Source organism: Manis pentadactyla, chromosome 5 (assembly GCF_030020395.1).
Source record: "Manis pentadactyla isolate mManPen7 chromosome 5, mManPen7.hap1, whole genome shotgun sequence".
Lineage (NCBI taxonomy): Eukaryota > Metazoa > Chordata > Mammalia > Pholidota > Manidae > Manis > Manis pentadactyla.
The window spans coordinates 19,782,066-19,854,154 of NC_080023.1; the positions used below are offsets into that span (position 1 = coordinate 19,782,066).

The 72,089-nt window shown below is 44.7% G+C and overlaps 1 protein-coding gene across 2 annotated transcripts; it reads right to left on the reverse strand.

The window, feature by feature from the left end:
• Positions 1-18,780: 18,780 nt before the first annotated feature.
• On the reverse strand, positions 18,781-46,185 carry LGI2 (leucine rich repeat LGI family member 2). 2 transcript variants are annotated; one of them, XM_036920992.2, is made up of 8 exons: positions 45,754-46,184; positions 43,781-43,852; positions 42,188-42,259; positions 40,123-40,194; positions 35,170-35,241; positions 34,332-34,501; positions 29,007-29,171; positions 18,781-22,550 (listed from the first exon to the last, which is right to left on the reverse strand). In XM_036920992.2, exons 1-8 carry the CDS (start codon positions 45,945-45,947, stop codon positions 21,733-21,735), a joined length of 1,635 nt encoding a protein of 544 aa, XP_036776887.1. In that variant the 5' UTR covers positions 45,948-46,184; the 3' UTR covers positions 18,781-21,732. The 2 variants fall into 2 exon arrangements, with proteins under 2 accessions (XP_036776887.1, XP_036776888.1); XM_036920993.2 differs by lacking the exon at positions 29,007-29,171 and having other exon boundaries at positions 45,754-46,185.
• Between the last annotated feature and the right edge of the window lie 25,904 nt (positions 46,186-72,089).

Consider the following 72,089-nt stretch of genomic DNA (forward strand, 5'->3'; position numbering starts at 1 on the left):
CTCTCGGGATCTGAGAAGCACTGTCCTACTAAATCTAGGTCATTTGATTCTGGGCATTAGTTTATCTTGGGAGCTGCTCCTACATTTTACAAGGTGAATTTTGGAGCAACAAGATTAAAGATTCAGAAAGTGGGTGAGCCCTGGGGCCTGGTAAATTGACAATCAAACTAGAATAACTATTTACCATTCTAAAGCTCTCATTCTTATTTCACAATCGTTTCTGAAGAATGCCACCATCACCTCCATTCCCCACACGTGTCTGGGGCTTTTCAACTCCTGTTTGAATTGATTCTCTCTCTCCTTTTTGTTATTATTATCATTTTGCCAGGGACTTGGGACCATTATAAGATTGCTGGTAACGACAGACTATAATTAAACTTAAAACAGATTTTTCTTTTAAGAGAGAGAAGAATCTGGACTAGCTGAGACTCCAGACTGCCTGGGCTGTAATTTGTGGTGCTGTCACAAAGGGGTCCTTTTTCCCCATGGTGCTCTGCAATGGTGAGCAAGGAGCTGAAGCTGAGGGCCGGGCGCCTCTCCCACACCGTCGCTGGAGCGAGCAGAATGGAAGCCTAAATAGCTGAGGATAGCTTGAGGCTGATTACAGGCCAGATCCTGCTATTGTGCCTCATCAGCCATCATTGTTGCGGCTGCAGTTGTGCAGGATGTTTCTCTTCTTCACCTGCTCTCAGCCCATTTCTAGGAGAGGGGTGGAACTGTGTGGCGAGCGGGAGACCCAGGGTGGAGCCAGCTGTTCTTCCAGTGTGTTGCCCAAGGAAGAGCTTGGCCAGTCTTTGGAAATGGGAGATATTCTGGCTTCAACCACGATGCCAGCAGCCTTGGTATCCATGTGGATCCCAGATTTACAGATAATCTCTAACAATGGGATTTATAATACTTAACTCTCCTATTCCCAATGCAGATTTGAAGACCACTGAAATGAAATATGAAGAAACTGGAGATAGATATACAGATAAATCTAAATATAGACATGCATATATATAGGCACATACACACACACATATATATACACACATACCCATATACAGTAGACAAAGAAATATTCATGCATATTATTACGGGTATTATGTGTATGTGATTTCTTGATAACAGATCAGATTATGGGATCAGATTATAGAGGGTTTTATGTGCCAGGAGATGAAGTCTGAACTTGACTGCCCAATAATAATGATGATGATAAACTTGAACTGAGTGCTTACTATGAGCCAGGCACTGCTCTGACCACTGTATATGTACTAAAGCATTGATTCTCAATAGGAGCACTCGCGTATTTGGTCTGGTATTTGGGCTAGACAGTTCACCCTCTTTGGGACTGTCCTGGGCATTATATGATCGTCAAGGGTCTTGCAGGACCTCGGTATGTCTCCCCATTAAATACAGCTAGGACACCGTCACTCATGACTCCCAGCTCCCCGCACTTTTAAAAACACCCAGCTGAGAAGCAGTTTCTTCAACCACAGGTGGGTGCTGGGCAGTACAGAAGCTACTAGTTACATGTGGCCCCGGAAGCCCTTGAAATGCAGCCAGTCCAAATGAGATGTGCTGTAAGTGTAAAATAATACACATTTTGTGGATTTCGAACACTAGGTATGAAAAAAACCTGCCATATTTCATGAATATTTTTAAATACTGGGATGACATGATGAAATGATCATACCTTGAATATGCTGTGTGAAATATGGTATTTAAATTGATTTCACCTGTTTCCTTTTCCCTTGTTTAACGATAGAAAATGTTAAAGTCCACCTGTAGCTTGCATTTGAGGTTTGTGTTCTGTGTCTACTGGACAGTGCTGGTGTGGACAGTGGGGTGCTACGGAAGTTTCTGAGCCATCATGTGTCAGTCTGCTGAGGCAAACACCGCTAGGCCAGCCCACCACTATCTGTATTCTGTTTCTTATGTGCTAACAAAAATCTGGATTGTATTTTGGATGGCTTTGTGTTAAAATGCTCTTTTCCTTAGCTTCCCATGTAACCGACTTCTTGCCAACAATAAACAAAAGTCTACCAGATGGGGCATCTGAGAAAGCCACAGTTGACCCTTGAATAATGCAAGGGCTAGGGTGCACAGTCAGAAATCTACAAATAACTTTTAACTACTAATTGCCTACAGTTGATTGGAAGCCTTACTGATAATATAAACAGTTGACTAAAAAATCAACTGTTTATTACTATATGTATTATATGTATATTATATGTATTATATACTGTATCCTTGTGATAAAATAAGCTAGAGAAAAGAAAGTGTTTTTTCAAATTGTGGCAAATCTCAAAAAAATTTTCCAATATTTTTATGGAAAAGAATCTGTGTATAAGTAGACCCACGGGTTGCAGTTCAAACTGTTGTTCAAGGGTCAACTGTATTGTTAACATGGGAAAAAGGGGGCTTGGCTGACCTGTGTCTTTTGCCTATTGCTCTTCCCTACTCTTCATACCTGGAATGCACACACACAATGTCTAGAGGTGGAGCAACCTCCTTGGAACCATGAGGTGAACAATCACCCTCTAAGAATGCTGGAAAAGGGAGGCAACTGGTCCCGGAGCAGTGTTACCAGCCCAGTACTGCCCAGCCCTGGACTTTGTGATGTGAACAGATCTAGGTTAGGCCCCCTGAAGTTGCATTTCTGTTGCTTAAGGGGAATGTGAGCCTAGGTGATCATCACTACTACATTTTGGAGTCAATGCTGTGGGTTTTTATTGCATTTTCATCCTGTCCCAACATTGGAGCTATGTTTGGGGACATTCCAATGTTAAGAGGCCTCTTCAAGGCAGAACTCAGAAAACACAAATGCTCAGCCCCAATCCCACTGCCCTAAGGGAGACAATTCAGAGAAACTAAAGAAGGGGATCTACATGTTCTGCCCCCAAAAACCTTTAATAAACTCCTTTTTGCTTAGTCAGCCTGAATTAGCAACCCAGCAGCCTGAGGCACACAGCTGTGAGTTGGGCCTGCTGCTCCTCTCTTACCAGGCTGCGATTTCCCAATACGTGAGCCCTTACCTCTCCAGTGGGAGTGGTCTACCTGTGATCAGACACTCCCTTACTTTGGACCTCTGTGCCATGGACAAAACACAAAACAGCTCTAATTCTCTCCACCCATGTCATTTCCAGAGGCCAACGTAGTGCTGAGCTTTTCCAGTTGAAGTTACTCATAAGGAAATGGTGGCAAAGATCGGAGCTGTTTAGGGAAACAGGACAAGTTAGAAATTCTCAAACCTCAGTGTCTGACTCAGATGAAGTGTACTTTCCCACCCATCCTCTGCCTTCAGCCTAAGAATGTGTCTATAGTTAGACAACCTGGATTCAAATCATTGTACCAACATTTACTCACTGTGTGGCCTCAGGCAGCACACTTTACCTCTCTGAGCTTTGGTTTACTGCTGTACAGGGCTGCCTGCAAGAGCATGTTCAGAGGGTCCTCTTACTTAGTTTTAGGCTTTGCTGTTGCCCCCTTGAAATTCTTAAGTTTTGAACAAGGGGCCTGCGTTTTCATTTTGCCCTGGGCCTCGCAAATTATGTAGACAGTCCTGCTCTATAAATGAGAATAATATTTACCTCAAAGGTTTGCACTAAGAATTAAAAGAGAAAACAACTCTTATGTGCTTAGCTAGTGCCTGGAAATTGTATGTTCTAAGCAAAGGATGACTGTTACCTGTCAGCACAGGTTAGTTTTCTCGCGCATCTTCACTGGCAGGCCAAGCTTGCCCTCCTGGCGACCCTGCATATATGCAGGATCCATGTGGCAACAAATCTGACACCCATGGCTGCCTCAGGGAAGTGGGAAACCTCAGACACCCAGGAACTCCCAGAGTGGGATGTTGTTTCAGCCCTTTCCAAATGTAAAGGCACACTGAACTTCTCTGTGACTTCGATGCAGCAGATGGAATTCCCTAGAGGACTCTCCCAGGATGAATCCAGGCCATGGGATTTTCCAGAAACACCGCAGGCTCACAGCAGAAGCTCTGAGTGGCCTCCCTCTTCTGGACTGCTGACACCTGTCTGCACTGGAAAGAACTGAGGTTTGGGCACCAGGCAGACCCCTCCCAAATCCTCCCAGCCTTGCTTCTCATTCCAGCTGCTTCTGCAGTGACCAGTTCCAGGCAGACCCTGAGCAGCTCCGTGCAGGGGCCAGCAGGCGTGCTGGTAGGGGTGGGGGTGGGACCCGTGGGACACGCCCTGTACCACTGGCCTCCTGCCTTAGAGGACATACATCCTGATGCCTTCGTATAGGGCAGCGCTGGAGGCTGCCCGACCCAGGAGTGGGCACCAGTTCATAGCTACCTGCCCTGCTACCCTTGGCCAGTGGGGGATGGGAGCCTAGGGCTAGACGCTTCCCTTTGGCCCCTTGTTGGGTGGCTCTGAATACAGTCATGTGGCCACGTAGAGGGTCGCAGGGCCACCAGGCAGCAGCCCCCAGCATGGGCCAGCTTGTCTCCTGCTCCTGTTCCTCTCTCCTGCCCCCTCCCATCACAATCTCCTATTGCAGCCCTTGGTGAGGAAGCCTTGCCCGCTGGGAAACCGAGCTGAGGCCCCTGTGTCTCTCCTGCCCTGAAACTGACTCACAATAACTAAGCTCCCTCCACACATATTTTTAAAAATCAATACAATGCTCAAGCTGTATTTTAATGAAGAAATAAAAGCAAGTTACTATGACAAAAAAAAAGGCTTTCAATTTGTACACGCCCAGGAAAAATACTACAAGAAGACCAAGGGAGCAGTGTAGATTCTGGCACTTTTGTGTGGATGCACCATGAATATGACCTAGTGGCAGGAACCCCAGAAGGGGGACAGGGGGCCTGGTTCCAGGCATCAGCACTGCCATTAACCTCCTGCGGCAACTGAGTCCTTTCCTCTGGACACCCATTTCCTCGAGGATAAAATGTGTCATCGAACTGTATCTCACTTAGGACCAATCCTGCTCTGTTTCTGTATGGTTTTCTGATCTTCTGACCTTTTCTAGACACTTGTTTTCTTGTTCTGGCCTCCCTCCAGCTGTTAGATCAGCCGTCAACAGTTAAAATAATAACGTTTGTATTGAGCATCCACACCTGCCAGGCACTGACAGAAGGGACAAGCTCTTGTCATTCTGGAATTTACATCTGGGGAGGAGGTGGGGGCGGGAGACAGGAGACAAGCAAACAACTAAACATAGAGGGTGCCAGATGGGAAGAGCAACGGAGAAATGGAAAACAGAGGGGTTGGGAACACGGCGACTGGGTAGCAGGGTAGAGTGTTGCTAAACACGCGAATTCCTTTTGGGTCCTCATCCAGGACAGTCAGCTAGGAAGGGCTGTGCTGCCTGCCGGGCTCCCGTGTGGGATGCCTGCTGTTTCGGTGCCACTGCTGCATCAAGAAGAGCCCCAGAAGGTAGCGGCTAAAATTAGAAATATTTTATCATCTTGCATTGTTTTTGTTGGCCCAGAATTCAGGAAGTGCTCGGCCAGGTGGTTTTGGTTTGGTGTCTCTCCAGCAGTAGTCAGACAGGGTCTGGAGCTACCAGATCAGAAGCCTGGAGCAGCTGGGGGCTGTCCATGCGGCTCCCTCCCTCTTCATGCAGGCTCAGGGCTTCTCCAGGGGGTTTCTCTATGTGGGAGAGTTTGACCTTCCCCACAGCATGGAGGCCTCAGGGCAGTCAGACCTCCTCTATGATGGCACAGAGCTCCAGGTGTGTCCCAGCAAACCAGACACAAGTTGTAACGCCTTTTGTGCCAGACATTCTCTAGGGAGGCAGAGGCCCCATGATTCTTGTCCCCTAATGCCTACACCCTGTGGAATCCCCTCCACTTGAGGTTGGTAGGAATAGTGACAGGATTCTATCTAATGGAATATGGGAAGGCACTGGGCTGTCCTTATCATGATTATGTTAAGGCAAAGTATGGGATATCACTCCCATGGTTATGTTATGTTATATTATATCATATTATATTATATTATATTATATTATATCATATCATACTATATTATATCATATCATTATATTATATTACATGACAAAGGGGTAGGATGTCATTCCTATTAATAGGTTATATGACAAAAGTGTAAGGATTTTAAGATGCTGTGAAATCTCTAAACAGTTGACTTCGAGTTAATCAGAAGGAAGATACCCTGACCTAATCGGGTGAATCCTCTAAAAGAAGGCCTGGACCTTCCCTAAAGGGAGAGACTCCAAGAAGCAGAGATTCTCTGTCTATTGCTTGCTGTTTATGGGCTGAACTGGGCCCCCCTCCTCTACAAATCCACATGTTGAAGTCCTAAATCCCTGCACCTCAGAATCTGACTATTTGGAGACAGGGCTTTTAAAGAGCTGATTATGTTAAAATGAGACTGTTAGAGTGGTCCCTACTCCAATCCAACTTGTGACCTTATAAGAAGAGCACATTTGGACACACAGAGAAATGAGCAATGCTTGGGCCGAGAATGGACCTGTGAGGATGCAGCAAGGAGGCAGCTATCTGTAAGACAGACAGAAGGACCAAACCTTGGAAGAAACCAACCTGGTGACACCTTGACCTCAGACTTCCAGCCTCCAAAACTGTGAGCAAATAAATTTCTGTTGTTTAAGCCACCTGACCTATGGTACTTTGTTATCACAGCCCCAGCAAACTAGCGTACTTGCCTTGAAGAAGTCAGCTGCCATGAATGTTAGTCCAAAGGAGATCAATTATGCCAAAAACCTGAAGAAACCTGGACGTGAATCCTTCCCTAGCTGAGCTTCTGGATAAGAGCACAGCCCAGCCAACACCTTGAGAGACCCTGAGCAGAGAATTCTGTGCCATGCCTGGACTTCTGACAGAAAATGTGAGATAATAAGAAATGTTGTAGGAAGCCACCAAGTTTGTGGTAATCTGTTACATAACATAGAAACCTAACCCATCTTTTGTGATCCAGCTTGGAAATCACAGCATGGCTTCTGCTGTCTTTATTGGATACAAATGAGCCATAACTTCACCCAGATTCAAACACTATGACCATATTTGGAAAATACAGCTGGTGGCACCTGAATAATTGAATTTTAATTCATGGCTCATATTTGAAACTCTAGCTTGCTTTCTGCACCTACATCGTCTTCATTTACACTGCATGTTTCCTCCCACTGGTCTTCAGATGGGCTTCTATGGAAGCCTGTTCAGTCCCTCTGAAGGCTGTCTGTATTGTAAAACAGGGTTTTCCAAATATGCTGCCCACATTTGATGACTCTTTAGTCAGACACGTTCTCACGATGCCTTAAGAGATAGAAACACTTCCTAAATTTTATAGATTTTCCTTCAGCTCACTTTCAGTGCTCCTGGTGGCTGGATCCATTGGTCGAGCCTGGGAAAGCATGAGCATGGTGACTGGAGGGGTAGTGTGTGTTCTCTACGCTGTGAAGCGGCCCCTGAAATAGGTCCTCCATTAGCTAGGCCTGCTGTCTCAGGTGCCTCCCTCCAGTTAGGCTCCTAGAAGGACATTAGGCCCACCAGACATCTGGGACTCTGTTCCCTTCTACAACATCCCCACCTAGTGGATCTGCCAGGTGCTTCTCCAATGGGGATAATAACTCCCAATTGCCCCAGGGAAGGAAAGGGCAGGTTCTGTCCAGAAGAAAAGGCCATTCATCACCTTGATTCTCAAAGCTGCCTGCCTTGACCTCTTTAGCAAGACAATAGTTGTGATAGCCAGGCAGCCGACAGAACAAAAGGATTTTCTAAATTCCCCTAGTTTCTTTATGATGTTAGAGCATGGCTGATAGATCATAAGAGTTTTACAGTAAGACAGAGGGAAAGGAAGCCATGGTCTGAGGCAGGGCAATGGGAAATCCATTCCTTCTGCTTTGAGAGATTACAGAAGGAAGAGGAGAGGCAGAGGAAGCAGTCCCAAGACCAGGGAATATCCAGAAAATTCTACATGTATGTGAAGATCCTTCTCACTGCCACAAGGACCCAGAAAGTTCTGCTGAAGGAGAAGCCAAGAGAGTGAAAATATGAAAAACCATGCATTGAACTCACTAGAGCCTGAACGATCTAATAAGACTATTTAAATTGTTGGCTTAGACTGAGTTTACTGGATTGACCTACATTAAGTTCACTCAACATTCGGTGGGGTGGGGTCAATTAAAAAATATTAGGATAATTAGAGGAAAAATAGAGAAGCTTAATTTTTTCCATGCTTGAGTGGCTGCAAGTCAGTTTAAGACCTGACTTAATTTCTGGGCCTGGCCTACCTAAGATGCTATTTGGTCTGAACTTGAAAGTCAGAGAGTTCTGGGTTTGTATTTCAGCTCAACTACTCACTGGCTCTTGGACTTTGAACAACTTAGCTGACCATCGAGGGCATCATTTACTTCACATGTAAAATGATGATCACAAGTATATATGGTTTAAACTGAGGCCAGCAAACATCTTCTATAAAATGACAGAGAATAAATAATTTAGACTTTGAAGGTCAACAAATCTCTGTGGCAACTATTCAGTCCTGCTGCACAAAAGCAGCCACAGGTAATGCATAAATGAATGAGCATGGCTGTATTCTAATAAAACTTTATTTGCAAGAACAGAGAGCCAAATTTGGCCCAAGGGTCTTGGTTTACTGACCCCTGGGTTAGAGTATAGGTTAACCAATAACAGAGAGACCCCAAAATATAGTGTCTAAGGTAAGACAGAAACTTCTTTCTCTCCCATGAACAGTCTGGAGGTGAACCGTTAGGCTGGTGGGATGGATCTACTCCATGTGGCCATTCAGAATCCAGGTTATTTCTATCCTTTTCTCCTCCATGCCTAAGGAATACTCAAGGAGTGGCAGGGACAAGGTGGCTGGAGCTGAGTGAGCAAGGGAAACGGGGTGGAGAGGAGGTCAGAAAAGTTGTGTGTGTGTGTGTGTGTGTGTGTGTGTGTGTGTGTGTGCGAGAGAAGGGAAAACAGAGATAGGGACCCAGAGAGTAGTTTAGGGTCTTGTAGGCTATTGTAAGGATGTGACATTTGCTCTGAGAATGATCGGAAGGCCTGCCTCTTCTTGGAGCCACTCATTTACATTGTAACAGGATCCCTCCAGCTACTATGCATAGGATTGGATGGGGGGAGCAGGAAGGCAGTAAGGGGGCAGCCACTGCAGTCATTAAGGCCAGAGACAGTGGTGACGTGGGACAGGATGGATGTGGTCAGATTCTGGAGATATTTTTTCAATGCAGAGAAGATTCATGGCTTTATTCAGTTTATCCAAAGTTGATCCTCCGAAAATTATTAACTTAAAAAAAAAACCCTATGCATTCAAAAGAATTAGGAATCACTGGGTAAGCCCATAATATCTGGGATATGGTCTCTAGGAACCACTTCATTTTGAGCATCATAAAAGCAAATAGCTCTACATGAACAGGTAGGTACTGCATCTATTTTCGTCAGACTCTGAATCCCCCTTGCTTATTAGTCCAGTGCCCCACACATAGCAGGCCCTTAACAAATATTTGCGGAATAAGTGAATTAATGGATGTCCCCAACAAAATACAAGAAACTACATTGTGTAGCAATTGACACAGTGTGCCAATAAAACAAGCCCTCGTGTTGCCGTCCATGCAGATGCACAGCTTTTTGCATAGAGCGCCCCCTACGTGCGAGTGAGCGCAAGAGCGCGCGGGTGAGATGGGCCTCAGCCTCCCAGGCCTCCTGGCTGCGCTTCCCTAAGTCACAGCGCCCGCGGCTTTTACGATCTGAATTCCTGAGAACGAAGATGGCTAATGATGCAAATTCCAAGGGGCTTCCAGGTTCAAACTCTACTTTAAAGACAAAGTACAGACAGGAGCCAGACTGGAACTTACACCATCGGCTCTCCTGGTTCTCAGGTCTTCAGACAGCAGATCTTGGGAGTTCTCAGCCTCTATAATTGCACAAGCCAATAAATCTCTCTCTCTCTCTCTCTCTCTCTCTCTCTCTCTCTCTCTCTCTCTCTCTCTCTCTCTCTCTGTCTCTATCTCTATCTCTATCTCTCTCTATCTCTCTCCAATTGGCTCTGTTCCTCTGAAGAACCATGACTAATAGACATGCCATCTCTGAGCCTTATCTTCCCTGTAAAACACGATGCTGGAACAAGAGACCTCCAGAAGATTTCAGGCCCCCAAGAACCATGTCTCTAGACTCAGGCCTGGTCCCCTGGGTCCTGGACACCAGAAGGAGTGACTGGCTGGTGGCAAAGGAGATGGACCCATATCAGTGGCTACTGGAGGGTAGGCAAAATTGAAAAGAGCATGGTGAGCAGCAGAAACTGCTGTTCCCAGGGAGCCCTTGCTGCAGTGAGGAGGGGGGTTAGAAATGACCTCTCCAACTACTCACATTACCTACGTAGGAAAACAGAACCCCTCACACTTCTTATGTTCCCCACCCACTACTACACACATGTGCTTTACTCTGAATGGAGTTACAGAATAAACATGAGCTCTGGATCAGCACTTGGCATCTACAAAGCTACAGATTTTTGCATTTGTGAATTAAAGAGGGAGCACAGCGCAGTGGATGGGAGTACATTCTTTGGTGCTATTTTTGACTTGATTCAAAGCCAGGCTCTTCTACCTGCTGGCTGTGTGACTCTGGACAAGTTCCTTGACCTCTCTGTGCCTCTGTTGCTTCATCTGTGAAATGGGGGTAATAACTGAACCTACCTTGCAGGATTTGTGAGGACTAAAATGAGAAAGTAGGTATAAAACTTTGGAATAACACCTGGCATTGGGTACCTGCCATGTAAGGGTTAAATATGATTAGCATTTTCTGTTTGACTTTGGGCAAGTGACATGAGCTATCTGGGTGTCAGCTTCTTTATCTGTAAAAAAAAGGTAATAATACTGACTCTTCCAATTGTTTATGAGGATTAGATGCAACAATTTATATGTGATATAAACTATACAGATATACAAACTAAAATGATAATGGGAATCATTCTCCCTGGCTGCACTTTAAGCATTTAAAGACAGTGCAGTGCAGGGGTTAAAGGTGTGGATTTGGGATTAGGGTTGCCAGGTTTAGTAAATAAAAATACAGGACACTCTATTATATTTGAATTTCAGAAAAACAAAAAAAATACTTTTTTTGAGCATATGTCCCATAAAGTATTTGGGACATTCTTATACTAAAACATTTGTTATTTATCTGAAATTCAAATTGGACATCCTGCATTTTTAACCCCATTCTGGAGATGAACAACTTGTGTTCATACCCCAGGTCTTCTAATTTGCTGTGTAAACTTGAACAAGTTACCTAACTGCTCTGGGCCACAGTTTCCTGGCTTCACCAGCCTTTCGCTGTGTGACCTAGTGAAGCCCTTGACCTCTTTGTGCCTCTATTTTCTCATCTGTCAAATGGGGACAGAGAATACCTGCTTCAAAGAAGAGTCACGAGAATAAAGGAGTCAAAGCATGTAATACTCTCTGCCTAGTGCCCAGCACTCCACAAATGCTGACCACTCAATCAGCATTTTTTCAGCAAATATGAACTGAAAGTACTTTTCAGCAAGGTGACAAGCTGGGTGCTGGGGAAACAGCAGTGGCCCACGCAGACACAGCCCCTGCAGTGAGAGCATCCTCCTGCCATGACCTCCTTTCCTGCCCATGACTTTAATGGTTATAGAAGGTTCACGTCTTCAATTTCCTAACAGCCATTGAGCACTTGTTTGAATTCACTTACTTTTTCTTCTCCAATGCTCACATTTCCCTTCCTCCAGGCCGTCACGACTATAAATCATTGTCTGGGATTCCATACTTAGAAAGAGCGAGGGCTAGAACCTACTCATTGGAGGGTTTTACTGGGTTATTTATTGTGACAGAAAATGCAAATGCGTTGGCAGTAAACATAAGGGGGGAGAAAAGCAACCTCAGCAGTATGCAGAGAACGTAAACGCAGATGGAAACGGTGGGGAGAGAGCGTCATTTTTAGTAAGTAGAGCAGATACTCCACTTTGCTGAAAATATGAAATGCCAGAAAATTCTCCTGACTTTCTGTGTTACTGAAAGACATTTAAAGTTGACCTGTTTCTTCTTTCAGGACCCTGGAATGATATTGTATTTCACTATATTTGGTGCCATGCAATGGGAAAAGTTGATAACATAGCAAATAAAAAACTAGAAGGGGATTGTTGGGGGAGAACAGAGCTTTCCTGAACTACAGTGACTGCTGTCACCTGCAGGAAAGATCCTCTGAGCGCTGGCAAATTTCTCATCTTCAGGTCTATTTCATACCAAAAAGATCTTTCCCAAGTGGTTAAAAATATATCCCCGTGGTGTCTGTGGATGACTTGCAAATAGTTAGGAAACAGGGAGCCCAAGCTCCCTAGATCCACTCAAGGATAAGATACTTGCTTGTCCTGAGTTGTTGATGGAGCAGAGACTTCTTTCCAATCCACATGGAGAGAACCCTAGGAGCATGATGCTTTGGGCTTCCATGCACATGCTACACTCTCCACATGGGATGAGACGGGATGTTCTAATGTGATTGGTGAGTTAGGATGGAGAAACGTGGATAGCTAACGCCAATTTCACTCTCTCCCTCCTGGTCAGCCTGCAAAGAGCAGGTGTGTCCCCTGCTCTCTATACAGTAAGTCTGTGACCAGGTCAGTCAGTCTGTTTTGGGGTTTGGTGTTAGGGAACTGACTTGCCGGCAGATAGTAAGTCACAGTTTCCAGTGTAAGCCTGATCAGGAATAAAGATGCTTTGGGGGCATTCTCCTATTTCTCAACGGGCAGTTTTCAGACAGAGAACAGGGCTGTGTGTTGGTCTGCTTGGGCTACTATAATGGAATACCAGAGCCTGGGAGGCTTAAACAATGTATTTCTCACCCTTCAGGAGGCTAGAAGTCTAAGATCCTGGTGCCCGCCGACCAGGTGAGGACTCTTCCTGGCTTGCATATGGCTGCCTTCTCCTATATCCTCACTTGGAGGAGAAGAGAGGGAAATCCTGTGTCTCCTGGTGACTGGTCACCTCCCAAAGGCCCCACCCCCAAAGGCCACGCCCCTGGGAAGGAGTCAGACTAGGAACTTTAGGGGAAGACAGACATTCAGTCCATCAGCTAGTGACAGAGCTAGCTCACACGGCAGGAGCTGACAGAAATGGCTCGGAGGCATCCCGGGTGGCCTTCGGAGTACTGTCATCCTCCTCTAGGTCAGCCGCAAGCCACGAAACACAGGCTGGAAGCCTCACTGTCGCCAAGGAAACTCCTTGGGGTGGTTCAGGATGTTAAGGCAATTACATTCCTTTTCCACACTTCATTCCCAGTTAAGACTCTCTCAAATGCCTTTAAGAAATCTCTCCTGATTTTTTAGCTAAATTGAACATTTTCTCCTTTTGATTTCAATACAGCTGTTTACTCAGGCAGCATATACTAATCCAGGCATGAATTATCTATGGAAATGGTACCTGTCCCTTAAGGTGTATGTGTATGGGGGTGGTATGGGGGTGGGGGGGGACTTGGGGGTGGTGTGAGAGGAGTGGGGGTGCAGCATGTGTGGTATATGTTTGTGTCTCATGTGGTATGGTGTGTGTGGGTGTGTGTGTGTGGTGTGGCATTTGTATATGTTGGTTCCTAAACTTTCTCAAATTATGGGATTCAGTTGGCAGCAATCTCATTCCTATAAGCCAGTTAAAATGGCATATTATTCATTACTACATAACAAGTTACTTCAAAACTCAGCAGCTTCAAACAAAAATCCCTTATTATATCAGTTTCTATGGGTCAGGAACTCATGAATGGCTGAGTGGCACAGGGTTTCTCATGATGCTGTGGCCAGATCTGCAGTCATCTGAAGTCTTGACTGGCATTGACAGACCCACCTCTAAGATGACTCACTCACTTGCTGGTGGGCGGCCTCAATTCCTCCCATGCGGGCCTCTCAACGGGCTGCTTGAGTATCCTTACAACATGGCAGCTTGCCTGAGAAGTGGGCTATCCAAGAGAGAGCAGGAAAGAAGCCACCATGCCTGCTAAGTCCTATTCTCGGAAGTTACCCACTGACAGTTCTGCCACATTCTATCCCTCAGAAGCAAGTCCCTGAGAACAGCTTGCACTCACAGGGAAGGGGATCAGGCCCCACCTGCTGAAGCGGGGCATCAAAGACCTGTGAACATATTTTAAAACCACCACTGGTAACATGGTGCAGAAAGAGATCAGCAAGGGAGAAGAATCAACATATACTGAATTTACTCTAGCAGGAATAAAATAAATTACTGTTTGAGCATTTAGACCTTCTTTCCCTCTGCTATTTTCCCAGGGACACTGATGTGGGGAAATGGGAAAGAGGACCAGGCAGAGGGTGGAGGGGGGTTGTAAGGGAGGATTCTTGAACCATGGAGAATCCGCATGGGGCTGCAGCTGGCTGTGACGGGTTGGAGAACAAGAGGCTCCGGGGAGACTGAATTTAAGAAGCGGAATGTGAAGGTTAAGAGCAGGCTCTCCTCTTCTTCCAGGCACACAAGTGGAGATCAGAATTACTTGTAATCACCCTTTACTTGTGGGGCTGTTTCAGTAAGTCTTCCACTGTGGTGAGACTGGATCCCACGGGGCTCATTGTTTACTCAGGTTACATTCCCTGAGAATCTAGACCACCCATGTGAAATGTCAAGGAAGCACTATTTTTAAAGCTTCTTAAAGGCGTTTGCTTCTTTCTTAAGACTTGTTGTATTCTCAATACCAGCAAGGCACTGTTCACCTAGTGGGTACTTGGTATGCTGAGGAAAACCGAGGGAGTAAGTTAGTTTGGATTTTCACATGATTTATGAGCTAAGATGCTGTAATCCAAAGGGGTAGAATAACTCTGTGAACTTGAATAAAAATATTTTGGAGTTGCACTGTGTTCAGAATTCTTAGATGGATCACAAGGAACAAATGCAGGGGATCAGGAATAAATCACACCATGGCTGAGCAGAGATGAGCCCAGAACCAGGACAAGTGTTTAAAACTACAAGTTTCTCTCCAACCTTACTTTCCATGCTCTTTGGCCTGTCCTTCCCTTGAAAGCAAATAGGGAGATGACAGAACTGAGCTGATGACACAACCTGTCATCTCTCAGTCCTACCATTGGACATGGTGATCAGAGGTGATCAGGAATCTGGGCCATTTCTGGGGATGGTGGGTGGGGTGAGGTGGGGTCTGGGAGTCTGGGCAGGTTTCTCTCTGCCCTAACAATTATTTCTGACAAGATGAAGGATCATAGCTGTGCTTGGTTTCCAGTAGACTTCCTGGAGTTGGCACCCAAAAGTCTATGCAGCAGGATGCCCTTCAGGGCTCACGAGTAGGTTCCAGAAGGTGCTGGTTTTTGGGGGTAGCCCTTCCCTTACTGTGGGCCTCTCTTCCTGGGCTGCCTTGGCTCATTGTCTGGCTGAAGATAGGAGAAGCTCAGGTTGAACAAAAGGCTCCCTTGGAGCAGTTCAGTCTCAGGCCTTCAGTCTCAGCGCTGCTAGGAATTTGTTGAAAAAGGTCATTTGTGCCAATTAGGCCCTGGTTAGTAAAGGGCTGTCCTGTCTGGGAGGCAGGCATGAAAGCCAATTGTAAGAACAGTTGATCAATGAAAGTGACACATTACTCATGCCTCCAATTATTCTCAGACAGTTAGCCCTCAGTTGGCTCTCTGAGAAAGATAAAATAAAGGTACTTGCCTTACTAATGGGTACATGGTCAGGACTGGGCAATTTACCCAGAGTATTTTATTTCCAAGATGAAATGCACTGAGCTATTGGGATTAATGAGCTTCTGCCTTGCAGGTTCGGAAAAATTCAATTTTTTCTGTACCTCTCCACAAACAGAAAACAAAGACTTAAAGGTAAAACCATAGTGAAAAGGAAGCAGGTCCTCCGGTCCTGGTCAAGAGTACTTGCCCTGACCTGAAGCAACCCTTTCTCCTAGGACCATATTATCTGTGCTCCAGCTCACATTCCACAGGAATGCACTGGGCCCAGACGAATGGCTGCTTATGGTTAGTATCTATTCTGATCAGCTGTGTATCCCTTCTGTTTGGTTAGTGTCTGTGGCAGACACACCATAAGGTGACACCCACCTCCCTCCCAACAGCACCCATGAGTCACATGCTTTATAATCCCCGGCCTTTGAGTGAAGACAGGACCTGTGACCTGCTTCAAACTAATGGAGTAGAGCAAAGGGGATGGGATGTCACAACTGTGCCCCTTGATGACCTCGAAAAAGCCAACATTTAAGTCTGAGAGGACCTATGGAGAGGGCCACTGGCATGGAGCTGTGTGCACCCCTGGAGAACCAACCACCATCAAGAAAACCCTCTGCCTTATAATCATACAAAAGGAATTCTGCCAACTACCTGAATGAGCTTGAAAGCAGGTATTTCCTTGGTTGGGCTTCCCAATGAGAACCCTGTCTTCATTGGAGCCTTGAGACCCTAAGCAGAGGACCCAGCTAACCTGGATGGGACTCTGGATCCATGGGAACTGTGAACTAATAAACAGTTTTTTTTTAAGCCACTATATTTGTGGTTATTTGTTACATAGGAATAGAAAACTAATTCACTGTACATGCCATACCAGTAGCTAAATATTTGGTTATTGATCCTACCCATTTCTTTCATTGCACAATTAGTCATGCATTGCTCTGTGATGCAGAATGTTACTTAGACCTTCTGTTGTACTTCTGACTTCATGCAATCATGACTTTTCCTTTTAACTATATTCTAAGTCCCATAGGGCAAGAACTCTGTTCTTGACTTTTTAAGAAGTTCCACAATGCATGAAAGTCCTTGACACACAGTAGGACACAGTCACATGATTTGAGTTTTTGACCCTTCATCTGTCCAACTAAACCACATGGATCTAGATTAAAGACATAAACATGTGCAGCAAACTTTCCCATGCATGTCTACTGTGTGCCAGGTTAGATGCCGGCCTGCAGAGAACATGTCAAAAATCTGGCTTTCAAGTTGTTCACAGTTCAACACAACCAATGAGATTCTGTAATCTCATCTCCTCCTTAGTGTGCAGAATCATAAGATACCCAAAGATTCCTGTTCTTTGTCAGTCTGTCAAGATCAGGGAGATCAAGAAGTGTAACTGTAAGGTGTTCTTCAGTGATGTTTTAGTTTGTAAGTAGAAGGAAAAGGCCCCGGTGGTGCCCCTCTTCCATTTAAATAGGGAGTAAGCCATAAAGATAAATGGGCACACATCCTTCCCTTCCTCAGTAGCCCACTGTGAGTGTCCCTCAAATTCTATGACTCAAGTGGACATACCCATATCACACAGAAAAGAGATCAAAGCCATATTAGGCATGAGCTAATTTTTATTCATAAGCTAACAGAATATATTGTATTAAGAAGCATATCGTTTGCTACCTGTATTTACCAAAAAGAGCTAAATAGATGTTCGGCCTTAAAATGCATCCATTGTAGCTTACATACTGCAAAATTTTCTTTCATATACATATAAACTATTCTTATTTTACCTAAGTTATGCATTTAAAATACATAAAAATGGTACCAAATGGCATACTGGCCTAGGTGATCACAGTTCTTATATGTTCCTGATAGTCAAATGGATTGATAGGGAATGCATAGTTTCCTACTAGGAAAAAAAGTAGATTCTGATACAAGCAATGTAATAATGTAAGGATAAGAGTGCCTCGGTTTAGATTTCAGTAGCTTTACAATATAATTCTTATTTTAATTAGTATTACAATTGGCTCTCTTCATTAATAGCTGGGATGCTATTAATTTGCTGGTTGTTCCATCTGCTACCTGCCTGGCTGAGATCAAGGAAATCCTTATGACTTTTTCTATTCTTCCAGTTTATTTCTACTTTCCCCAAAGAGTTTCTCCCACAGCCATCTGCCCAGCTTTTCTGCCCATTTCCTTTATATTGTCCTCAAGTCTGTACCACCTTATTCACTGTGTCAACAATTAGATTACTGCATTCCCCTCCCGAGCTCTGCTTAACAGAATCTTTGGCCACTCCCTAATGAAAGAACTCTCATCCAAAACTGCAAGTGAGAGGCTGATACCTCTGCAGAAGAATCAGGAAGCCTGCTAAAGAGAGATTCTTTGGATGGCATGCAAATAGACCTCCCCCTCCTGCAGACCTTCATCTCTCATACCCCGGTCAGAGGAATATCCATCGTGAGTGTTCCTGGCAGCCGAACTTCCAGCAGCCCACGCTGATTTCTTTACTAAAAATACACAGCCTCTCACCCCCTGGGGAAGAAAACTGCAATACTGGCGTTTCCAGCCTGCTCCCCAAAGGCTGATTGTGACTGGGAGCAATTCATCATCATCTGTACACTAGAGATTTTCGTTTTTCCCTCACAGAACTCTTCTCGCTTACCTTGGGGACATCGTGACAACAACCAGATGTGTCCCAACCTCAATATCCCTCCCATAGCTATGTTGGGGGAGAAACAACTGTGCTGGCTAGAAACGATCTTTAGAACAGAAAAGGATCAGAAACTTCTGGAAGACTTTCAAGAGTGGGGCCTTCCATGTCATAGCAGCTCCATAATGTTTGTTCAATGGATCACTTGATTGAACGGCATCTGTTCAGCACCATTTTCCTTCTAGCTATGTATATTTTGTTGCATTTTTAAATTCTATCTCAAAGTGCTGCTATATTCAAAATCATGATACAAAGTTTTTATTTGGAGGGTATGGCAGAGTGTCACAGAAAGAAAACCCAAAGCCTGCTGCTATTCAGAGACACACTTCTAGCTTTGACTCACAGCTGGGTGGGTAATCCTGAGCAGGTAACTGACTTAGGTTTTCTGCATCTATTTTCTTCTCTCTGAAATTAGAGAATTTCAATAAACCGCCTACCAATAAACTGAAGAACTATTTATGAACAGGTGAGATAAACACAAACTACACTGAAGAAATATAAAGCTTTGTCAAATGCAGGGTGGTCTTATCTATTGCCCAAGAACATACCTAAGGCTTGTTTCTAGAGTCTTCCTAAGAGATCTACTCTTGGTCCCATGGAGTTTAGGGGCAAGTCCTTGCTTTAAGGCTGTGTGGTGTGGACACATGGCTACGTGGAGGGCTCAGTATGGGAGACTCGCCACAGAGACGATGAAGAAGAAACAAGCTGAGAAGATAGTTAATCGACTGGGTGAGAGAAGCAATGAAGTGGCACGGGCAGACCCACCCAAATCACGCGGACGGTCCGTGTCTCTCAGCTGTGGCTTTTTGTTGTTGCTGTTTGGTTTTCTGTGTTACATGATTACTGGGAAAAAGCTTCTTGCAGAAATTGTTTAAAACGAGGGATTCTTGGGCTACAGCAGTAAGACGAATGAAGCAAAGTTTCCACCACCGCGCACCAATAACATCTACGCTTCTTTCTTAAGTCGACCAGAACAAATACTTCCTCCCTCAGCACGGGGATTCTGTAGATTGCAGACTCACCTGTTTAAATTTTTTTAAGAAGAGAAGCTGATGGCAGCTGAGTGGATAACCCACGCTGCCGCCTTCATCCCCAGCCCCCCGCCGTCAGTGTCTTCAGGTCTTTCCTTCTGCCTCCGGTGTCTCTGGACCCAGCGAGCCCCTCCCCAGCCCACACGCTGGGCTTCCTGGCTGTCCAGATTCCCGGCAGGGGTCGCCAGCACCGTGGATGCCCGGTCAGCGCCGAACTGCACCCTCGGAGGTGAAGCCGGGCAGTGGGTTCACTGCTCCGAGGAGGCAGCGCCGTGAAAAGAAGCCCCAGGTGCCTTCCCTACAAGCGGCGGGAATCGGGAACACCATTTCCGCCTGGCACAAGAGCTGGGACTGTCCAAACGTCTGCCCTGCTGTCCAGGGGTGGGGGTGCGTACTTTTTTAACACTGCCAAATGTTGCCAGGTTTTTAAACTAATCATCAGCAAAAAAAGGGCCCATTTTTCTGTCCCGGCTTGTCTGAGGGGTTCCCCGTAGCAGAGCTGCCCTGCTTTCAGCCTCCGATGTGGGGAACTGGGCACTGGTAGTCAATGTGAATACACCAGGAAGGCAAAGAATGCAGAAGAGTGATTTTGTGCATGAAAAACGAAAGCAAACCACTTTTCTCCCGTTGGGTCGGTGCCCCGTAGGAAGGCCGCAAGAAGCAACGCTACTGCGCGTGGGCATTAGCTCGCGAAAAGCCCCAGGCCCTCAGCCTGCAAACCCAGAAGGTACCAAGAGCGCTGCTGTTTATTGGCTCCATCTGCATCACTTAAAGTCAAGAAACAACACATTCTTATCTGTGGTGAAACATCTGCCTACTCAAAGACTTGGCAAACAACCATTAAAAAATAAGAATACAGTACAATGTGACTGAGCTACCTGTGTGGCTACAAGCGAAGTTGTTGGCTTACTCGTTCAGAGCCTCTCCTGACATCCGCTTCGTTTTCTCTCAAGAGAACCGGCTAACCGGGCAAAGCACCCATCTGGACCTTCCCACCAGCCAGAACCCACGAGCTTCCTGATGCTCCACACCAGAGGCTCATTTTGAAACAGGCCGTCTGGGCCCCCGAGGGCAGACCTGGTCTGGGGGATTCACTGTGTCTGGCTCCAAAGCTGGTCCCTACTGCTCAACCTGAGACCCCCAGCCTGTGATGAACCACCCCCGCCCCCCTGCCAATATGTGGCCCCAGGCGAGCATGCAGGCCCCTGGGGGGTTTCCATTACTGAAGTACTGGAGGGGAAGGAGCATTGCTCTCTTTGGTACCCTGGGTTCAATAATTTGGTGCTGCAGCAGCAATACCAGCAAATCAACAAAGCAGGACTGTCATATGAGCAGAGAGGGGGACACATAGGTAGGTCGGTGCTCAATTACTAGAAACATCAACTTGCCCAGAGGGCAAACACATGCATAAATCAAAGAGCCATCTCTAGGTTTTAAGGTACACTGAGACTTGCATAAAGTCCTTTTGACTGCAAAACCTTCAGAAATTCTACTAAATGCTCATCAGATGGAGACACCTGTTCTATTGCTCTAAAGGATGGACTAGAAAGCACCATTCAGTCTTTGGCCTATCTGCTGGTTACTCACAAACTCAAAGGATGGGTTCAGAGAAGCAGGCAAGTCATGGGGGGCATCAAACAAGCAATATTGCTCTGGCCACCACGAGGGTCAGCTTTGAACCAGAAGGAAGAGGGGAAAATGCCTTTATCTCAGTCCTGGGCCTACAGCCCATGCTGGGCCTAGCCATGTGTCAGCAGAGTACTTTCTTTGTGGCACAGGAAGCAATGTCAAACATGATTTTGTGACACCCTGTGACAAACATCCAGGTGAGCCAATGAAATAGCCAAGATTCTGTATTAAGGGGGATTCAGGAGGCCCCAAATAGCACTGCCGAGTGTTACCAGGTTTTTAAATCAATCAGCAAATCTTTTCAGCTGACTTTGCTTTAAGTGTTTTTACCAAAAAGATTGCTAAAATGGAATGAGAGGGCCCATAGTTTGTTTGTTTTTCATTATAGGAGCTGTCCCACCTTGTCTGATTTTCTCCTTCCTCATTTAAAAAAAAAAAAAGCACATTACTTTCCTAGATGGTGAGAGTTAATACTGTACTCTTTTCTCAGTAATTACAGGCTTCAAGATGTCTTTTTAAATGGGAGAACAGACATGTCATGCAGTTAGCCAATAAATGCAATCCCTGATTAAAATGTGAGCTCTAAAGTTTTGACAACTTCTAACTATTTCCCTAGAGCATTTTAAACTTCAGGGCTCTGAACTTGGCTTCTCTTTATATTCTTTCCTTGGTTCTCTCACATGAGGCTAGCGCTATGTGTCTTTTAAATTCACCAAACACACCTTCACAAACTTAAATCAACGACTATGTGTTCAAAAATCTTTGTTTTCCCTTTGAAACTCGATGCAAAGAAGAAATCTCTCCTGTCAGTGGAGACAGCTGTGAAGGAACGAGGTGCCTGCACATAAATCTCCTTAAATTTTTTAAACAGCTGCTTCTCTTTATCCCACTGGTATATCTGGGAGAATGTGTAGTCACTCCCCAGGGCCAGGTAGTGATTATCTTTAAAAGAAAAGGGCTGTAGGGTCATGGCCCCCCGGGATGGAAGCGCCTGGACCTCTACAAACTGCTTACTATCCCACCGCATGACCCTGGAGTCCCCAATGAAGCGGGTGAGGGAGAGGTAGAGGGCATTCTGCATTCTAAAGCTCTTCACAGCCAGCACGTCCTCCATGTGGGGGATGTCACTGTGGGGGACAAACTTCTTAGAGCTTTTACTCCACTGGAGGACAATGGGCACCTGGGAGCGGCTAGACAGGATCAGATGCGATTTCCCATCTATATCAACGAACTCTGCATCTGTGTCCCTGAACCACTCGTGCAGAGACTGGTATGAGTAGAATCCTTTGCTGTTCCATTTGTAAACTGTTGACAGGCCAGCTTTAGAGCTGTCTGCGATGACGAAGAACGTCTCGTCCTCGATCTGAAACAGCTCAATGTCGTTGGGCTTGGAAATGCGAGAGACTTCTATGTCTTGGAATTTGACAAACTTGGTCCAGCTCTCGTCGTATTTGTAAATGTGAGAGCCCCCGAAGAGCTGGGCCACCACCACGAAAACCTGGTCGTCGATGAGGATGGCCTTACAGCCCACGACGGACTGACCTGCACCCCAGAAGAAAGGAGAGGGAATTTTAGGGCAGCCACAGTGCAAAATCCTCCTCGGCAGGGAAACTGGAACCCACGTGAACTGCCAGTGAGAGATGTAAAGTGAAGCAGCCACTACGGGAAACAGTATGGCGGATTCTTGAAAAATTAAACAGAATTACCATATGATCCAGCAATTCCACTTCTGGGTGTGGACCCAAAAGAATTGAAAGCAGGGTCAAGAAGAGATAGTTGTACACCCAAGTTCATAGCAGCATTATTCACAGTAGCCAAAAGGTAGGAGCCACCCAAATGTCCACCGATGGATGAATGGATAAACCAAATGTGGTGTGTAGATATGATGGAATATCGTCCAGCCCTAAAAAGGAAGGAAATTCTGGCACACTTTCAACATGGATGGGTGTTGAGGGCATTATCCTAAGTGAAATAAGCCAGTCACAAAGGGACAAATACAGTATGATTCCCGTTACATGAGGTGCCTACAGGAGTCAGAATCATAGACACAGAAAGTAGAATGGTGGCTGCCAGGGGCTGAGAAGGGGGAATGGGGAGATGTTGTTTAATGGGTGCAGAGTTGCAGTTTCTCAAGATGAAAAGAGACTAGCTGTACTACAATGTGAAGGGGCTTAACACTAATGAACAGTACATGTAAATACGGTTAAGATGGTAAGTTTTATGTTATGTCTATTTTCCCACAACTAAAAAAAATTTTTTTCAAAGCCTTTTTCAAAATGTGCCACCATAGACATAGGTAAGTGCTGGTCATCTGGGCCTCTTGTGTCTTTAGAGGCAGGATTACAATTCAGGAAATTCAACAATGCACCAATGAATTGTCTTCATGCTATTCAAAAACTATTTCCCGACTCCATAGAAAAGAATGAGACAATTAAATTGGCTTCTTCCCTTGGTGGGTGAGGGAGGGTTGCAAAAAGGTAGGGGTCAGGTCTCAGAGGCAGGAGAAAAAAATGTAATGGGCTCTTGAAGACATTAGGCTTCTTCTGATGTCCAGAGCCAAAGGCAGCCTAACAGACCAGCGTTTAACCCTTAGGACTCTCTGCCAGGTGACCCAGGGTTGGAAATGCAGCCCCACAGCCATGAGCTTTCTGACCCTATGCCAATCAACTCTGTGGGCTTAGATTCCTCATCTAGAAAATGAGACTGAGGGATGCTACCTACCAGCACTGACCTCCCAGGGCTCGTAAAGGCTAAATGAGAAAATGCCCGGTTAGTGTTTTTACAGAGCACCTGCAAACAGGAAGTGGTCCATAAGTAGTAGATATCATTGGATAACTGAAGCAATTGTCTTGACAGTCAAAAGACCTAGCCCCTTTAGCAAGTGTCCATAGCAGGCGCTGACTCCATAAATACCTACAGGATGAGCAGTGATCTGAGTGATCTAGCTCAGGCAGCACAAACCAGAACTTTGCAGGAGAAGAGGAACATTTTCAGTTGTGACTCTCTGGGCCCCTCCTACCATCCTTTCCCACGCTGCACCCAGCCCCCAAGGCCCTCCCACCACCTCTTCATTCCAGCCAGCAAGCAATAGGACCACCCCTGTCTCAAAGAGTATTGACTCTCCAGCTATGTCATTTTATTAAAAGTTATTTTCTTCCCCTAATTTTCTAGGCAATTTGGACCAAAGTGAATTTGGTCTGTAAATTACAAGGATAATTACCCAATTTCTGTCCTTAGTATTAACTTTGGGGGCAGACAGTGGGTGGCTTTTAGAGCAGTATTTACTTTTTCTTTCACTCCTTTGGCCTTCTTGCAAAATACTGGTCCCTTCACTTTGTTTAAAACTAACTATTGCCTTGTTTGTTTTTTTTTTTTGAATACAGAAGTTTTCAATGTCCACCAAAGCAAATTTTGAAAATAATGATAGGCAACACTTATAAAACACAGACTAATGACCAGGCACTATACTAAGCATTTTATGTGTATCAACTCATTTAATCCTCACAACCACCTTATGAGGCTGGTACTACCATATTCATCATCATGAGCCTCATTTTATAAAAGGTAAAAATGAAGCACAGAGACATTAGATAACTTATCCAAGGTCTCACAGCTAGTATGTGGTGCAGCCTGGGACCAATTCCAGGTAGCCTGGATCAAGTCTACACTCTAACACTAACATACCAAAAAGCACAAAGAAGAAAATAAAAATCACTTGTACTGCAAATGCTGAAACAACATTTAACATCTTGATATACTTCTTTAATCATTAAGTGATGCACATACTCAAACGTGCCTTGTAAATATAAATTTGCGCTTATAGTATACATGGGCTCTTTGTAACCTACTTTTTTTCACTTGACCGCTATGTTGTGAACATTTTCCCCTGTTACAGTATCTTCTACAACTTTATTTTTTAATGCTGCATAGTTTTGCATTGCATGGGGGCACCATATTTTGTTTAACTAATCCCCTATCGTTGGACAGCTATATCAGCTATTGTCGCAGTTATTTCCAGCTTCTCGTTGGGAGTAACATGCGTCTCTGTAGAGAAATCTTTTTTGAAAACCATCTGGCAGTGTTTTTAAATGTAGGAATTGCTGGGGAAAATGTTGTACACATTTCTAATATAAACTACCAAACTGCTCTTTGGAAGCTGCACTGACTCCCCCCACCAACACTAATTGAGAGAGGATGTTCCCTGTCCCTTTCCTGAACTGCCCAGCTGTGGAGGTCCCTGGTAACCAGAAGCATCCAACGGGTTTGCCCATCTCAGGCAAGGGCCATGTGAAACAGAAAGAAACCCTTTCTTGGAGATGCTCCAAAACACCTTTGTACACCTCTATATGTGTAAACACTTCTAGCCTACACAGTTGTCAGTAGCAGCAGAGATCACAGCGTGTGTGAGTGTGTTAATGTAGGAAGAGAGTTTAGCGCTGGAACATTCTTACCAAGCAGAAATCAAAAGGCAAACAAAATAAAACAGGAGAGCTAAGAAGAGATGCAGAAGGAAAAAGGAGATGTAAGGAGTAAAACCATGGGGTGCATGAATGTGGCCATGGATTTCTATCCCCCCAGCAGACAATGGGCAGCAGGAGCTCACACCCCACTCACAAAGGCTGCCAAGGAGGACACAGGCAGCCCTCTCATTCCTTGGAGCTCCAATCTTGCCAGGCATGGACTGAGAAAGTCCTGCTCAGCCCTTGCCAACTCTGGGATCATGCGGTGATTACACAAGATGACAAATGAGGCCTGCCTGCCTGGGGGCAGAGCCCGGGGCCACATTTACCTTGTTCTTGTTCAAGACGACTGGCTGCAGGGCTGCACCCTTGTTTATCCACTGGTCATCTGTGGGCTCGTGTGTGCTGCAGGGCCTTCCTGCACACCAGGCTAACTTCCAGCTAGCCACGCTGCTCCCTCTGCTGAGCGATCCACCCTGCTTCTGTCACCGCCCTCCCTAGTCCTCTGCCTCCCTGGGGCATTCTCTGCTGGCCCCTGTGCTCCTACGTTTATAAAACTTGAAGGAGGTTTTAACTGACGCCAAAGAGTTAGAGTCTGTGAACGGAGAAGAGCTGCTCCTATTCTATCCCCAGCTGATAAGCTGACATTTGTTGAGCATTTACTACATGCCAGGCACTACGCTAAGTGTTAGACACATTACCCCCTTAAACTCCCATGGTCCAGCACAATGTTGATCTTATTTTACAGATGAAAAGGGGAATTCAGGAAATTCTCATTTTACAGATAAAAGGGGCTCATGGAAATTAATTAACTTGGCCAAGGTCACCAACAAGAAAGATCTGGAGCCAGGGTTATCAAAAAGCCATCTGATGTTGGAGCTCACAAGTTTGACTACCACACTGTTGGAACTCCTTTCCCAGGCTTGGCTGTGAAAGGATCCAGGTGGGCTTCATGTCAGGCTGCCCACCTCTCAGAAGGCTGAGACTTGGACAGCGTGGTGCTGAGGAGTCCCTAGAAACTTGCAAGGTCCAGCCCTGGTTCTGGCCCTGAGCACACCCACTCTGGCCTCACTGACCACTTTCTCCACGCCTCTTCTGTGGCCCCTGCTGGGTCCAGGCCATCAGCACCTGTCTGCATTCTTCCAACAGCCTCTCAGCTGGTCACCTTACTTCCATCTTTGTCCCCCCCCCACCCCTACAGGCTACTCTCAAACCAGCAGCTGGACACAACCCTGCACTCTAAAGCTCTGGACACATCTCCTGCCCAGCTCTGCTGACCTCTACACAAAACCCTCCATGGCTTTGTAGAGCACTTGGAGTAGAAGTCCAAGTCATTTCTAGGACCCGTGAGGACCCCAAGATCAGCCTTTCTTACCTCTTTAACTTTGTTTCCTACGACTTTGCCCCTGGATCACTTTCTTCAAGCCCAACTGGTCCCCTGCACTACTCAAATGGAAAAAAATACCTTTCTGCCTCTGGACCTTTGCACTTGCTATTCCCTTAGTCTGGAATGCTTTTACCCCTGCTTTCCATGTGTATCAACCCCTCATATCCCATAACATCTTTTCAAGAAATACCTTCCTAATGAGGCCTTTACCAGACACTGTCTAAAATTTCAATCCTCTTGTGCCCAGCCCTTCAAATCTTCCTCATCAGCTTTCTTTTCCCTTAGCAGGCTATCTAATGTATTAGGATTATCTGTCTGTCTTACTGTCTTTCTTTCCCATTATAATACAAAGTCTTTGAGGAGGAACCTTTTTATCTGGCTTGTTCACTGCCATGGCCCCAGCACCTAGACTGTGTCTGGCACAGAATAAGTGCTCAAGAAATCTTTCTGTATGAATTAATGAATGGGTCAACAAACTTGAGGATTCGACCAGCTGCAGTAAGTTGGAAGGGCAGGTGGGGGGCAGTGACGCCCCTTTCTACCAAGGTCAACCTGAGCAATGGAAGGGGGATTGTAGCAGGGACAGACACTGGGTTCTGCCCCCCAAGTAACAGTGGAGTTACTTGGGGGGACAGAACACCTTTGTACACCTTTATATGTGTACAAAGTGCACATGTGATTCAACATGACTGAGCCTTGATCTCCTCATCTGTAAAGGTGTGAGAAGGCAGCCGGCATTAAGATTTGTTTGCTCTGTGCCTGGAACTCAACAAGTCCTCACAACAACCGTTTGCAGTACATATACTGGCCATTTTACAGATGAGGAAACTGAGCCTCAGAGACCACAGCTACTTCTCAGCACATGGCAGTCAGACACAATCCACATTCACTGGTTTTCCGAGCTCTTTACCAAAAGGAAGGAGAGAAGGCACAGGGGCCAACTCATTCAACCCTCTTCTATCTTTCAAGTCAGGAAAAAGAGGGAAGTGAAAAACACGTGGCTAGCAAGTTTCCCCCCTGTTCTCCCTTTTTCCTTGAACATGGACTCAGGGTGGGGTCCGAAGGCCTCTGCTTCCCTCGGTAGGTTCACTGCACAGCTCTGTGCTGAGTCCACACTTAGAGTGAGCAGGCTGCTTTCAGGAGCGTGAGCTCAGCACCAGGCGGCCAGATGGCCCGACAGCAATGAAGCCGTGTCTGAAATTGCATCTTCACAGCCTCTAGATGTGCATCTCACAGACCTCTCAGTGCTGCGAGATTAGGCTCATTAGCAGCTCTGCTCCTGAGGGTGGAACAACCCGCTTGCTGTCTCCCTACGTCCCTGCACTGGCTGCTAAGTCACTTTGTGCCCATAGATTCCTAGGAGCCCCCAGTCGGGAAATCCTACTCAGACAGACTCCTCAAGGCAACAGTGAGTAGCTGCTTTAACTCCAAATCAGAAACCACTAAGGCAGCTCCTCTCACGGGGTAAAAGGCCACTATGGTGCTGTTTCTAAAGTTGGTATTATTATCAGACTGCACTTGGTAAGGCTAAGCACTGGGATCCCCTGTCAACACTGAAAGAAGCATCAACTCAGTCTTAACCCAAAAACCTAAACACAGGCAGAAATTTATTTTTAAGTATTTATGAAAAGGAAGCAGTGATCCCCAAGGCTGGTAAAGGCACATTAGGAAAAAGCTATAGCTTGTGTGTGCATGTACATACATGTCTATGCTCATGCACATGTGTGTGCATGAGCACATCTGTGTGTGTGTGTGTTAGCATATTAGCTAATAATCAGCTTAACAAAAGTCAGAGGTACCAAAAAAAGCTGTTGTGGTCTTAGGCAGCTGTAACTGCTCAGGATCCAGGGATTCTCAGGGATGTCTTCCCACTATTGGAAATGCCTCCCAATATGTGCAACCCATCACCCCTCCCTTTGCAAAAGGATCCCCTACAATAAATAGATCACCACCTCAGGTTTCTGTGCCCACCAATTATAGACCAAGGTGATAAAAATAGGAGAGATGAGGGTAGGTTGGAATATATTACCTAAATCTAACCTAGTCAGAGAGCCAAGCCTTCCCTTGGTTATGACAGAGAATGCTTCTCTCTCACAGGCTCTGGGCCACGATGAAATTAGATCAATACATCTGATCAAAGCCACAACACACCTGTAATATTGTCATAGCTCCGGAAATTCATTTCGATGTGGTCCCACTCCAGCACCATGCAGTTCTCCATGCTGGGCTGAGCGATGGCCACGTACACATCATTCTTGGAGTTGAAAGTATCCACCGAAACTGACTGGTAGGGCAAAGTCTGATGAACAACAAAATCTGGGAGGAGGGTGTTAAAAAAAAAAGTGTCCATGAAATCTCTCGTGGGAGTTATCGAGCACCACTTTACCCTTCCTACCATTAGCCCCAAAGAAGACTGGGGAAGAGGCAGGACAGGAGAGCAGCTACGTAACCACAGTGTGTTTTCCTTGGAAGATTCCAGAAGGGTTCAGGTTTGCACAGGATGATCAGACTGAACTCACAGCCTCTAATAACAGCTTCTCTGAGATAGACAGCTCACCATTTGGCTGACAGATCCCAGAGTTCTAAACAAATTTGGTGAGACCTGGCTTTCAAAACACAAGGCCAAAAAGATGCCACAGAGCAACAGTTCTGAAATGATCATGAAAACTACTCTGTGAAGAAGGGCTAAGTGGGCTTGTTAGGGAAAATGCTGTATCTTTAGCCCTCCTGGAACAGCCCTCCCTGGTGAGAAAGAACCTGTTTGGTTTCATTTGCCACGGTGCTTCTCAAGCTCACCTGACAACGGGGTCCTTTCCCCACCAGTTGTCATCCTTCTGGCTCGGCGTTACCCTGGTAGGGACACACTGCCACAGCAGGTTCCAAAGTGCATGAACCCCCCCAAAGGGCACGCTGCACATTTGGAAACCAAAACAAACCATCTGATACTGTCTTGGAGGTTTATACAGTGCCTAGTACAAGGCAGTTAACCTGGGTATGTTTGCTCGTTACTGGACTCAGTGCAGGGTGAGTGATGGCTGTGCCTGGGTGCTGGACAGCGTTCTCCCACTGAACAAGCAGTTACAGATCCACTGGATTTTCAGCCACACGGAACCTGTCCTATTTGAGCACGTGCGCTACTCCTACACTTAGTGGCAAGCCAATACTCCTCATCCATCCATAATACTCCCCTGAGCTATCACTGACTAACTATACTAAATCTTGGTAGGAAACATACAATTTTACCGAGGAATGGAGTGAGCATGCCTTCAGATGCAAGGATAGTTAGTGTGTTGGGCATCTAGAGAACCAATGAAGAACTAAAAAAAACAACTGCTAACAAAGTTTAAGGCAATCTGGCTTGAGGTACTTCAATGTGCACTGCTTCCTGGCAGGCTAAACATGACCAGAGTAAAATGACGGTGGGCATCTGGCTAAGGAAGTCATGCCGGGCATCTGGCTAAGGAAGTCATGCCTATGAGAAAATCCTGGCTTTGCCCTTCTCTTCCCCACCCAATCCTGATCCTTGCCCACTCAAGTCCCAGCTCCTCTGCAAAGCCTTCCCTGACCAGTGCAATACAAGGGACATCTTCCTCCTTGCTGGACTCATAGTCAGGCACTGTTATTTAAATCTTACTCTTCATGAGAACTGAATCTCCAGCACAGCAACATCAGAGTCAGATTTGGAGAAGTGGGAGAGATTTTAGAAGCTTGATAGATTTTATAGAGCCAGAAGCTGAAGTGCAGAGAGGGTGTGCTCCCGGCCATGGTCACACAGCCAGTGTGGTGTCCCCTGAAGCCCAGGTGTCCAAGGTTGGACCTGGCTCCTAGACCCCCCGGAGCCTCCCTTGGCACAAGCCCGTGGCAGCCTGTCAGGAAATTCCTCTGCCTGAGAAGCCTCATAGAAGATGTCAAGTGAGACAGGCAATAAAAGGTGGGCCACTCAGCAGGGAGTAAAGGCAGGACAGTGCAACAGCAAGAGGCGCAGAAAGGAAGTGAGAGCAGATGAGCAAGTGCTGAGGTGGGGAGCGTGGAGCAGGGGCGGAAGAGCAGGTGATGGTCAGGGGGCTGGGCAAGAATGAGGTACAGGGAGGAGTGCTGTGCCGGAAGCTGGACCACCTGAAACCACTCCCTGCACTTGGGATCCTGGCAATGCAACTGGGGAGCAACGACACCTCCCAAACTTGATGGCAGGGACACATTAAGGAATGCTGGTGGAAATGCCTATCTTGGGGCTCAGCACATAGTAGGTGCTTCATTAATATGGAACTTAGGTCCAAGAAAGGACACTCCACCTTCTCTTTCCTAGCCACCCCTGGGCCATCTCTTGGGGAACTGTCTGTTTTAACGGCATCCAAGACAAGATGCTGGGCTGTGAGTCTACCATCTTGCTGAGTGACCTTAGGGAAGTTACTTAACCTCCCTCTGCCTTAGTTTTCTCACCATATATTATGATTCATGCTCACTTATAACTGAGTCTAGCACAAACAGTGCTCAAAACATGTTAACTTGTGGAGGTACACCTTTCTCTGTTCTAAGTGTACAGTAGGTGCTCAATAAATGCTTGCAGGCTTAATGAGTGTGGGAGGGCTGGTCTTGCTCCATAGGCACCCTGAAGACTGTTGGGGAGAGGCTGGGGGCTGAATGAACAATGCACACAGGTGCAGGGGAAGAGGGAGAGGCAGAGGAGGCCGCTTCCACACCCTGACAACAAGATGCGGCCCAGAGAGTAGGTGGGGGATAAGTGGCAGTAGTGGAGGAGGCAGTTTGTACTTTCATGACCTTGGGAAGACTTGCGCCTCACGTTTCTCCTCAGTAAAATGAGGATAGTGTCTATTTCATAAGGTTGTAGAGGCAGCCTGTGCAGTGAGCGCCTATGTAGGCCTCCCTCATGCAACTCACTTCACTGTGGAAGGACCTCAAACAATGCACGTGTTGGTGTGATCTCCCCTTACCAGTGTTAAAGTATTAATAGCATTCTCTGCAAAAGTGTTGCCACTTCCATGCACACTGGATTAAGTTCATGATGTCAGTAGGACTCTTACAGTTTAGGCCTCGCTCCCACTGGAGTCAACAGATTTTTACATAGCTATTTATAGCACATGCAGAAAATAAATTATACATGATGCTGATCCTATTGGGAGAAAAACTGTACATTAATGCATTATTTCTCTTTGCATTTTCATCAGCCCTGAAATAGGGAAGCTAACAGGACAATTAGGATGCAAAATTCACTCCCTCTAAGGAATTTAGTGAATTATCAACCCAACACAGGGAATCATGAGTAGGTAACAGGGATTTTTGAGGTGGTTAAAATTAGACTTGAGTGGAGGGTTACTGTGATTAATCTAGAGAGCTGAACAGTCCAGGGTGGCTCCGTGGTGTTAATTACACCTCTGTGCCAGAACAGAATGATAACAGTATATCCTCCTCTCCCTGGGAAGAACTGTACCTTCTTCTCCTCCGACCTAAAGAATTTACCCGAAAATCTGAATTAAGAGAAAAAAAAAAAGCACTCAGAAATGTGCTCCTTCCCCCATCTTTAGTGAGGATGTCATAACAGTATCAGGACTCTCGGATCTCGCTGTCCATCCATCCTCACATATTTCCCTCCCAGCCTTTCACAAAGCACCAAAGGATGAGGCTTGATCGGAGCAGAATATAGGAACCCAAAAAACTCACAAATTTATCGACCTAGTTCACACAGGATGGTACTTGGGAGTAGATCACAACAGGGTAGCGCCATTTCTTCTCAGTGGAAGAAACTGAGCAGGAACTAATTTGTTCATGAGTCTTACAAGGATAAGATAATGTAACAGAAAAATCATCATCTCCCTGTTAACCAGAGAGTAGTGCCAACTTTCTAAATTTCAGTAGGAAACATTTTAGCAAAGACAGATGTAGTGAGAGAGAATGTCCTGAAGTGTGTGAGGGGGCTCTCATGCCCGACAGTTTCAGAACCTGGCTCCACTGCAAACCCCTCCGTTCCAAGTCCCCTCCATTGCGATGAAAATTCTCAGAGCCCTGATCACTTTCATAACCTTCCCTAGGGCTCTAAGGCCAGAAATCATGTTTTCTCTTATAAATTATTCCCACTTCCCAGGCTTTCTACAGCCCATGCCATTTCTCCCAGAGATTAGCAGTTTTCTGACACTAAGGCCAAGTGTGAATAGGATGACAGAAAAGCTGCTTGCTTCACTTTGGGATTTAGAGAATTCTCCAGAAATCTGGAAAAGAGGCAGAGAGGAGCACCAGTGAGCTTTGGTTCAGCACCGTCCCAAAGGGCCTTGAATGCCATCTTTCGGTGTGAATGTCATTGACTCTAACCTCTGATTTATTGCGCTGCTCTACAGTACAATAAATAACCTGCTAGTGGCCTCAGCTGACTGAAGGGCACCTGCCAATTACACAGCTGAATAAGCCCTGGTCAACGGTGAAAGACAAGGGCATTTCTGTAAGATTTCAGGTTTTCTCTCAGAGAAGAACTGAACTTGTAAAGTCCCTTATTTACAAAGATATTTAGAAACAATTTTTACTTTGTGAGTTTTTGTTTGTTTTTCTTTGGAGGACAGCAACAGGACTGGCCTAAATGTCACATCTTGTTCTTGGAGTCTTTTTGCCTTTTGAGTTTTTGAAATTATTTTCTGAGTTCAATTCTTGCTGCTCCTACTGACATGCCTTGAGGCTTTGCAGATATCAACTCTCAGCCTAAATGCTCATTTTGATAAGTCGGATAAATAGGGGTCGTACTGTGGGTTTGTAACAGAGGATCCACTCTCCTTTAAAATCTGGCTTTAGAAGCTGTAGAAACTCCATTGAAGCCTTTCATATGGAGACACTCACCTGCTCTCAACAAGTGACAGTTGAGGCAGTTGGCATTTTAACTTTATCTTATAACCTGAAAAATGTATGAACTGAAGCCTTGATGCAGGCTCTGGAAAACAAAATCAAACTTTCTTCACATTTTCCTCAATGTGAGATTTTCTTTAATTAGTTGTTAACTTCCATTTCTATATTGCCATTGGTTATAAGTTACCTAGTCATCTTTTTACAGTTTACTCTTTCCTACAGAAGCAATTTACAGATTTTTACATCTCGCATTTATTAGCTGAATTTTTAACACACTTCCTATTATTCAAATGACAACAGCAGGCCAAGAGAGCAGTAATTTAGGTCCCTCTGCCCTGGCTTTCCAGGGAACCTAGACCCATCTAAAAATGTTCTTATGACAAACTCGCTGGTTTATATATGGACCTTTAAAAAACATGTTTAGAGAAATTTGAATTTTGTCAAGAATCAAAATGAAAGCCAGGGCAATGAACGATCCAAATCATTTCTTTTAAAATGCTTAAATTTCACCTGAAATAATTTTGATAGAAAACTTTTACACCCACTTTTCTCCACTCCCTGTTGAAAATCGAAAAGAAAAACAAAGAGATTATTCTAACAATAGTCTTCCATGATACAAGTTCTGAATACCTGTAGTTGTGCATTCGTAGTCAAAGCTCGGCACATCGTTTAGCTTCTTTTCCTGATACTCTGGTGGACCGATACACAGCACATCAGAAACGGTAGAATTTGTCATTTTCAACCACAGATACAGCCACTTGGCTTTGCAGTCACATTCAAATTTATTGCCCCGTAAATCTCTAAGAAACAAAACAAACACATACACAGAGAAATAGACATGAAATGTTCTGGAAGAATCACGAAACTCCAGAATTATTAATATCCTGATATACTTAAAAAACCCAAAACTGGGATTTAAAAAAAAATTCATATTTAATGTATCCTATTTCTTATACTTTTCACCAACTTTACTTAAGGATCTTCAGTGCCCACGATTTTAACTGTATAGTCTGCAGAGCTGTTAGAGCTAAGATATCATCATTGCTCCAAACTCTCTTGAAACTGTCACCATGCCATTTTGGAAAAGGGGCAGGATGACAGAGGAAGACTATCCAACACAGGTTCTTGAAAACGAAAGGAGACATTTTAAGAACACAATTGAAACTAAGACCTTGTTAAAGTATGTCCAGCAAGAAGTGACAAACACTAGAAGATAAAGCACATCTCAGAGAAAGGAGCTCTCACACCCAGCAAGCCTAATTTACCACTGGCCTAATGCTACAAAGTATATTCTAAAAGGGCAAAATCCAACACAATACAAAGTACATGCTCTCTTCTCCTAAGCACTCTTTGTCACAGAGTTTTAGCTGCAACATAAAGAAACGCAATAAAGGGGAAGAGGGATTTAAAGACATGATTAACCAGGGCACAGTGACAAGCACACATAAACTTAATTTTCATTACTTACAGTTCAATCAGAGAGTCTAAATCACTGAAGACATCCCTTGGGAGTGCTTTTATGTGGTTATTGGCCAAAGAACTAGAACAAGAAAGTCACACTTTAATGTGGTTATTATCTTCATGCCCTGTCACTCTGAAGTTCCTTAAACGAAGCTAATGATATAAACTCTAAACCTCGTCAACACAATGTGGTTCAATTTCTAGCTTTGATCATTGATACTGAGATAAAGAAATGAGTTTAGCTATATAAAGATAACATTATAGATGCTGGAGTACAATGTAAGTTTTTGTTTTGTTCTTAAAAGAAGCACTTATTAAGCTCTTTATTTACATTTGTTAAACCACTGGTGACACTTCATGTTTCTCAGAATGAAGGCCAAAGTCCCTTGGATGGCATGCAAGTCTCTCCATTGTTTAATTAGCCCCACTCCCACCTACCTATGGGACTGAATCTGTCTACTCAGATCACCCACACTGGTGACCCCTCTGTTATTCCTCAAACACACTAGGCACACTCTGACCTCAAGGCCTCTGAACTTACTGTTCATCTGCCTGAATGCGCTCCCCCAGATAGCTACACAGCTCATCTATCACCTCTGTCCTCAACTATCCCCACCTTCCCTACCTCTGCACATCTACATTGGTCTTTACTGCACAACTGTCACTTGGCAAACCGTGTATTTTAATTATCTATTTGTTTATTGGCTGTGTATTCCCCCCATATGGGAGCAACACAAGGACATAGATTTTTGTCTGTCCACATCTGTATCTCTAGCATCCAGAATACTGCCTGGCAGCAAGTCTTTGCTGAATGAATGAATGATGCATTAAGAGGAGAATGATAAAAGAAAGATGTATAGTCTCATCTCAAGAAGTTCCCTAAAGGTCCACCTAAGTGAATTCTATTACTTGTGACTCTAAGAAAGGATTCGATTAAGTCTTTTACATTAAGACTCTGTGCTTTAACCCCAATGATAATATAAAATCTGAAAGAAACACAGTGTTTAGGAAATGACTGATTGTGATTATTTTCTCATTAACAAAGGTTGATCAGAAACCACTTTGCAGTTTTGCTCTTAGTACTGAAGATCTTTCTAAAGTGTCCTAGTCCACTCCCCATCTGCAGGAAGTAGACCTGAACGAACATCATCAACTCTCTCTCCGATGATTCAGGATCATGCAGTGCCTTGTCATCATCCTGCTGAGAATAAATGTCCATGGTGCTGGGCAGTTCACAATGGAAAGACGCCGGGCATTAAAATGATGTCCCCCAAGTCTGTTCTTTCCCCCAGGCACCATGCTCTAATGCGAGTCAGCCAAGAAACTGATGCCGACTTTTATTTTCTTTTGCCCATGTAAGTACAAACAGCAAAAAAACCCCAAATGACAACATGTAGGCAATTCACCACCAACCTCTTTAAAAATACACATGAAATTAGTCTTTTGAAGCATCATAATGACCCATCCCAGAAAGAGGAATTAAAGAAATGGGTGTTTTTCCACAGATTCAGCTAACATAGAAAGCTATGAGCCCATTTTTAATCTAAACATTCTTGCTGCAAAATACAATAGAATATGGGGACATCTAGAGTTTCTGAATTACATCCCTTTCCATCTTGCTAACCACAAATGGATTAAAATACAATTTCATGTATCATTTTGCCTTTCTTTCCTAAATGACTTATTGGTACATTTTGAAAGATGTTGGAAAATGGGCTGATTATAATCACGCTGAACATACTCTAGAGGTAGGTTTTTGAATTAAAAAAGGGAATATTTGTCTTGGTTTTTTTCTAGTTGAGTTATTTCTGTAAAGTAAAGTACAATTTTTTTTCAGCTAATTACAGGTTAATTATTTAGCTAAACAAGTTTAGCTAATTGAAATGTACTGTACTGAAGTGATAAGAATATACAGAATGATCAAGGCCAAAAAAGCATAATGTTTAGCTACCATTCCAAGTGTTTAATTTTGAGTTCAGAAATTATTTAGACAGACTATCCACCCTGCTCACAGTCACTGCATAAGGTCGCACTTTCCACTTCATTTTGTCTACATATTCATGGCACTTACTTCATGTCTAAAACTACTTAGCAACCTGTCCCTTGGGCTTTATACAACTGCTGGAAAACAAATGTCCTAGATTTTAGTTACAGATTGACACTGCTCCTTCAATGCTTTGAAACCTGATCAGAGTTTCTTGACATATGAATGTGACTCTGTAGGTGTTGGAAAAGTTCATGACAGATATGAATCAAATCCTTAAACAAGCAAATTCCAGATAGTGACTTCTTTAAATATAGGAGTGAACTTCAAAGAGTTGATGTGTTCTCTTTGTTTAGAAGTTTACAAAAAATGGGGGCTGGGAAGATCAGTTCATTCCTTTAACAATGTATTAAGTGCTTTAATTACTACATACATCTCCAGCCTAGAGGACTAAACTTTAAATGTCACCTGACTTGCCCACCGGTAGAGTACATGTAGAAAATAGAATACATCAGTTAACCAGAGAATCAGAGGGTCGAGCCGGCGCAGCCCTGTGTTGGACGCTGGGGAGGGCAGAGCTAATAGAAGATCTGTGTAGGCCCTGTCATCACAGAGCTTTCAATGCTGCTAAAACCAACATTCATGGAATAGCACCAACCCCTACGGCCAGTGTCTACGGTAAAGTGCTTGGGTGTGTGGAGCCAAGAGGGAAGGCTAGAGGAAGGGTGAAGGGGAGGTCAGGAGTGGCCCCTTGTGGGGATAGAACTTAATCTGGACCTTGAAGGAAAAGCAGATTCCAGGAGATTGCAGGCAGAAGGGACAGTGTTCGGGTAAGAAAAGGATGTGAGGGAAAGCTCGGTAATGGATGAGATGGCTGTGAATGGAACCCACTGAAAGCCCAGTGTTCTGAGGACATTTAGGGACATGAGACTGGAGAGCTGGGGAGGGAGCCCTGTGGGTGTGACTGTTGGATGGCAGTACACACTGGAAGAGCTGTACTGATGCATCAGATGTGCTCTGGACCAAAGCCGAGGACTCCTTTGTTCTCTGTGTGCGCTTCCTGCATGTCACTCGGTGTAGGAGGTGACCCTGAACACATATCCTTACATGATATACACATATGTTTGCATGTGCAAATGTATAAGCATGCACACACAGTTACATACAATACATATAGAAGTCCATGCCTACATGGGCACACACATACAAAGATACCTGCATGTTCACACCTGCTTTCAGTCCAGGGATCCATAGCCAATTGATCAAACAAAAGTTGACATCTGGGCTACCTCAACCAGTCACATGGGCTTTGTGTTAACTTCATAATCTACTCAGGCTTTGCTGGAAAACAAAGCCCCTCATTCCTGACTTCTACGAACTGTATCTGGCCACAGCTGTTCCTCTCCAGACACCCACAGCTGTCTTCTAAGCAGACCTTCTCTGACCACCCAAACTGCCAGGGCCACTCAGCAGTCCACGGAGAAGACTGAGACTCCTTAATGAGTGGGGAAGGGAATGATAATGACAGCAACGGTGATAACCACACCTTGCACATTTACCACGGGTAATCGGCTGGATGCTTTGCCAGCAAGCATAGCCCGGTATGTGCACCGATCCTATGAGGTCAGTATAATCACCCCCATTTTAAGGATGACAACATTGAGGTTCAAAAAGGCTAAGCTCTATCCATAAATGAAGGCTAAGAGATGTGAACCCAAGTCTTCATGACTCTAAGCCCAATGTCTTAGCCTCTCTAGGAATGTGGAGATTTGGCTTCTGGGTTGAAGTTTAAAAACAAATAATTCAAGGTTTTTATAGGAAGAAAGGAAAACCCAGGGCAATAATTTCAATGAGAGTCTGACACTCTCCGCAAGCAACTGCTGATCCAGATTTGGGCTTCGCACTTCTGCTCCCCGTCTCCTTACTCTACCAGCTTTAACTCAGTAGGATTCTGCTTCCTGGGGTACCAGAGTCAAGTGCTCACTGAGCCTGTTGACAGACACCTTTGTTCATAACAGGGCTTGATGCGAAACATTCTCTCTTTTGATACTGTATCAGTCAGGGTTACACACACTGAGGGTTACACACACACACACACACACACACACACACACACGGCACCCAAAACCCCATTCAAAGCTCCCCAATCCTCCCAATTTTCTTTTTACTGCTAACAGGCTGATTAGGGAGATGAGCAGGTTATCTTACTCAAACACAAAATATCTATGATGCAAAAGGGACCTGGCTGCTGCTTAATAAACTGCTCCTACCAAGACAAACACAATTTTTACATTTTCATAAACACAGGCACTACTTTTTCCAGTTTTCTAAATTTGCTAAGTGTGTGTACTTGGTTTTTTCTGATATGCCAATTCAAATCAATTTGTTGAAATTTTTTTCTCCAAAAAGCTATTAAAGAACCCAGAGAGCTTAGCTTAAGCCACAGATTAATCCAACATAAAAGAAAAAGCTATTTGCATTCAAATTAGAGGAACCACAAAAATGTCTCTGTTCCACTTCATCCTAAACTTGATCCCACTTTCAACATTCTTCTGAGTCACTGAAGCCTCAGTTCCCAAAACTATAAAATGGAGACTCACAAATTATCATGGAAGGTAAAGAAGAAAGTGTACTAAGCACTCAGCCCTGTGCCTGGCACACAGTAGGTGTACGATACCTGTGTTAGCTTCCTTCCCACTTCCACCATCACTGGACATAGACCTCCCCTACTGCACAGCAGTCCTGTGGGCCAGAATAGCAGTTCAGGATAATCGTAAAGAGAATAGAACCAAGTGTGTGAGTAAGCACAGTGGGCTGGTGTCTGATGAAGAACGTAGAAACCTCTTGCGCAGCCTGAAAATTCATTTCCTTGAGAGAATGTTACAATATGCACAAAACAGTTAAGAGAGAGAAGCACCAGGAGGTGAATCTTACTCTATACAGTAAAGGACTCACTATACTTTTCATAGCACTTACAGGTGAGTGAGGTCACGGAGGCCACGAAAGGCATTTCTTGAAATGGTTTCTATTTTGTTCCCTTCAATGAACCTAAGGAGAAAGCAGCAGTATAATTAAAATGAATTTTCTCTGCTTAGTAGCTCTGAAAAATGATATTGGCATGCTTTCAGAATAAAATCCAAAAGAATTCATGAATTTTAAAAATTCATCTCTGAAGACAAGGTCAGCTACAACAGATTCCAAATGGGAGCTGGGTGTGTGTGCAGGAATGCATGAGGACAAATGTATGTTCTGCACGCCTTCCCAAAGCCACATGGAAGTCTTCAAATTCAGAGCTGGCTGAAAAACATCTCGGAAAAAAAAGAAAGAAAGCACTACATACACAAAGACAAGGAATTCTCCAGTCTCTGTAAGACTGGAATGCTTCCAGACATTTTCCCCTCTCAAACCTTCTTACATTTCACAGTGCCCGACTATTAATACTTTTGTGAATAACTTCGTCCCTTGCGGGAGCCCATTGTTTTATATCTCCATATTAAAGATTTTGCTGAAAGAGAATTCCATTAAGCTTAGCTTCTGGCAAACTTGAGTTCATCATGTCCTACACAGTCTAATCTCTGTACAATGGGTGACAAAGCAGGGACACTCTCAAGATCTGTCAGCCAGTAGGAAATAAGAAGTGTAATGAAGCTGAGTCTGGGCCAAACTTCTCTCTCTGGGCAAAGACGTCTTAGGGCTTGTACACAGGACCCTGCAGTAATAACTCTGTCCATGCTTTACAGTCTTTGTGGGAAATACATGAAGCAAATGGGTTAGCAGTATTCCCTAGGGCCACTGAGAACTAAATTTTACTTTACTGCATCACATGATGTCAAATGTGAAAGGGTCTTTGATGACAGACAGTTCCAGGGAGAGGCTTTGCAACATGATGCCAGTAGTGAGATAGTTCCTCATTCTCGTCCTGATAGCTTTCTGATGTCTGTTTTTTAAAAAATAGGAGTCTGTTCAGTAATAGCCTTCATTTGATAGGCAAACAAACTTCCTCCTCAATAACCTTGGTATTAAGATGAGCTGCTCATTAGAGAAAATGGATAGCTTAACATTTGCTAACGTCCAGTGGCTGTTTCTGTGCTTTGACAGAAACTAGTTTGACTCAACATCTCAGCTGCACCACACTCTGTATATTATGTATACTATCAGTGTATTATTAGAGTATACATATTATATGTGCTTTGGAGAAACAATTCCTTCAGAAACCTCTTTCCTGAAGATAGAAAATCAGCAGAGCCTTCTTAGACTGAGGGTATATTTTGAATTCAAACATCTACTTGTTAACCTCAGATAAGAAAGCAGAGACAAATCTTTAACATCCCTCTGAATGTTAAGTAGGGAAATCCCACTGATAACAGGATTAATATTATTACAAAGTTACAAATGACAAGGATGAAAGAATTTAAGGGGAAACAAAGACATGAAAGGGGAAAAGGAGAATCAGAAAAGAAATCTAGAAAGGAAATCTGAGCGAGGGTAAAGCTCATTGCTAGGGAAAAAGAAAAACTACACATCTGAAAAGGGAAAAATAACCCTTTTTTTTAAAGGAGAAAAAATAAATTAGACCCTCATCAATAGCTTTCAGGAGAGATTACAAATAGATACAGGACTGTTGCATTAAAAACATGAAGTTGTATCCCCAAATAAGGAGACTTGATTTAAAAATAAATTACCCTCAGAATCTTTTAGCTTTATTTCTGGCTGATCAGCAAGTCCATGCCTAGTTATAAGAGGTAAAAATATCCAATGCAATTTCCAATTGTGCTTACTGCATGACAAATTAAATGTCAGCAGAGAATGAATGAATCTTTCCTTCTTTGTTTCCTTTCTCTCTTTGTCTCCAACCTCCTCCTGTCCCAGCATGTTTATACACAAGTAAACTACAAAAGGTCAGAGCTGAAAAGAGAATGGGGTTTTCTGCATTTTCTCCACCCATAAGCTCTCTAAGAGATGCTGTCCCAGCTTGGAAAGCAATATAACAATTCCACTGACACACTGAATGCTCAGCAAATAGACAAAGCGTAAAACTTACAGGTATTCAAGATGAAAAAGTCCAGCAAAAGCATCATCCCGGATGACTGTAAATGAGTTAGAATTCAGCAGTCTGAAAATAAAGCACAGACTTCAATGCAGAGATGTAAAACTTGAGTCACACAGTGAAGCCTTTTCTGTTTCTTTTGCTGTTCTGAACTGTGGGCAAACACGGGCCTGACACTGGCCCTTCAGGTTCACAACTTGACTCACAGATGCCGATGGACAAAGGCAAATGATTCCTTTTGGCTAAATTTCCTGGTCACACCCACGTTCCACCCTTTCTCTCCTGTGGGTCCCAGTAAATCTGACCTGATAGCTGTTATTTCAAAACATTCTAATGCTCAATACAGCTAACCAGCCAATAAATGCTTTATGATGCACAAGAAACCATGGAATTAGATCTAAAAAGATCTAATCCAACTCCATTTTTAAAGAAATTTGCTCCCAGAGAAGTTAAGTGACTTGACCAAAATCACCAAAAAACATACAAATAAAACCCAAACCTTTCTATTACGTTTCCCACATTCCCATAAGAAATAATAAGAGATTAAGAAATCTTCAGAAGACTCTTTATTAGCAGTTTTCCATGAGTCACCACTTAAGTCTATTTGATGAAATACCTGAAATTTTATTTTCATCATACGAAGTCTATTTTAATAGATACCACAATGTCTAAGATATTACTAATTTTAAGTGTTAAGTATATAATGTTATAAATAGGTACACAACCTTTTGAGAAAAAAGTACCAACATTAAGTTTATTCAGGATGAGCAGTGATGGCCCATATTCCATTTCTTCCTATTTCTCTATAGTATGGTGCTTGATCTTTTCGTTTGATCTCATCTCACATTGGAGAAACCAATACAGATAAAGAGAATGAGCTATGCACTCATGACTTCACCTCTCACTGACTTGCTTTTAAAAACTGCTCTTTGGACATTTCTTTCATCAGCAACCATTAACTGACCTGGGCTACGAGGCACCACGTGGTACTCACCTAGATCGGTGGGGATGCAGAGCAGTTTTGAAGGGGGTTAGAATTCTGGCTGGTATTTGGGGCAAGTAACTTAATTTCCCTGAGCCTCAGTTTTCTCATCTATCAAATGGGGAAATAAGAAGACCCTCATACAAGGGATGATAGGATGATTACATAAAATTTTGCATATATATATATATGCTGACCCACAGTTTCCAAACTCAGGCAACTAGAAATACTGTTTCTGGAGTAACATGAAGAGTTTAAAATGTAGATTTTCTTTTAAAGTGAGGTGTTTGGAAAACAGTTCATGTAGGTGAAATTCAGGTCGTAAGTCAATGGGATCATGTCTCCAGTTGCCGGATATGGGTGCTGGGACCGACAATGAAGTCCTTGAGGAAAACATGTGCCAAAAGAAGGAAAGGACACTGCACAAAGAGGTTTGGGACTCAGCTAGGGGGCAAGGTGCCCTCACCATAGGGCAAGTTCCTCTAAGAGCCAGACCTGGTTTACTTGGGCATGTCAGGAAGAACTGATAACCAAGAGGCAAAGACGCCACCTCCCAGGACTGCACGTCCAATGGCCCCTTTGCACAGAGAACTTCCCATACTCACAGCAGCTGCAAAGAAGGCAGATGTGAAAACATTCGGTCCTTGATTTCCGAAAATGTCCCATTTACCAGGCTCCTACAGGCAAAAGAGGAACAAAACAAGGCCTAGGTTTCCTTTAGAAGCAAGGGCAGGATAGGTAATCGGTCTTATCTTCCACTTGTTTTTCCAACTCCACTTAGCAATGACTTACAAGTTACCGGGGGCTTCTCAGGGGGCGGCACTAGAAGAGTCAAACCATTCATTTCCCAATGAACTCGATCAATATGAAAACTGATCTGAATAATAGGAACCTTTACCATCAGTCTAGCTCCTTACACAGATGTTATCGCAGCCAGTTTAAATCAATCCCCTCACTTCCTTTTCTTAACTACAGGAGGCCCTAGCTGAAAATGGGTAATTACTTCATCTCTGCCCATGATTCTGTTTGTGTAGATAAGGCGTTAATGTTGGCCAAAGAAACTCCAGGGTACGATTAATCATTCCCCTTGGGAGCACATCTCTGAAAGACACTCAGGGCATTTCTGATTAAATGCACCGTGAAAGCCTTAGGGGAAAACTCAGGGCACCTGAACTTGAATGTGCCATGGGAGGCTATGCCATCTGCCAGCTATAAGTCAATGCAGGGGCAAGACGTCTGACTTATTTTTGCCACCAGGCCCCCTATCCTTTCTGGTCACAGCAGGACCTCAACACATTATCTCAGAATTATGGCAGTTAACACGCAGATCGTTTAAGCAGCTGCTGGTCTAAGGATGTGACAAGGGAAACTCTAACTTCTGGAACCCTCCATGTCACCCGACTTAGCAACATTAGGGATCAAAAAAGCTTTTTGTTCCCTGACTTTCTACAAATGCAAATGGGAAACCCTTGACTCCTGCGTCCAAGCCCTGGCCCCTTGTCTGGGGATGGGAAGCAGGGGATTATAGTAGGAGAAAAAGTGCCCTTGATATCAGCAGTGTCACCCCTGGGATCCCCTGCCTCTGCAATTGAGTAGGCATCACCCCAGCACCTTGGTCTGGAATAGGGGAGCTGTTTCAGCCAGAAACATTTCCCAGCAGTAAAGATACAGCCCCTTCCACAGCCCTTATGAGAGCTGGTCATGTGGCTTGAGTGGCTGTGTGAGGGCAGTTGAAAGCATCTCTTAGCAGGTAGATAAATAACTTGGGTAGGTGGATTAATAATAAGAGTGCCTTCCCATCCATTTTTCCAGGGCTGAAAAACATGCATGGTGGGGAGAGGGGTCAAGAAGCCCCGTGAGCTCAGGGCAAGAAGTTGGGTTGACTTTCAGCACCTGGCCGCCAGGTTGGGTGCCCCATAAGCCCCAGAGCTACCAAGCCTTCTGTGCTCCCCTATCTCAGGCCACATAGGGCATTCCCCCCACCCTCTCCCTGCCAGTGGCTGCACGCCTTTCCCCAGGTTCTTCCCAACCTGCAGTGTGGACATTTCCCGAGGAAGCCAGGGTGTAAACCACTGCCCAGACCTGAGGTGGGACAGGGAGGTTTTACCCCTCCCCAGTTTTGCACTCACTCCAGTCATGCTCAGTGCACATACACGCGCCTACAAACCACCCCCCACATACACACACATCCTCTCAAAGTTTAGCGCACCCCAGAATCATCTGGGGAAGCCAGCCTCCAAGGCTTCCCTCCTGAGTCCCTGCTTCATTTAAAGTGGGCCGAGGAATCTGCATTGGTACAAGCTCCCCCAGGTGGGTCTGATGCAGGTGGCCCGCGGGCCACACTTTGAAAAACACTGCCACAGCGACTTGCCTAGGTTCCCAGACTCTGGGTCTCGAGTTCCCTCCACCTTCCCAGGGACTGAGACTCCACCCCCATCTCATAGCGCGCCCCCTCCCAGGCGCCAGGAAAGGGGCTGGGAAGAGGGGTCGGGGTCGCGCGGTCCCAGCGCCAGAGGCAACTCCCTGGCGGCGGCGGGCGCAGGCTGGCGTGGGGACGGAGGGGGTCCCACTCACTCACAGGGAGCTGATGTCGCCCGGCACGATCCTGGGCACCCAGGAGGAGCCCACGCAGATGATGGACTCCTTGGTACAGCTGCAAGTGGCGGGACAGCGCGCCAGCCGCCTCACCTGCGCGCTCCGCGGGATCAGACACGCGGCGCCCAGCAAGAGCAGCAGCCCCAGCGCCCAGCCGCCGCCCCTCCGCAGCGCCATGCCGGGTGCCCGGGCCCCGCCCCGGCCGCGACCCCCGCCGCCGGGCCGCGCGCTCGGACCCTGCGCCGCTGCAGACGCGCGCGCCGCTCGCTGCTCCGCCGCCGCCGCCGCCGCTGCTGGTGAGGACGAGGCCGCCGCGGGTGTGGGAGGCCGAGCCGCAGCCGAGCAGCATGCTGGCCGCCGCCCCCACTCGGCGCCCCCCCACCCGCGCCCGGGCTGCTGGGCGGCCGCCGCCGCTGCGCCCGCCGCACTCGCGCCCGCCTGACATCAGCATCGCGGCCGCAGCCCGCTCGGGCCAATGAATAATGCAGGGCGGGTGCCCGCCCGCCGCGGGTAGGGCCCGCCCCGCCCGGCCCGGGCTCGGGACACGGCCGCACCCTCCCAGGAGCTGCGGAGAGGCGAAAGTTGGGTGACCTTGGGGGAGGGGCCGCCCTGGGCGGCGACCCCCTGGGGGCCTGGCCCAGGCGCGGGGAGCAGAGCCCCGCAGCCCCAACGCGGGCGCCAAATCGTTTGGGGCTGGCACCGGGCTCCTTGCACCCGGGCCGAAAGGTGAGGCCAGAAAAAAAGTGAGGCCGGGGCAACTGGCTTGATTACTGACTGGGAAGGGAGACTTCGTCTCGGGTGCTTTGAAGAGTACAGAATTTTGAGCAGCCTTTATTCATTTTTAAGAGAAAAAATTAAGTGGATGCTACCATTGAGTTGGGCGGGGATGCTTTGCTTGTATTTTGCGGTGGAGCTGTGGGTTCTGGCACCGTTCCCGCAGCACCTGGGCTTACAGAAGCCAAGCACCTTTCCCTGCTAAAGGGACGTAGAACGAAGAGCAGTTTCAGCAGAGCGTCCCTGCTTCTTTGGGGTCTGCCAGCTGCTTGCTACAGAGCGCCACAGAGCCTGCGGGAGTTTTCCCTCATTCAGCACGCTCACAGGCACCCCACCCACCCCAAGTAAAGGACAGGGATGAAGAGACTGCGGGTATGATACATTCTAGTCACTGTATGTTTAATCTCACCTTTTGAGGCAGGTCCTATTAATAGTCCTAACGTAGGATGGGGAAACTGAGGCACGAAAGCCACAGTCATTGGCTGATGGTGGAGTAAACACCTGGGCAGAGATGGGGATTGGACCCTGGGCCTGGGAACCATGCCCCACGGAACCCCTTTTCTACTCAGCTAGAATCTTGCCACAAGTTAGCGGGAACTGGGAAATCAAAGAAAATGTCTAATAGCCCTAACTGCTCGGCATAGGGCATCAAGAGCACCATCAACAATCTGCTAGCCAAGGAAAACCATTTCGTGTACTCATACATACCCAGAAAAGGCAGTACCCAATGCAAAAGGGTGTTATCTAAGGAACCATCAAATACGATCAATTCTTAAGCAATCGTCTTGAGCACAAAGGGTCAGCTGCTGTGTGAGGGGACAAAAGGACAGGTCAGGGATCCTCAGGGAGCTGGAAGTCTGCTGGGCAGATAGCCCTGAAGAGTAACTCCATACGGTCCCTGTGGGTCACAGACTTATCTAAAGGTTAACCCTTTTAGGTTGAAAGTGAGTATATTGCAGGTAAATTTCATGGGAGAAGTAGGATGCTCATGCAGGTCACCGTTTCTCCAGCACCTAGCACTGATGTGAACCAGTCCACATTTATAATCATTTAATTCTCACAGCTGCTCTGAGAAATGGCTCTTCCCATTTTATAGATGGGAGAATTGAGCTCAGAGCTGTTTTCCTCTTGCCCAAGGTCACACAAGGCACAGCCAGGAGGCTCATACTCCAGAACTGGATGCTGTGTCCAGCCCTCACTGCTGTGTTGGCACGCATTCCGCAAATGCTTTACCCAGCAGGCGCAGGGCTAGGACACACCCCTAGGGAGGGCGGTGGGCCGTGGACCCACAATCATGGGTGTGTATCCTGCATGCCTGAAAGACTTCTCCCTTCAGAGAGATAGGCTACTGCTTTATGGAGAGGAGTGGGTGAGGCTTCTCTGATGCCCCAGGAAAAGAAAATTTGTGGAGTGGGGGTGGGGGGTGGGTGGGGGAGGTAATCTCTCCATCTCCAGACTAGGCAGCTTTGGGTTTGCATTCCAGCCTTCCACTTGCCAACTGTGTAATTGTGGGCAAGTTTATGACCTCTCTGAGCCCCAATTTCCTCACCTGTAAAATGTGAGTTAGTTGTATCCACCTTTGGGAGTTAAGTGTGATCAAGACTGTAAAGCACCCAATGTCGCACAGAGGGACTGGGATTTGTTCAGAGGCCTCTGTGGTGCTTTGGGCTGGGTGGGGAGGGTCTGTAGAAGGAGACAGAGTTTCTTAACCTTTGTGCCTCCATTTTAATCAAGGACAAGGGCAGAGTCTAACCCAGTGGTCCTCAATCAGGAGTGACACTTGGCAGTGTCCAGAGACGTTTTGCCTTGTCACGGTGGGATGAGTTACCCCTGCGCTCTCATGGGTGGAGGCCCGGGATACTAAACATCCTGCGGTGCACAACAAAGAATTATCCAACCCAAAGCCTCCTGAGTGCTGAGGCGGCGAGACCCTGTTCGAGGGTCTCAGAAGGGCCCTCTGCATGAGGATTCCCGGAGATACCGATTCTAGGCCTGCCTCCCCCATTCATAAGCAAGCCTCTTGCCCACCCACTCCCATCTCCAGCCATTCTTCATCTATAAAACCAAGGTAATGAGATCTCCTTCTCTTTTCCCTAATAAATGAGACATATCATCATCATTATTATCCTTCCCCTCCCCAAACTGGGGCTGGCTCCAGACCATGCTTTCCAACATGAAAGACTAGACAGTTCCTGATAGGAACATACAGAGAGGAAGATAAGAAAAGGTACAGAGAGAAGACTTGGGTAGCCTAGCTGGCAGAGTTGGTATTTGTTTCGACTCTGTTAGAGACACTAAGTGAATGCTTGTAAATTATAAGGTGCAGTTTATAAATTAAGATATAAAAATGGAAATGCAGATTGCTTTGGTTTGGTGCTAAGATCTTCAGCAGTTAAAAAAAAAACCTTAATAGACAATCAGAGAAACACAATCTGTTTCCAGGAAATAGTGAGACTTTTTAAAATGTAAAAATCCTTGCTCAGACGTACACTTACTCAAGCTGTGTCTCCACAACGTGAGCACGCTTTCCTACAGGGATGAAATAGTGCAGGCTGGAGTGGCATGTGTAGGCAGCTCAAAGCATTGTTCATTCAGTCCCCTTCTCGTTCAGCCACCTGTCAGTTTAGTCAGTATATGTTGATTGAGAGGCTACCAAATGCTGGGGTGGATTTAGGCAGGAAGCAGAAGGAAATGCCGAGAATGCCTCCCAGGTTTTAGCTTGAGCCAGTTGATAGATGAAGGCACCATTTGCTGAGATGAAAAAGCCAAGAAGAGGAGAGGGTTTGTCTGGGAGGATAGTATCAAGAGTTTAGTATTGGAGATTCTGACTCTGAATTGTCCAGGAGGCATCCATGTGCAGCTGGGCTGACAGCTAGATGGCTTGTGGGAATGGTGGGTGGGAAATCTTCATACCTCAGATGAAACGTTGATCCTTCCTCAGTAAGCCCTCAATGTAATGTTGGTTGATTGAATGAATGAATGGGTTAATTAATGAAAGAGTGAATGAATGACATTTTGCACACACAGACATTAAAGAGAAAACATCTCTTAGATTGCCATCAGCAATGAACAACAGAAATCCTACAGAAGAGTGTGACTTTTATGGGTTGGGGATCTATTTTTAGACAAAAATAAACTTAAGATCCTAAACCAAACTGTCAATCATCTAAGATCCCAGCGATCTCATCATGTTTCTAATTCCTTCCCCTATTTTCAAGTCAGACTTCATCCCTAGTCCCCAAGCCCCTACCCCAGCTGGTCTTCTCACCAGAACTACAGACTTCGGAAATTCTTCACTAATTTCTAACACTTCTGGCTCTGAGGCTTGCTGTAACGACTGAAGAAAAATGATTTATCCAAACCTCAAAGGCACTTGGTTTCAGTGGCTACAGATTGGATTCCCCATGCGGGAAAAAGTATTTTTTGTCCTTTTTTTAAAAATCAAAAAATTTTCCAATCCCTTTTTGACCCCATCACCCCAATATGTCCCTCTTGGGTTTGGCTTCTGGTCAAATGTAGATACTGTTTTTGCCTTCCCATCATTGCCTTTCTTCATAAACTCAGGAGGTGTGGAGCTCATTTTGCATTAGCCCCGGACTGGCCTCCTGAATTCAATCTAGTTCTCCAAGGGCTGCCTGTGGACATCTCATGCAGTTTCTTAAATCCGCTGAAAGGCCCTCAGGACCCTCAGGACTCTGACCTTGGTTTCTGGTGACCTTTACCAGCATCTCCCCACCACCCATGTAATGGATTCCTGTTGGACATCTGTCACCCAGCATCAACTGACTCTTCTCATGATTTTGCTTTGGTGGGAATGACTCCTTCCCAACATTCAATCCATGTGGCTCACTTGATAAATACTTCCAAACCCCATTGCACATGTCATCTAGACTAGAGCTTTCCAGAACATTCCATTCTTACAGCCACAGTGACTGCTTTAGTGATGAACACATCATCCAACTGGAACAATCATGGCTAACAAAACCCTGTGAGGGGGCTTTTGCTTGAACTATTGAGACATCATCTCACTTTCCCCCTGACCCAGGAGCTGTGGTATGAGCCTGAGAGCCTGCATATCCTGTGGAAGGCTTTCACCCAAGAGGAGAGGAAACCTGATGGAGTTGTTTCGACCTCAGATCAAGCCACTCCACTCAACTCTTCAGTTTATGAGAAAGTAAATTCCTTTTTTTTTTTTTCCACTTAACCAGTCAAAGTGTGGGTTTTGGTCTTTTGCAACCAAATGAATCTTCACTAGAAGTCCACTCAGACATCAGGGGCAATGTACAGTGCCTCGATGGTGAAACAGAAGCAGGTGAAACAGTGTGTCCAGCTTTGCCTTGTAACACTCTTTGCCCTCTTTCCCCAATTTCGTGATGTCCTTTTGTCCCCTTTGCTAAGGAAACTGTTAAATTCTGCACTTCTGTTAATTTGTTTTGGTCATTTTTCTTCTTCTCTTGGTCAATACTGCCAGAGTTTTGTCTATTTTATTAGTTTTTTCAAGGAACCAAGTTATACCTTTGCTGATTCTATTTGATCTTTGTTTTCCATTTCATTACTATATGCTCTTATCTTTATGTTTTCTTCTACTTATTCTGAAATTTTGTACTTTTTGAAAAAAAGTTAATCAGAGTAACTTTATTTTATAAGTCACTTGCAATGCTTAATTTTATGTGTTAACTATGCCAAAGGGATGCCTAGATAACGGGTAAAATGTTATTTTTTTTTTATGGGTTTGTCTGTGAGCGTGTTCCGAGAAGAGATGAGCATTCAAGTCAGTAGACTGAGAAAAGTCACCTTCACCAAGGCAAGTGGGCAGCATCCAGTCCACTGAGGGGCTGAATAGAACAAAAAGGTGGACAAAGGGTGAGTTTGGACATTGGCACTCCTGTTGCTAAGGCTTTTGGACTGGAACCGGGGCCTACACCATTACGCCTGTGCTGCTTCTCCCCCCACCCCCAGCCTTCACCCCGGATTCTCAGGGTTTCACACTGAGCTGAATTACACTACTAGTTTTCCTGGGTGTCTACCTTACAGAGAGCAGATCATGGGGCTTCTCAGCCTCCTTCACTGTACCAGCCAATTCCTATAATAAATTCTCCCAGATTTATATATATATATATATAATGGGTTCTGTTTCTCTGGAGAATGCTGACTAATATGTCATTTTATTTATATCTACAACACAGAATGCCTTTAGCTGTGTTCCTAGTTCTAGGAAAATGTCCCTAGTCTTTTAGTTGTGCTGAATTGATTAGACGTACATCTGTGAGTCAGTGGGTCTATGAGTAAAGTCAATCCCCTAAGACAAGGACAGTTTTCTATATAATAAACTTACACAGTCTCAAATTTATGTCACTATAATATTTTTATAGGAAATCTCTGCTTTTCTTAGCAAACAGATTTAGCCTAAAATTCTACTTTAGGAGAACAAGTTACCAAATGAGTACAGATTTAACTTAAATTTATAATAATGGGCCTGTAAATTTCCTCTAAGCTTTTCTCTTACCCATAAACAATGGTTAATTCGATGCTCCACATTCTCAAAGGACATATAGCCTCTCAGATTTCCTGCTATTGGAACCTGTGGTCTCTACTTGATTTTAATCAAGACTAAATTAAAGATATATGGGGCTTATAATTTTTCCCTTTTATATAGCATCTGAGTTTCTCTGTGATTTTTATGCCTCTGCTCAACCCTCTCCAGCCCATAGAAAAATGTGTTCTGAGGGCTGTTTATTTACTGGACTGCCCTTTCCAGAGACTTTTGTGTTTGAACATAGCTCTCAGGCATAAACTAAGCATCAAGAAGAGACTTTTGGACAGTGTCCCTGAAATCAGAAAATCGAATAAGGCTGCCACTACTACCTACAGGCCTGCCCATGGGTCCCCCCTCTTCCCCCAACCTATTTCTTACAGGGAGAGTTGCTCTGGAGAGAAGTATCCAGAACTTCTCTCCAGAGCCCTCCCCTGGACCTCCCTTTCCTGGGCTCTCTGAATGTAACACAAAGCACCGATGTAGTGGGGAGATCAGGGAACGTGTTGTTGGAGGCCTGATTGGAACCGCAGGCCCACAATTTATCGCCACAGAGACCTTGTCAGATTCCCTCCTCTAAGGGCCTTGATTTCCTCTCTGTAACTGAGCTAGGACAATGCCCATCACCTCATTTGCTTCAAGGATGAAATGAGTTGAAGAACATGAAAATTCCTCATAAGCAGTCCAAGTTGGTTAATTAAGTGGTTAGCTAGTTGGTCTCTACCTGTGCACTGAGAGCCACACATCCCCATAGATGTGGGTATGGATATGGGCATGAACTGATATGGATATAAGTGTAGACATGGAAATAGAGCTATGGATATGGATAGATATAGATACAGACATACAGATATGGATATGGATTCAGTAAGTTATAGATATAGGTGTCTTTCCCAACACTTTCTTTCCACATCTCCAAGACACAGAACCTACATGTTTATCTGGAAGCTGGACAGATCAGTTGAACTGTTCAAGTATTTATTGTGTGACTCCTATGGGCCAGGCACTGTGCTAGACTCTGGGAAAACACTGGTGGGCAAGGCAGCTGTGGGCCAGCTGTGAATTCCCACTGCTCTTGGCCTGCCCTGAGCTTGCACCAAGTCCATATGGCCATCCTCTATGATTGGATTAGCAGCCCCCAGGCACCTAGGCAGAATCTCAGGAGCCCAGCGAGAGGACAAGACGGTGGTGATGCCACCCCACTCCCCCACCCACTCCCCTGACACCAGACCTGCCACTGGGCTGAAATAAATTCCATCCCTTAAACAAACCTCATGACTCCTTGTTCTTAATCATTAAGATGACACTGCAGCTTAGAATTTATGTGGCTCCTGAAGACTTTAATTTGGTAAGAGAGTGGGTGATCCATCATTTAAAGAAGGGCAAGGGGGTGTGTCCAGGGCCTGAATGCTGACACACAAGAGCAGTCATTTCAGGAAGAGAGCAGTTATAAATCTGGAGTTTGTCCTCAGCGGTCCATCTGAGCTCATGTCAGGGAAAGGCTAGCCCTGTGCTAAAAAAATGTTCTGGGAGTGTGTCTATCTCATGCATCCCTACGTTGGGATATTTAGCTTCCCTGGCAGGAGAAATATACTAGCTCTTTAGGCTGCAAGGATGGAATCTGACATTTATACAGCAGAGTTTCACAGTTAACAAGGCCTTTCTACCCCTATCCTTTCAATTGCAACCTCAGGATTTTCCTGGAACAGAAGATGTTTTCAGAGGAAGAAACTGAGGCATGAATAGGATAAGTGGCCTGCCCAAGATTGGGTCAGCAACATCAGGTGTCAAGACAGCAGCAGATGGAGTTGTCCTACTCCATACAATCCCGCTGGAAGGCACTGGGGTGAGGGTTAGGGATGAGCTGGAAGAATACAAATCAGTGTCTTCGATAAGATTCTAGAAAACACAATTCCTGTCATTCCTTGCTCCATCTTGCCCCAAGTTCTTTGAGGGCATATCTTTCCCCCACCCCCTTATCCTCTGTTGATGGGAATATGAACTGATACAGCCATTACGGAACAAAGTATGCAGGTTCCTCAAAAACCTAAAAATAGAATTTCCATATGATCTAGAATTCCCATTACAGATTATATATTAAAATGAAATGAAATCAGGATCCCAAAGAGATATCTGTGCTTCCATGTTCTCTGGAGCATTATTCACAATAGCCAAGATAGGGAAACCCCCTGCATCTGTCGATGAAGTCTGATGTCTGATGTTGGACTCTAAAAGCAATGTGAGATGACCAGTCCTCAAGCTTCCAGGCGGTGGGTCTAGATGATTTCCCACAAAATGAACCTGTCCAAATATCCCAGGAGGCACCAGAATGAAGGCCTCTACAGAAGCCCCCTGGATGCACGTGAGACCTGGCTTGAGGCAAGAATCCCCAGGAGCCGAGAGAGTAGCTGACAAGGGCAGGGGGAGGAATAGTTGCCTTTGGAGAGCGAGGATAATTCTGCAGCCTCCAGACCAAAAAAGGACCAGCTGGGAATATTGCCCCCAGGCACCCTCCTCTCTCCCTGCTCTTCCGTATGATCTGTGGCAGCTCCCTGGGGTGTACAATCCAAGACAGAGCTATTTATTTCTATCTTCTATCCTCTGAGAGGAATAATAGGATTCATCAATAATGTCTTGTTTTTAGACTCACTTGGGAAATCAAAAAATTTGCCACGAAAATTGCATTCTTTCTGATTGATTTTACTATAACATTTTGGACAATGTAACTACAATTGGGTCTCCCCACAAAAACTAGCAGACCCTAACTGTCCTCTCTGGTATATGGACAGGCCATTGGAAATGGTTTCCAATAACCGAAATTTTTGGTGCTATCAGATCAGCTCAGTATTCTGTAATTCCTCACCTGCCATAAATGTGCATGGCTCCTGGAAAAGGTGGTCCATCTTTCCTCTAGCTCTTTCTAGGCTCGCTTAGGGGCACTGGTCTGCTGTGGTGTGCTATTTGGAATCTTTGAGAAGCAGAGGCTGAGTGAAAGTTCAAAGTGCCAAAGGCTTACTAGGGTGTAAGACCTGTAAAAGGAAAGAGCGGAAGCCAGCAGGGGCAGGAGAGGCAGGCTGTGATGCAGACCCCACAGTTTCAGACAGCCTTGCAGGGGGCTCCAAAACAGGGCTGGCCTGTTAGAAGAGTGTCACATCAGGCAGCCAGTCAAGTCCAGGTGTTCCCTGAGAGAAGTGTCACCTTGACTTGCAAGCCGAGGAGGAGCAGGAAGGAGCTTGCAGCTGAAGATGATCATCTAAGCACGCTCCTGGCTGCTGAGCAGCCGTGTCTTTCATGGAGGGAGGTTTGAGCTGTCATCTGGGTCTGCTGAAAATGGCAAAAGAAGACATCTGGGCTTGGCCGATTGACATAAACTAAGGGGAATGTGGTAAAAGCTATTACAGAAGATCTCCAGGCCTTTCTGGACGCAAAGGAATATTAGCAGCGATTTCTTCCTAGAAATTTATTGCCTAACAGGAGCTGATAACTGCTTATTGAATTCCATTCTTTCATACTTCGTTGGCTGATTCAGTAAACATCTACTGAGCACTCCCTGTATACATCAGTTGAGCTCTTCAAATATGGCAAACTCAGGTGAAGAACCAAACCAACAAGGCTTAAGCCCTACCCTCAAAGAGCTGGCACTTATGCAACAATAAATAACTAAAGCAATTTAAGAAATCATACAATAACTGGTATGGAAAAGAAAGAAATTTGGGCTCGATTGGTTGACAAATACTGAGAGGAATTCAAGTTATTATAGATCTTCAGCTCTTTCTGGACCCAAGAGATGATTAGCTGTGATTTCTTCTTATAAATTCACTGCTTAATGGGAGTTAATAACACAGAGAGCCATAAATACACACGGAAGAGTGATTTCTTCCACCTTACAAGGCTTCCCAAGCCCTGCCTCGGAGGGCTGCTATCACTGGAGCTGAGAGGCGGGTAGGATCTCAATGGACAGATCTGAGGGAGGGACGTTCTGCGTACAGGAAAAGGAATGAGCTAAGCCACAGTTTGGAACAACAGTGAGAAGAATAGCTAACACTTTTCTGATGCCTATTTGTGCCAGGCACTTTGTATAAGTTCTAACTTAAGACTGGAACATCTCTGCCAGGAAGATGTTAATATACCCAACATGCAGGGGAAGAGACTGAAGCCCAGAGAGGTTAAATAGTTTACCTAAGGTTGCATAAGCAGTGGCAGATTCAGGATTCAAAATCTGGGCATCTGACTTGAAAACCCATTCCCAGCCCTATGCCATCTCTAAGGTGGGTGAGTTTGGGGCCAGTGACACAGCTGGTCAGGGAGGGCACACTGTGGGCCGAGGAGGACAAGGAGGAGGGATTCTGGAGGAGAACAGTGGGTCCAGTGCCTGGGAGCCAGGTGGAAACTTGCATCTGAAATGCAGAAAAGAGACTGGAGGTAGGAAGAGGAGGTTAGGAGAGACACAGGGAGAGATTGCTGTGTTAGGAGGTGGAGACCTGTTCATTTACCAAGGAGAGCAACAGGTCTGCTTGGGAAAGTATATGAGCGTGAGACTCCAAATGTTGGCTAAATGCCCTGTAGGAGAAGAGCAGCAGGATATGGTTTGCTGGGGATGACAATGGGCTGGAGAAACAGGGAGAGAGAGGGAAGTATGAAGACAGGTGAGGAGGGCTCTGCGAGCTATGGGCCCTTCCTCATGACTCTCTGCACTTTGGAAAAACTACCACATGCTCAGGCTGAGGGACTGTTTTTGGTGAAAGCCAACAAAGGAGGCTTGGAAATGGGTGAAGCAGAGGCTGTGTGCTCAGGACAGGGGCCCAGGGGCAGGACCCTGACCAACGAAGCCCCAGGAACTCGCCAAAATCATGGGCATGGCTGGCTCTGTCATTGCACAGCCTGGAGAGGCAAGTCAAATCCACCAAGTTCTCCATGAAGCAGGGGCCTCTGGCTGAGCGCGAACAGGCTGAAGATGGAACTTTAACCACCTGTTAAGAGGTTGCAGTGAAGACCGAATCCAGGGAAGGAGAAGGCAAAGGGCAGAGCAGAGAGGATGAGGTGACAATGAGCAGAGGGAAGAGCTGGGGTCTGGCTCTGCCCTGAGCCATTTGTGGGGTGCTGGATAAACCGGCTGAACACCTCTGGGTCTCGCATCCCATGTGGAAGTGCCAGAGCCTGTGACCTCAGGGCTTTTCAATATATGATGCTTGTGGGCTTTGGGGAGATGAAGCAGGAAGGTGAGAGCAGCACGAAGAGCTACGCGAAGGGGAGTCACACAGGGTGGCTTCCCGCGCTGGTGGGTGCTGAGACAGAGAAGGACTCAGACTTAGAGTCACCCCCTGGGCTTGGAGAGTAAGTAGTAGGGCCAGACTGTCTGCCTCCTGCCTAGGAGATGAAGTGTCCACCACCCCGTTTTTAATAAGATGCCGGGCATGGGTGTGTTCAGTTGGGAAAGTGGCTCTGTACTGAAGTTGTGGCCCTGACATGCATGTTGGCAAGGCTGCCCACTTGGTGAGGGCGGCACACTCTGTCCTGGCTGTTGACCCATTTCCCAACGCCAGGTGACAGGAGTCCCACTGCTCAAACTCCTGGCTCCAGGGATAATTAGGTTTGATCACGCAGTTCTGGGAAATGATGCTCCTCTCTCCTGAACGGATGAAGGACTCCCAGGAGGAGCGTGGAGAGCCTCCTTCCTGCCATCTGACTTTGACTATTCCAGCTGGCTCCCCACAGTCCCCCGGCTGCACTGTCTCTGGCCAAGGAGGGCCTGAGGCAATTTCATTCACAACCTCATCAGGCCCAGGGGGCGCACTGAGGAACACGGGGAAGACCCCCTCTCTGCACCTGCCAACCCCTCCCCAATCCCGACACCGCCCTGACGCAGACAACGCATGCGAGAGGAATAATCCATGACTTGTCTTCTCTCAGCAGGTTACTAAGATCTCATGTCATCCAGATCTTTCCTCAGATGTCCTGTCTCCAGCAAGGACTGCCCTGCCCCCACCCCCTCTAAAACAGACCGTTTCTTACCCTCTATCAGTTCTCGCAGCTTCTTCTCCGTAAGCAGTTCCCAGTGCACAACATAGGACATGTTCATGGGACTGTTGATTTGTTTAACAGTGTTTTTCTCATTAGAACATGATCTCAATGAAGACAGAGATCTTGTCTGTCTTGTTCCCTGCTGTCTCCTGAAGGCCCAGAAAAGCTCCTGGCACTGGGTAGTCACTCAGAAATATTGGAGAATGAGTAGATGAGCAGATGACAGTGTGTTTCTGGGGAATCCCAAGGGCAGAGGCTATGATGTTTGGCTAACGGTCCAGGCCCACTGTCTCGTGCAGTCTCCGATACATCCCTGACTTCCTGACATTTTGTTGGATGAATGAAGGAAGGAAGAAAGGAAGGACTAATGTCCTACCTAGAGTGTGACTAAGAACATGTCACGGCATTAGGATTCAGAGCCCCTGGAATGGGTGCTGATGAAGGAGAAAAACTATACAAAGAGAAGTCAGAGAAGACTGGCTATGCCCTAGACCCCTGAAATCATTTGGATCTCTGGTCTAAGATGAGGCAGTTCCTGCCGTACACTGTGAAGACTGGCTTCTTAAATTCTATTTTCAAGATAGGGAATGATGCTTCAGCAAAAAAGGATACACTCTGTCACTAACTGGCTCTGTGACCTTAATCACTTAACCTCTCTGGGCTCCATAAATGGGTATTTGAATGAATGAATGAATTAACAGCAACATTGTACTGCAGGAACTTTCAATGGCTCAAACTTTCAATAGAACATGGAGGTAGAGGTAATTAGATTGCAAAATTAGAATGTCTCAGAGGTGTTCTTCTAGTACTAATAATCTACATTTCCATTTCTCAAAGTGTATAGGAAATTTCTTCACAAGTTAAGAAATTAGATATATTTTAAAGGCAGCAGGAACTTAGCTTGGAAACAAATATATGAATCTGCTCCTCTCTTCCTTTCCTTTCATTCTGTCATCTTGAGTAAAATTCCCAACTCACTCATGTTCTCTTCTCAGACTGCTGGGTTCAAATCCCATGTTTGGATGAAGGATAGATTCTTCTTCTGGGCACAGAGATTAGAATCTGGTGGTTTGCTTGGTTTCTACTCAATAAAATCCTGGTGGGGTTTTTGGAATTGTTATCTCTAATAACCCAATAAAAACTTGTCCTACTCCCTGTCAGGAAAAGGACACCTGAAAGTCACAGCCATCACTGACTCACAGGGGTAACACTAGAGCTGCTTCATTGAAATGATGGAATGTTGAGTAACCTGAAATCCTTAAATTTGGTAACTGGCTCATCTCTCCCAAGTCTGTCTGTATTGTTTACATCTGTGTTTATTAATTATTTACTCTATGCTTTATTTATACACAATGTTCCCCATAAACAGTTGACTTTCTTTACTATTCCACATCCATGGCTTTGTACTATGGCACCCCTCAGCAGCCAGGGGTGGAATTTCGGGGAGTAATTTATCCTGTAGGAGTTGAATGCCTTTGTGCTGCAGGAGTATTTCATTTGGACAAATTTCAATGTGTTGTTACTGTGGAGGGCTCAGGCAAGGGCCGTGCTGCTTTTGTCTGAATGTTTGCACAAACCATTCTTCCGCCTGGAGCTCTCTGCCCTTGCACACCCTGCTTGCCCACCCCCGCACTTAAGGAAGCCCTGATTGATTCTCTAGATCCCAGTCTAAACATTTGCTTCTTCAGGGCTGCTTTTCCTGAACTCCCTAAGTAGGTCAAGTCTTCCTGTGTTTGATGCTTTTCCCCTAGAGAAGTGCTGTCTGATAGAAAGATATGCAAGCTATGAATGTAATTCTATCATTCTAATAACTACATTTTTTAAGTAAAAACAAAAATGGTGAAATTAGGTTTAATAATATATTTTACTCAACCCCAGTGTATTCATTTCCTAGGCCTGCCATACCAAAGTACACACACTGGGTGATTTAAATGACAGAAATATATTGTCTCACAGTTCTGGAAGCTGCAAGTCTGAAATCGGGGTGTCAATAGGATTGGTTCCTGCTGGGGCCAGGAAGGGAAGGACTTGTTCCATGCTTCTCTCCCAGCTCCTGGTAGTTAACTGGAAATCTCTGGCTTTCCTTGGCTTACAGGTGGCATTCTCCTTGTCTTCCCTCTGTATGTGTCTTTCTCTTTACATGGTATTCTTTTTGTAAGGACACCAAAGTCATCCTACTTCAATACAACAAGGCTTTTGGGGTGGAACATTGCAGATTTAAAGTAACATTCCAATGTACTGAAGGTTAGGACTCTAGTGTATGAATTTTGGGGGACATAATTTAATCCATAACATCAAGATATTAAAATATAATCATTTCATAGTGAAATCTATATAAAATTGAGATTTTTTTTCTTCATACTAAGCCTTTGAAATTCAGTGATGAATTTTCTACTTAGAGTATATAGTAGTATATTTTATACTTACAAAAGCTTATACTTATACACTGAATTGCATCAGAAATATTTTGTCTATATTTAGAGTTCATAAAATTTCCACTTCATAAAGTAAATTCACATATCCAAGTTATTTGAAACATACTTAAACTCCCTGCTTGGGAGTTATTTATCAATAACTAACTTTAGGACAACAAGAACCGTTTTCCTCTGATGTTTGCAGAGTGCAGACACACAGTAGGTCTTTGATCCTGAAGGAGCAGATAAGTGGTGAAAGCTCACCAAACCCAGGTTGGTCATGGTCCCTCCTTCTGTCCCACTGGGAATGTGAGGGGTGTCCCTTGCTGACATTATCAGTCAAGTCTCTGACATCCCATACTCCTCGATTTTTTTGCTCCATGAGCCAATAAACTCTATTTTTTGTGTGTGTTTGTGAATGTGAGCTGTGTTTTCTGCCACTTGTTATTAAGAATGCTAACTATTACAGCAAACAACATCTCATTTAATTCCCATATCAGGAATTGCCGTGTTGTTTCCCAGATAAGGGAACAGACTTAGAGAGCTTGGGTGACATGCCCAAGTTCACCAGCTGGGAAGTGGCAACACTAAGATTCACCCCCATTTCCTTCTGACTCCAATAGGGGTGGGTGGCATTTCTAACTGTCCACACTGCCTCCTAAGTGCAAGACACATAAGAAGCAGACAAAGGGGAAAAGGCAAGAAAATGGTAGAGCAGACTGCAGGCTGATGACCCCAAGCATGAAGTGTAAGAGGGATGTTTTATTTCCCGTACATCAAAAAATGGAAATTAATTTCCATTAATTAATTAACTCATATTTATGAGGGATTCATTAATTCATTAAACAGATGTTTATTGAACACCTGATATGTGCCAGGCTCTGTTCTTGGATGTGGGGATACAGCAGTGAATGAGGCAGTCAGTGTTCTTGGAGCTTCCCTTCCAGCACGGGAGACAGATGATCAATAGGTAAACAGTATCATGTATGTTACAATAAGTAAACAGTATCATACCAACAATCAGCATCATGGAGGAAATGCCATTGGGCAATGCTTTGGGAGTGGGAAGGGAGCACCGCCTTTGAGCAGGTGGCATTTAGTATTAGGCAGGACCAGGTGAGGAAGGTCACTCTAAGTAGAGGGGACAGAAGACAAAAAGGCTGTGGGGCAGGAAAGGGCTTAATGTGTTTAAGGAGCAGAAAGAAGGTCAAGGTGGTGGCACAGAGAAATCACAGTGGCAATGGGCATTCTTGACCGCAGAGAAGTCAGCAGGGGCCTCGCAGGCCACGGTAGGAGGCTTGGGATCATTTTCAGTGCAATGGAAAGCCACTGGAAAACAGGAATGATGCTTTTTTTGGCATGAAAATCTGGCATGAAAAGAATAGACTATACATAGCAAGTAGCAGCAGATAAATTCTAAAGCCTGGCAGCAGGCTATAAAAGGGTCCCTGCAGGGTGTGATGGGGCAGAAGTACAAGTAATGGTACTACGAGGCTTGTGGTCTAGAAATTAATTGTATTTGAAAGAGTTACATAAAATATTCATCCTCATCATTTTATATTCACACCTTGTTTAGTGAATCTTGAGGACACTTACAAAATAGTAAGTAGATAGGATAACATAAACATTAAACATTCAATAATGGCAGGAGGCAGTGCATATGGACCAAAACATAGTAGAGACAATGATATGAGTTTAAATATTTATTGAGTGCCTCCTATGGGCAGATACTGAGCTCAGCTCTCTATGTCATCTTATTTGAACTTCACTTCGACCCTCCAGGGTCTGCACTAATATCGCCAAGTGAGCAATGCAGCAAACCAGGTCTAACTAGTAAGCAGCAGACTCAGGATTTGAGTCCAGGCCTGTCTGACCCTTAACTGGTCAGCTGAATCTTCTTTTACATGAAGAAGCCCTCAAGGACCCTTTCAGGTCTAGACTTTGTGAGTCTATGGTGTTATTCAAGTAATCAGGGTGGACTGAGGTTCCTGTCCCTACAGAAAGGCCACTGAACATCCCCAAGAGCAGGAGCTGTATCTTACTTACCTGCGACACCCACTGGGCAACAAAGTACCTGGCTCATGGCACGTCTGCAGTGATCCTCAGTGATGTCTCTTCAGTGAGGGAATGAATGAATGAATGAATGAATGAATCAACTCAAGTCATTCACTCTTTCCCAAACCAGAAGCAGTTTTGCTTCTTTGCAACACATTGTTCAGGTAGAGAATTACCAGGAAACTTGCCTGGAGGTGTGCAGTGACTGGGTGGACAATTCTAATTCATTTATTCATACATGAATGTGATAAATATTTAACAAATGCATACCATGTATAAATTATTGTTGAGTTGAAGTGTCCTTCCCTTTCCGAATGACAGAAAGACAAACTGAAAACACACACATACATGAAAACCTGAGCATAGTACTTCAAAAATTGATTTGAGAGCTTGAGTTCAGGTACTTACCATCTGAATGAACTTGACCTACTGAGACTCAAGTTCTTCAGTCGTGAAATATGGCTAATCACACTCCTTTCATTAGGCTGTGAGAACTAAATGCAAAGGGGGTACAAAATCACTCTCAACATAGACTCTATATAGTTAAATTATATAATTATATGTTATTATTGTTGATGTTATTGTTATTGTTACTGTTAATATTAGTCCATTATCCTCTGGTCTGAAAAGAATTTGGCCCCTTAATTTTTCCCCTTGTCTTTCCCTTTCCCCGCCATTGAACAGAGAAAGAAAACAGGAAAGTAATGTCAGTGCCATGGGATCTGCTGTTAATTAGATTGTAAAAACCCAAATACAGGAACTATTATTTTATTAAATATCCCTTCCCACTTAATTTATCTTTATCAAGCCTGCTTAATTTAATGTAGACTCTCAAGTAAAAGCATAAGGCATTTTGTAGCTTTAATAAACATCACCAAAGTAATGCTAACCAACACCCTAAAAGCAAAGCGATTATGCTAAAGGATGGAGAAGAGGTGTTTGTCAGAACAGTGTGATCACCTGTTGACTACAGGTATTTGAATAAATACCACCCTATGGATGTAAATCCAAGTCTAACACAACACAATGGTAACATCATTTACTACCGTTTGGTTTGTAATCCTTTGGATTGCGTGAAACCACTGCCATTGTTTCCTTTTGACTTTTTTCAGAACTTTCACAGGGAAGAGGCACACTGAGGAGCAGAAAGGGAGGTAAGTGCACAGCCTCACGTTCGGGCTTGGTCTGCTCCTTGCATCTGCTGGGCATTGAAGGGCTTGGGATGCTTTGTTATTGGAAGCAGGTTAAAAAAAACTAGCAGGTTTTTTATGGCTTCAGTAAGAAATTGCCACCACATAAATTCAGAATCTTACTCTTGTGCAGGTCGGAAGCCTAAAGTCAGCGTCACTGGGCTAAAGTCGGGGTGTTGGCAGGGCTCCATCCCCTTCTGGAGGACCTAGGGGAGGATCCTTTCCTGCCTTTTCCAGCTTCCAGAGGCTGCCTGCCCCTCTCGGCCGCTGCCGGCCCTCCTCCTCCGTCACAGCGCATCACTCCAGCCTCTGCTTCCTCCGCGCGTCTCCTTCCTAACCCCTGACCTGCCCTCCTCCCTGTTCCAGGGCCCCTTGTGGCTACGCTGGGCCCACCCGGATCATCCAGGATATCTCCCCATCCCACAACCCTTAACTCTAGAAAGTTCCCTTTGTTGAATGAAGTAACAGATTCACAGGGAGCAGAGGGTGACTTTCTTTGGGGAACCATTATTCTATCTGCCACTGAGAGGGAAATAAAAAGATAGAGGAATGATTCCAAATCTTCTAGGAAATAAGTAGAATGGCGCCCCACCCGCTAGAGCATTTGTCCTGAGGTGTGACTCCATGACGGGCCCTGAGTCTGCGCCTTGTCCTTCCCCTAGAGGCAGTTTCTCGGGCTCCTGGATCAGGGGGCTGCTGGTGGAGTTCGGCCAGTGAGAGGCACTGAAAGGGGTAGGAGGGTGGCGGAGGAGAAGCTGGGCCATTTCTTGGCTCCGGCTCCGCCTCAGATGAGAGCTCCCCGCACAAGCCCACCACGGTTCCAGCTTCTAGTGGGTGGCCCTGAACTCTGACCACCACCTCCTCCCTGGAGCAGTCACGGCTTCCTACGGCTGCTGCTCTCGGGGTGACCTGTCTCCCTTTGATTCGCAGCTTCCCCATCAGTAGTATAACAAAATTCCTGCATTCAGTTCCCTCTCTATGTATATATACACAAAGTGGCTCCAACTTCCCTAGTTGGACCCTGACTGATGCAGATGGGGAGAAATTATTTTAAGTAGATTTTAGAAGAAAATAGATTATGTCACTAGTCAAATTAGTTCTGAAAGTCCTTTCTTCTGGGAATTATCGTAAAACCAAATTTTCAAGCCAAAAAAGGAAACCAGTATTTTACCGTTCTGGAGCTGCCACAGCAAACTATCACAAAGATAGAGGCTTAAAACAAAAGAAATTTCTTCTCTTGGTTCTGTAAGCCAGAAATCTGAAATCGAGGTGTCGGCAGGGCCCCGCTCCGTCTAAAGGCTGGAAGAGAGGCCCCTGGTCATGTGCGCCAGCTTCTGCAGGCTCCTCGGCGCAGAGCTACATCATCTGAGCCTCTGCCTCTGTCCTCACGTGGCCTTCTCCTCTCTGCGGTCTTAAATCTCCCCCCGCCTCCCTCTCTCATCAGACACTGGTCACTGGGTTCAAGGCCCACTGCAAGAGTCACGGATGGAGATCCTTAACCACCTCTGCAAAGGCCCTTTTTCTGAATAGGGTCACATTCACAGCTTCCTCAGTTAGGACATAGACATATCTTTTTTAGGAGAGCAGAGGTGGGGGTACCATTCAACCCACTACAGCCAGTCTCATTGCTTTATAGTCAGTTAGGAAAATCTCATGCACGTGTGTGCATGTGCACACACACACACACACACACACACACACATGCACACACACACACTCATCACTCCACTTGATCATCAACTTTATTCACTCAAGTTAGTGCTCAGTGTTTTCTTGCCATTTACAGAAACTAAATCAACTCCTAAAAGATGAGGAATGTGTTCCATGGAAAACCTCATCATAGCAGCATAAATAGAGAGAAGAAGTGATTTGCTGACATCCATGGAAGTTGATCAATGGAAAAGGTACGCTTTGAACTCTATCTTCACTATGGCTGACTCCTCCAACCAGCAGAAAAGGAATGTGGATCTCTCGAAAAGGAAGTTCAATCCACTTTCTGTTCCTTCTCTGCCCTCGCTCAGCAGTTGCTTTTTCTGTTTTTAATCCAAATACATGTTTTCTTGTTTATTCTTAGAACACATTTGTCTGCCAAGTTAAATATGGTTAAGACAGCTATTGGTCCTGTGATTATTTTTAAGGGTAAAGGAAGGTTCTTCATAAAGGCATAATTTTTCCCAGAATCATCTGAAGGCTTAATTTATATCATTGTTCGTGTCCTGCTTCAGGTTGACCAACAATGAACAGTGACGTAAATGAAGATGTTAGATGACTTTACCAAGATTATACGCCAGTTACTGGTTCAGAGCAAATAGAACCCTTCACCGAAATATAGCTGCACTGATGAAGGCTCCCCGAGAATAAACTGGAAGGAGCATTAGATGTAGAAATAGAACAAGTAATTGCCCTGAGTCAAAAAAAAAAAGATGTGTTTCGTAGATGAGTCAAATTCCATATAATTTTTAATGTAAGGGAGAAGCAAGGTCCTCTGGAAGATTTTTGTAGAGTCTTTAAAAAGTGGAGGACAGGGAAAAACTGAGCTTTAAGAGCGCACTCTAGTGAGCAACTCACGGGCACCCAACTCTCTCCCCGTGGCTGCTGGTGAAGGTTTGCCCTGCAAAACAGACACTGGAAAGAGGTTTTGCACAGCATTAAGTAATTTATAAAGGAGAAAAAGCCCCTAACATCTGCTCTCTTGTTTCCTTTTTAGAATCGTGAGTAACCAAATGTGTGACAGGCCATACAAGGACATGGATTATTCTAACGGAACAGTCGTCTGACATATTTTATGAAACACATAATAGACTTTTTGTTGATGAATTAAAGCCACTGGCCATTGTGCTGAGGCCATTATATACATCTCCAATATTTATAACAACCCTGCCCTTTCAGAGATAAGAAAATTAGGACTCAGACAAGCAAAGACCTTACCCAAGGCCACAATGGAATTACCTCAATTCCAAAACGCCATTGACTGTGGATTCACCATTGGTTTCATAACTGCTTCACAGGGACTGACAAAAAATGCACTTCATTAAGTCTACGACTCTGTTGTAAGATCAATTATGCTTTCAAAACATTAAAATTTAGGGACAAAAAGAACACCTGAAATCCACAGAAATATGGCAGAACATCAACCCTAAGGAAGGTCTTCATACCAAGGTCTTGCTGGACCCAAGACCCACGCTGTCTCCATGATCGCCAGCTGGCTCTTGGCTCTGCGCCCCAGGGCCAAGGGTAGCAGGTCACATGGAGAACTAGACCCAGTACCATGAATGTACAACCAAACCATACCTTCAGTCCTCTCCGTCTCATTAGCTTTTGTGTAATCTGCAGCTGTAAGGACTTCTAAAACCTGACATCAATTGATTCTTCATCTTCCTCATGCACTTCCTTATTCTGCAAATATTGTGAGCCAGAGCCCATGCCAGGCCCTGGAGGGACAGTGAAAGAGCATAACTTTATCCTCATAGAGCTTAGGCGTGGGTGGAAGAGGTGGGGAGGCGGAAGGCAGGGACATTATTAAGAGATCACCCAAGCCAATGAGAAGCAGAACTAGGGTACATGCTGTGCAAGAAGCATTCTCAGTGTCCCCAGAAACCTCTCTAGGAGAATTTGAGCTACTGGGGGAGATCATGAATGCCATTCCTAAACCAAGGTCTGGAAAGTGAGGCACAGTGACCTTCGAAGGAAGAGTGTGCTCAGCAGAGGGCAGAGATGCAAAGGCCCTATGGTGAGTGAGAGCAAGAGGGGTACAAGGAGGTGGAAGCAGGCTTGTGTTAGTGGAGTGCAGGGAGAGAGAAGGCTGGTGAGGTGGCAGGGGCATCGCAGAGGGTTTCAGAGGCCACCAGGCCATTGCCCAGAGAAGCAGGTAAGAGATGGCCTCTGGAGCCCATCTCCTTGCATTCAAGTCCCCACTTTGTCATTTATTAGTGGTGTCACTTAATCTCTGTTCACTCATGTGAAATATGAGGATATTAATGGGAGGATTAAATTAATTAATAATGGTGTGTGTAAAAATTTTTAGAACAGTACTTGGTGCATGCTCAGTGCCATGTATATATATATATATATATATATATATAAGCAAAGGGGGACAGTGCAGCTTAGTAGTTTAGTACCTTAAGAAGGTGACATCTTCAGATTTGGATTTCAAAGAGGATACTCTAGCCTCCATGTAGAAATAGATTGTAGGGATACGGGCAAGAAGCTGCAAGCTGGTGATTAGAATTGCTGCAATAGTCCAGGTAAATCTTGAAAAAGGATAGTGGAGGGGAGGTGGAGAGAAGTAGACAGAATGAAGAGACAGAAGACAAAATTCACAGGACTAGGAGAGAGAGAAAAGGTCTCATCCTGATCAGCATCTCCATTTTTACCCCTTGACAGCTAAGGAACCTGTGAAGGAAAGACTGAGAGGCAAAAGCAAGAAGTCTGTTTGCAAAGAATTGCGAGGAAGCCAGAAAATAGAAACACAACAGGTATTTAAAAGAAAAAGCCCTCCAAAACTATCAAGGTTACCAACTTTCCATTTGTCTATTCATGGTAAAATAACAACAGTTTTCAGACCTGATGATCATCTCCACATCTGCAGAAATCAGCATTGAACAAGTCAGGTATAAAAGCATTTTGCTAGGTAATCAGCAACTGTCAGGAAATGCTCAAGGATTCATTTATTTTGACTATTACAGGAGGATCCTGTTTTTTGTTTTTTCTTTTGTTATTTTATCTCAGGATGCAAAGTGTTTTATATTTTTCCCACCAGTGGGACATGATGTGTAGACTTGTTTATTCCTAGGGAAGTGCACAAAGCCTCAGTTTTACTTCGGTCCTCCTTCTGCCACCTCCAGTGTTGAGGAGCCTTCTCCAGTCTTTTCTGGGTCCTCCTGCCATTTGGGAAGTCCTCAAGAAGCTCCCTGGCCTCTTCTCTAGCACTAGGTTTCCTACAAGCAACAGACTTTGAGAAGCAGAAATTCAGGGCCATGAGGGGAAGGTGGTTGGAAATCTTCTGGCCTGATTCAGAGTCCTGTTAAGGTAGTAGGGGATTGAATAGTGTCCCCAAAGTATGTCCACCTGGAACCTCAGAGTGTGACCTTATTTGGAAGTAGGGTCTTTGTGGTGTACTTAGTAAAAGATCTTGAGAAGAAATCATCCTGAATTTAGGGTGGGCCCTACATCCAATGACAGACATCCTTATAAGAAGAGGAGACACAGAGAGATACAAAAGAGATGATGTGAAGATGGAGGCAGACTTTGCAGTGATGGGTCCACAAGCCAGGGAAGGCCAGAAGCTAGGCCAGGAGTTAGAAGAGGAAAAAAGGCTTCTCCCTTAAGACAGGAGGAGGCATGGCCCTGCCGGCACCTAGATCCCAGACTTTTGACTTTCGGAAATGTGAAAGAATAAATTTCTGTTGTTTAAGCCACTAAGTTTGTGGTATTTGGTTATAGCAGCCCTAAGAAACTAATAAACCTGGAGTGTTGGTGCAAGGGCCAGAGAGGGACTCAAAAGAATGGCAGAAGGATGGGTAATGACAAGCGGAGAAAGACAGGATCTGAAACAGGAGCCCCAGTCCTCCCACCCAACCCAACTTACTGACTTTCAGGATGACCTGAAGCCAGAGTGTGATTTAACATCAGAGAGAAAACACTGCTGAACAATTAAATCAGACTTAGATAGCAAATAATAAAAACTAACTGTCTACTAATGCCCTTTTTCTCCTTCCTCATCTTAGTGATGGCTAGGCATATGGCCAACCAGGTAGAGACTACATTTCCCACTGTCCTTTTCAGTTGAATGTCCATGTGACTGGGTTCTTACCAATATTAAGTCAAGGAAAATGACGTATGTGACAATGGAGTCTTGATGGTACAACAATTGGGCATGTGCTTCTCCTCCTGCTTCCCAAGAGCTGGAATGCAAAAGTGGTGCCAATGAGCCAGCTCTAACCAGGTAGGCAAAAGCAGTCCTCTAGGACTTCACTGATAGGAAAGCCACTTGAAGTGTGGCTCATCCAAATTGAGATCTCTGTAAGTATATGATACTCATTGGATATCAAAGACTCAGTACAAGAAAAGAACAGTAAAATATCCCATTAATATACTTATTTATTTTGATTACATATTAAAATGATAAGATTTTAGATATTAGTTAAACATAATTCAATATTATAATGGATTTTACCTGTTTAATTGTACTTTTTAAAATGTGGCTACTAGGAAATTAAAAATTATGTATGTGAGCATATAACCATTATAAATATCTATGCACTCAACATAGGAGCACCTAATTATGTGGAACAACTACTAAGAATTAAAGGGGGAAATAGAATGCAATGCATTCGTTTTTGGAGACTTCAACACACCACTCACTCCAAAGGACAGATCAACCAGACAGAAAATAAGTAAGGAGGCAGAGGCACTGAACAACACATTAGAACAGATGGACCTAACAGACATCTACAGAACACTCCACTCTAAAGCAGCAGGATATACATTCTAATCAAGTGCACATGGAACATTTTCAAGAATAGATTACATACTAGGCCACAAAAAGAGCCTCAGTAAATTCCAAAGGATTGAAATTGTACCAACCAGCTCCTCAGACCACAAAGATATGAAAGTAGAAATAAATTATGCAAACAAAACAAAAAGCCTCCAAACATAAGGAGGCTTAACAACATGCTCCTAATAATCAATAGGTCAATGACCATATAAAAACTGAAATCAAGCAATATAGAGAGACAAATGGAAACAACTCAACAGCCCAAAATCTGTAGGGTGCAGTAAAGGCAGTTCTAAGAGGAAAGTATATTGCAATACAGGTTTACCTTAAGAAAGAAAAACAATTCCAAATAAATAGTCTAAACTCACAATGAATGAAACTAGAAAAGGAAGAACAAGTGAGGACTAAAGTAAGTACAAAGAGGAACATAATAAACAACAGAGCAGAGATAAGTGAAATTGAGAAGAATAAAACAACAGAAAGAATCAATGGAACCAGGCATGGTTCTTCAAGAAAATAAACAAAACAGCTAACCCCCTAGCCAGACTTATCAGGAAAAAGAGTGTACACACATAAACAGAATCAGAAATGAGAAAGGAAAAATCACTATGGACACCACAGAAGTACAAAGAATACTATGAAAAATTATATGCTAAAAAAATTGGATAACCTAGATGAAATGGACAACTTTCTAGAAAAATATAACCTTCCAAGACTGACCTATGAAGAAATGGAAAATCTGAGACTAATTAGCAACAGTGAAATTGAATTGGTAATCAAAAACTACCTAAGGACAAAAATCCTGCACCAGATGACTTCACTGCTGAATTTTATCAAACATTTAGAGAAGACATAATACCTATCCACCTTAAAGTTTTCCAAAAAGCAGAAGAAGAGGGAGTACTTCCAGACTCATTCTATGAAGTCAGCATCACTCTAATACCAAAACCAGGCAAAGACACCACAAATAAAGGAAAGTATAGACCAATATACCTGATGAACATAGATGTAAAAATCCTCAACAAAATATTAGCAAACCAAATTCAAAAATATATGAAAAAATGATTCATCATGATCAAGTGGGATTTATTCCAGGGATGCAAGGATGGTACAATATTTGAAACTCCATCAACATCATCCACCACATCAATAGAAAGAAGCACAAAAATCACACAATCATCTCCATAGATACTGAAAAAGCATTTGACAAAATTCCACATCCATTCATGATAAAAACTCTCAACAAAATAGGTATAGAGGGCAAGTGCCTCAAAATAATAAAGGTCATATATGACAACCACACAGCCAACATAATACATAACCATGAAAAGCTGAAAGATTTTCCTCTAAGATCAGGCAAAAGGCAAGGATGCTCACTCTCCCCACTTTTCAATATAATTGTGGTCCTAGCCATAGCAATCAGACAACACAAAGAAATAAAATGCATTCAGATTGGTAAGGAAGAAGTTAAACTGTCATTATTTGCAGATGACATAATGTAATACATTAAAAACCCTAAAGAATCACCCCAAAACTACTAGTACTAATAACTGAATTCAGCAAAGTTGCAGGATACAAAATTAATACACAGAAATCCGTGGCATTCCTATACACTAACGATGAACTAAAAGAATGAGAAATTAGGAAAAAAATTCTATTTACAATTGTATCAAAAAGCATAACATACATAGGAATAAACCTAACTAAGGAAATGAAAGACCTATACCCTGAAAACTACAAGACACTGATGAGAGAAATTAAAGAGGACACCAATAAATGGAAATACATCCCATGCTCATGGATAGGAAGAATTAATATTGCCAAAATGGCCATCCT

What these genes read in the sequence shown, in the direction of transcription:
- LGI2 (XM_036920992.2), bottom strand. Translation starts at nt 45,947, where the DNA reads ATGGCGCTGCGGAGGGGCGGCGGCTGGGCGCTGGGGCTGCTGCTCTTG. An exon ending in CTCCGTGACCTCACTCACCT is followed by an intron (nt 35,242 to 40,122) that starts GTAAGTGCTATG and finishes TTCTTGTTCTAG; the next exon opens with TTCTTTGGCCAATAACCACA. An exon ending in CTACGAATGCACAACTACAG is followed by an intron (nt 29,172 to 34,331) that starts GTATTCAGAACT and finishes CCCTCCTCCCAG; the next exon opens with ATTTTGTTGTTCATCAGACT.